The sequence below is a fragment of the Moschus berezovskii genome, chromosome 11 (assembly GCF_049115385.1).
Source record: "Moschus berezovskii isolate FMDL1 chromosome 11, NW_MosBer_1.0, whole genome shotgun sequence".
NCBI classification, from domain to species: Eukaryota; Metazoa; Chordata; class Mammalia; order Artiodactyla; family Moschidae; genus Moschus; species Moschus berezovskii.
Genome location: NC_142470.1, coordinates 13,371,876 through 13,443,964, shown reverse-complemented (window position 1 = coordinate 13,443,964; position 72,089 = coordinate 13,371,876). Strand labels below are relative to the sequence as shown.

The 72,089-nt window shown below is 41.1% G+C and overlaps 5 protein-coding genes across 5 annotated transcripts; 3 read left to right on the top strand and 2 right to left on the bottom strand.

Annotated features, from left to right (window-relative positions):
- The first annotated feature begins 3,837 nt into the window (after positions 1 to 3,837).
- On the top strand, positions 3,838 to 4,770 carry LOC129539243 (olfactory receptor 1N1-like). Its single transcript, XM_088841717.1, has one exon. The coding sequence runs from the start codon at positions 3,838 to 3,840 to the stop codon at positions 4,768 to 4,770; it is 933 nt and encodes a 310-aa protein (XP_088697843.1).
- Positions 4,771 to 35,773: 31,003 nt separating this feature from the next.
- On the top strand, positions 35,774 to 36,718 carry LOC129539818 (olfactory receptor 1G1-like). The gene has a single exon (XM_055400794.2). The coding sequence runs from the start codon at positions 35,774 to 35,776 to the stop codon at positions 36,716 to 36,718; it is 945 nt and encodes a 314-aa protein (XP_055256769.2).
- A 6,399-nt stretch (positions 36,719 to 43,117) lies between these two features.
- Positions 43,118 to 44,065, bottom strand: LOC129539994 (olfactory receptor 1N2-like). The gene has a single exon (XM_055401178.2). The coding sequence runs from the start codon at positions 44,063 to 44,065 to the stop codon at positions 43,118 to 43,120; it is 948 nt and encodes a 315-aa protein (XP_055257153.2).
- Positions 44,066 to 44,907: 842 nt separating this feature from the next.
- On the bottom strand, positions 44,908 to 56,441 carry LOC148776084 (olfactory receptor 1N2-like). The gene is made up of 4 exons (XM_088841772.1): positions 56,374 to 56,441; positions 54,584 to 55,502; positions 53,328 to 53,363; positions 44,908 to 45,021 (listed from the first exon to the last, which is right to left on the bottom strand). The coding sequence occupies exons 1-4, from the start codon at positions 56,439 to 56,441 to the stop codon at positions 44,908 to 44,910; spliced, it is 1,137 nt and encodes a 378-aa protein (XP_088697898.1).
- Positions 56,442 to 63,884: 7,443 nt separating this feature from the next.
- Positions 63,885 to 64,835, top strand: LOC148776083 (olfactory receptor 1f45-like). Its single transcript, XM_088841771.1, has one exon. The coding sequence runs from the start codon at positions 63,885 to 63,887 to the stop codon at positions 64,833 to 64,835; it is 951 nt and encodes a 316-aa protein (XP_088697897.1).
- The last annotated feature ends 7,254 nt before the right edge of the window (positions 64,836 to 72,089 follow it).

Here is a 72,089-nt window from a genome sequence, read left to right as displayed (position 1 = left end):
GCTCTGGGGAACTCTTTCCCATGACTCCCTGTCTACATATGGCCAAGGTAGAGCCCTGTTCAGCCTCTTCCTGCTATTAGTCTGATGAGCCCTCTCCATTTCTGAGTCCCTTGTTCAGGTTTCTAAATATAAAATATTTCAAAATTCCTGAAGACCTGAGTGGGGTCAGTGTACCATGTCCCCCGGATAGTCTTAAATATTTTCATTCTGGGCTTCTCTGTTCCAGTTGACAAAGGTAACTGTGATTGCTCTGACTTCCCCTTCACACCTAGCTGTGGCTTGGCCTTGCAATCTTTTGCTGATTTCTTGGGCTCCTTACTGGGAATTCTGGCATTTATTTCTCTCCCTTCCTCACCCTAAACTTGTTTTTAGCATCAGTTTAGCAATCTGACTTATGTTTCTGTATATTTGCCAATTGTATTTATTATTCTTAATCCTAAAGCCTGATTCCACATAATCCCATCACAAAGACTGTCAGGAAGAATCTGAGCTCTTTCCTCCTTCCTTCCAAATTAAGGATAACCATAGTGCCTTCTTCCTGGTAACTGGTATAGTAGTAAGAAGAGAAATGAGACAAACAGTTGCAAACTAGTAAGCCCTTCCTTTGGAAAAGTTCTCTCCACCAAGGCCAAGCCATCTCTTACCTGTTGGTAGACTCAGTAGGTGAAGAAGCAGCAGAGGTAAGTAAAGGGAACTTATCACCCTGGGGTGACAAAGCCAGAGGTTGGCCCAAGGATCTGGAGCCGCTCATTTTTGTCTCTAAGAGAGTTTTTTGAGGTTATAGTCAGGATGAAGGATGAAAAACTCTTTTAGGGAAAGAAGAACCAAAGACTAGGACAACAGAATCAAAGGATAAGGCCCTTGAAAGAAAAGAAAAAAAAAAAAGAGACAAAAGGTACAAAGCAGGGTTTACAATGGAGAGTTTTAGACCCTTTGTTGAGGATTTTGAAAATTTTCTGATGTTAAATGGTCAGTGCTATTGATGAAGAGAGCACTAAGGGAATAACCTGATCCAGGCATCACACGCTGACCAATATAGTGAAACAAATGCAACTCCATCCTGAGACAACTTACAGTCCCCTTGAGAAGCTTTGGTGGGATGAGTAGACTTTCTCACTAAAGGCAAGGTCTGCAGTCATGAAAGCATAAAATTGTCTAGTCACTCAATCTGTATCACTCTCCTCTCAATGAGATACACAATCATTTAGGTCTTAAGAGTCTGTCACTTTCCAGAACATGGTTATTAGAGTGTCCCCAGTCAGGGGAGTCCAAAATTTGTGAGGCATCGTATTCTCCATGGAAAGATGGAGTAGGAGAAAAATAACTTAGTTTGTGGTTTTATGATCTCTTGGGAAAAGTTATATAGTTCTGAGATACATTCCTAAATTAGTATGCAGCTCCTGCTAAGTCACTTCAGTCATGTCCGACTCTGTGCGACCCCATAGACGGCAGCCCACCAGGCTCCCCCGTCCCTGGGATTCTCCAGGCAAGAGCACTGGAGTGGGTTGCCATTTCCTTCTCCAGTGCATGCATGCACGCATGCTATGTCGCGTCAGTCATGTCCGACTCTGCGCAACCCTACGGACAGCAGCCCACCAGGCTCCTTCATCCACAGGATTCTCTAGGCAAGATTACTGGAGTGGGTTGCCACTTTCTTCTCCTCCTAAATTAGTATAGGGTTCAGGAATAAATAAATATGCAATAGTGTTCAGATATTCTTCATATTCATGAAGTATTAACTTCAAAACATGAATAATGTTTCAGTAAATCTTCTTGTCTATCTATAGGTAAGTTTTTCTTTAAGTGTGGAGTTTGAACAGAAGTTAGGAATAAGAACATATTTAGATCTGCAAGATACTGATAACAAAAAAATAATAAAAAAGATAACTGACTTAACAGAAAGGGCACTAGTCAGAGAGGCTGGATATCCTGGTTGTCATACCATATCTTCCTCTAGCTTTATTTTTGAACTTTAGCTTATTCATCTGTGAATCAAATGGAAGAGTTAAGCAAAATTATTTATTCTTAGTCTCTGAAAAAGTGAAAGTGTTTATCACTCAGTTGTGTCCTACTTTTTGTGACCCATGGATTGTAGCCCGCCAGGCTCCTCTGTTCGTGGAATTCTTCAGACAAGAATGCTGGAGTGGATTGTCCTTACTTTCTCCAGGGGACCTTCTGGACCCTGGTATTGAACCCGGGTCTCCTGCATTGCAGGGAGATTCTTACCATCTGAACCATGAGGGAAGCCCTTCTTATTCTCTGTTGAGCATTAAAATACTTGAGGATAATTTGGTTTTTGTTTTTAAATAATACCCAGTATTTAAACTGGGTAACCAGACTATATCCTTAAATTTTACTCAGTAAATCTGGGTAAGTCTGAGGAGTCTATTTTTGAAAAGCATTTCATTTGGTTGTGATTGTGACCAACGTTTGGGGATCTTGTGTGTGTGTGTGTGCTCACTCACTCACTCATGTCCAACTCTGTGACCCCACAGACTGCAGCTCGGCAGGCTCCTCTGTCTATGGGACTTTCCTGACAAGAATACTGGATTGGGGACCATTTCCTCCTCCAGGGGATATTCCTGACCGAGGGATTGACTCTGCATCTCCTTCGACTCCTGTATTGGCAGGTGGATTCTTTACCACTGAGTCACCCAGGAATGCCATATCATCCTGTTGGCTCTATCTAGTTCTTAAATTTCATTGTTCTTCTATGAAAAATAAGTATATAAGATAAAAAAAACCACAAGTGAGGTTAAAGATTCTAAAATAGAAATACTTAGAGATAAAATATAAAGGTGATAAAATACAAAAAGATAAAATAAAATAGAAAATATAAATAGAAAACCACGTTCTATCTATATTGATTTATTATTCAGTCTCTGGCGTCTAATGCTATGGGTTTTAATTCTGGCTCCAGTATTTACAAATTGTTGGTGCAAATGATTCAAGTATCCTTAGCCTCAGTTTTCTTCAATGCACAGTCTTAAGCATAACAATCTCTCCTTCCTTGCTTGATTTAAGGGCTAAAGCAGATAGTCTGTATGAAGCGCTGAGTTGAGCACCTGACGTGTAACAAGTGGATGCAAATGTTAGCTGCAGGACGACCCTGTGCCAATGGCAAAAACTGAAAGGCAGGGGGAAAATGCACTCCATGGTTTCTACTTCAGAAGAAAAGATAAGAAAATAATGCCCTTCACTCTAAAATGAGATATTGTGAGGCTTTATTTTTTTTTTTATTTCTAAAAAAGAATTTTATTAAAAAAGCACAAATGCAAAGAAATGAACAGAGGAAAATTTATGCGTCGAACCTGGACTGGTCACTTATGATAATATACATACAGTCTTTGGGACTCTGTGGGAGAGGGTGAAGGTGGAATGATTGGGGAGAATGGAATTGTAGCATGTATATTATCATATGTGAGGCTTTAAAAACAATTTTTCATGGAATTCAGGAGCTATCAACAGAGTAGAATATTTAGCTCACCTCCATCACTCGTGGATCCACACTACTAGAAATGATGACACTGATACAGGGTTACAGAGGTAGACCAAAACTTTGTAAGGGTGAAGCTGAATATGCCCAGAGACTTCCTAAAAGAATCATGTCTGTATAAGATTGACCAGAGGGAAGAGAGAGGAAAGAAAAAAACTATGATATTCATAAGGAGGAAAGAAAGAAGTATGGTCAGATTGGAGGCAAGGTTCAGATTGGGGATGGAAATGAAATAAAAGGGAGATTTAGGACTGGAAAAATTTGAGAGACAGCATAGGCAGAGTTCTAGAAGAAATCTAGCGTTCTAACTCTCCTTGCTACCTTCCAGGTGCAGCAGAGTCATGGAAAACCAAACCAGCATTTCTGAATTTTTCCTGCGAGGAATATCTGGCTCAGCAGAGCAACAGCAGTTATTCTTTGGAATTTTCCTGTGTATGTATCTTGTCACCTTGACGGGGAATGTGCTCATCATCCTGGCCATCGGCTCTGAGTCACACCTCCACACCCCCATGTACTTCTTTTTAGCCAACCTGTCTTTTGTTGACGTGGGTTTAACATCCTCCACAGTAACCAAGATGCTGGTAAATGTACAGACACAACTTCATACCATCTCCTATGTTGGCTGCCTCACACAGATGTACTTCTTTCTGATGTTCGGTGATCTGGACAGCTTCTTCCTGGCTGTGATGGCATATGATCGCTATGTGGCCATTTGCCGCCCTCTCCACTACTGCACGGTTATGAGTCCGCGAGTCTGTGCCCTGCTGTTTGCACTGTGTTGGATCCTCACCCACATTGTTGCCTTGACTCACACCCTCCTCATGGCTCAGCTATCCTTCTGTGTTGTTGGGGAAATAGCTCACTTTTTCTGTGACATAATTCCTGTCCTGAAGCTGTCCTGTTCTGACACCCGCATCAATGAGCTGATGGTTTTGGCCTTAGGAGGCACCGTGCTCATGGTCCCCTTCATGTTCATTGTCATCTCCTACATTCACATTGTATCAGCCATCCTGAGGGTCCGAACGCCTGGTGGGAGTGGCAAGGCCTTTTCCACCTGCAGTTCCCATCTCTGTATCGTCTGTGTCTTCTATGGGACCCTCTTCAGTGCCTATCTGTTTCCTCCATCCGTTGCCTCTGAAGATAAGGACATTGCAGCAGCTGCAGTGTACACTCTAGTGACCCCCATGCTGAACCCCTTCATCTACAGCCTACGAAACAAGGACATGAAGGTGGCCCTTAAGAGGCTCCTCAGTCATAGAATTATTGCTTCTTAGCTTTAGTGATAGTAACTTTCAGCGAAAAGACATAGACTTGAAGTCAAACTTGGCTTCAGTTTTGATCTGCCACACAAGAGTTGTAAAAGTTACCTAACCTCGCTGAACCTTAGACTTCTCATCGATAAAATGGAAATATAATCTCTATTTAATAATGTGACTTGGAGGATTAACTAAGATAGACTACAAAATGTGTGCAGTATACTGGCTCGTAATAGAATGTTTTTAATAAATGATAGCTATCATTGTTAGCATCATTTTCAATCTTCATCCCTCTTTCACTGGAAAGGTATAAAAATCTTTTCTTTGAGATCCATTCATTAAACAAATATACACCAGACAACTACTATGTGGGGGGAGGTTTAATAAGTTTTGGGAATAGAACCCTGAACAAGACATTGACTTTGCTTTCATGACACTTTCATTCCAGGTTGTTAATTTGTCAATCATAAAAATTGGGGTTCATCTCTATGTTTATAGCACTAAGTGGAAGTTTGGACAAAAGAAATAAAGAATAGAAGTCCATTCTAGGAGATGCAAAATAGGTAAAGACTTCCCTGACAGAAGACTGATATTTCAATGGTTAGGTTTCCATGCTGGATACTTTATATTTCATGGTTTGCGAAAATTTCAACCAGGAAAGATGATTGAGTTCCATGGGTTGCCTCTTCACCCTACTTACGGGCCAAAATGTTCAATGCCAAGCATCTTTTGTGTGACCTGAAGGAGTGAACACTGCACTTTTCCTTATTTACTTTCAGGTTTGTCTTCAGATCTAAAAGGGGTACCACAGGTTAAATAATTGCAGAGATAGGAAAAAAAAAACAACCTTTTTATGGGCACCTAAGTTTCTTCTGCCTTTAAGAATCTTAAAACACGTTAAATATATTATTGTTAAAAATAAAGACCATAAAATTTTGACTCCTTACATCCCCCTGGTGTAACGGGGGTGTCCACTGGCCACCTAAAACCCCTCCTCAAAGCAGTTTGTTTCTCATACTCAGTCTCCCTTAAAATGTCTCATATACCTATATGTTTAAATTAATTTTCATTACTGAGCATCCTTCATGGAATCAAATTCTCCCAGCCTTCAGCAGTGGAAGGCACAAATGCGAATCATTTTAAGCAGCATGCCTCAACTTAGTACTTGACGATTCCATTTGTTTGCTGATTAGAGGCGGGGCTTCTGTTCTCTTGAGATCTCCTTTCTGGATAGTCTCTCTAGGGGTCCTTGACTCAGTGAGAAAGGCTTTCTTTTTTTCCCTTTTTTGTAATGAAGCATGACTGCTCTACAATGTTGTGTTACTTTCTGCTATATAACGAAGTGTGTCAGCTATATGTATACATATATTCCTTCCCCCCTGGACTTTCCTCCCACCCTTCTAGTCCATCACAGAGCACCAAGCTGAGCTCCCTGCACTACACAGCCTGTTCTCACTAGCTACCTATTTTACACATGGTAGTGTATATATGTCAGTCCTAATCTCCAAATTCATTCACGGCAGCACAATTTACAATAACCAGGACACAGAAACAACCTTAATGTTCAATGACAAGTTTATGGGTAAAGAAGATGTAGTACATATATACAATGAAATACTACTCAGCTGTAAAATGGAACAAAATTGGTTCATTTGTAGAGATGTGGACTGGACACAGAGTCTGTCATGTCATATGGAATGAAGTAAGAAAGAGAAAAACAAATTCATATATTAATGCATATATGTGGAATCTAGAAAAATGGTATAGACGAACCTATTTTCAGGTCAGGAATAGAGATGCAGACACAGAGGATGGATATGAGAAGGACCTTCTCAAATAATCCAATCTGGAGCTATTGAAGCCCCAGAGTCCTTCTGTCCCATCTTCTTATCAATGACTCTCCCTTCATTCTCTTGACATCTATTATTTTGCAGACTATGGGGAACTGATAGTCTAGTCTCACTGAACGATTAACCTCTAGTGTTCTTTCTGTCCTTCAAATTGGCAAGAAAATATCTTCTGCCCCTCATGATTGACTCTTTCAGGAAAGGCATCTCTGGCAGTGTTCTAAAGCTCATGTTGACAGATCACATGGACATGACAGGGGCTGGGATGTGAGATTATTGAACACAGCATCCAACCAACCTTGATATCCACGACCCCTCTGATACTCTGAACCTGCTGCTCACACTGGCCCCCATTAGCTCAATTTCTCTACTCGTTCTGACCCTCAGGTAATTTTAACCCAGTAACAACGCAGTGCACATAGGAACCCTGTTGGGTGGCTGGATTTACATTTATCCTACAGGTCCCAAACAGACTAGAAGATGAGACTGGGTTCCCCACAACCAGAATAGTTATCGCTGTATTCGAATTCCCAAACTTCTTTATCTCCTGGTACCTCCTATCAACCAGACCCCAATCTCTAAGTTCAACCTTCAATTATTTTAGGTCCCCAATTCAAATAAGGTTAATGTGATATTGACACTAAAACAATTCACACTGGATTACAAGTCATTTCTAACTCTGCATTTTGGTAGTGTGATCTGAGTAAGAATTGCTTTTTGATTGGGATCTGTTCATGGGTGGGTGATGAAGAGTTTCTGGTCACCCCTTCACTATTCAGGGCACGTGCCTTCCTCTTGCTTGGAGCCCTTTTATAAAAAAACAAGTAGTCAGAAACTTATTATTGACATTTCACCCCCAAACAATGAATTTCACCTTCTTCTCCAGCGCACACGGAACCTTCTCCAGGATAGATCACATCCTGGGCCATAAATCTAGCCTTGGTAAATTAAAAAAAAATGAAATCATTCCAAGCATCTTTTCTGACCACAATGCAGTAAGATTAGATCTCAATTACGGGAGAAAAACTATTAAAAATTCCAACATATGGAGGCTGAACAACATGCTGCTGAAGAACCAACAAATCATAGAAGAAATCAAAATATGCATAGAAATGAATGAAAATGAAAAAAAAACAACAACCCAAAACCTGTGGGACACTGTAAAAGCAGTGCTAAGGGGAAGGTTCATAGCAATACAGGCATATCTCAAGAAACAAGAAAAAAGTCAAATAAATAACCTAACTCTATGCCTAAAGCAACTAGAAGAGGAAGAAATGAAGGACCCCAGGGTTAGTAGAAGGAAAGAAATCTTAAAACTTAGGGCAGAAATAAATGCAAAAGAAACAAAAGAGACCATAGCAAAAATCAACAAAACCAAAAGCTGGTTCTTTGAGAGGGTAAATAAAATTGACAAACCAGTAGCCAGATTCATCAAGAAACAAAAGGAGAAAAACCAAATTAATAAAATTCGAAACGAAAAGGGAGTGATCACAACCGACAACACAGAAATACAAAGGATCATGAGACTACTATCAGCAATTATATGCCAATAAAATGGACAACTTGGAAGAAATGGACAAATTCTTAGAAAAGTACAACTTTCCAAAACTGAACCAGGAAGAAATAGAAAATCTTAACAGACCCATCACAAGCACGGAAATTGAAACTGTAATCAGAAATCTTCCAGCAAACAAAAGCCCAGGTCCAGACAGCTTCACAGCTGAATAGTACCAAACATGGAATTTACTCAGCATGCAAATGTTCTTTTGATGAATTTGTGAGGGAGAAAGTGGTCTCCCCATGCTATTCGTCTGCCATCTTAGGACTGCCCCCCGAAACTGATTCTTAATATTCCGTTCAGTTCAGTTCATTCGCTCAGTCATTTCCAGAACTTTGCTGCTGCTGCTGCTAAGTCGCTTCAGTCATGTCCGACTCTGTGCAACCCCATAGACGGCAGCCGACCAGGCTCCGCCATCCCTGGGATTCTGCAGGCAAGAACACTGGAGTGGGTTGCCATTTCCTTGCGACCCCATGAATCACAGCACGCCAGGCCTCCCTGTCCATCACCAACTCCCAGAGTTCACCCAAACTCATATGCATCGAGTTGGTAATGCCATCTAGCCATCTCATCCTCTGTCGTCCCCTTCTCCTCCTGCCCCCAGTCCCTCCCAGCATCAGATCCTTTTCCAATGAGGCAACTCTTCACATGAGGTGGCCAAAGTATTGGAGTTTCAGCCTCAGCATCAGTCCTTCCAATGAACATCCAGGACTGATCTTCTTTAGGATGGACTGGTTGGATCTCCTTGCAGTCCAAGGGACTCTCAAGAGTCTTCTCCAACACCACAGTTCAAAAGCATCAATTCTTCGGCGATCAACTTTCTTCACAGTCCAACTCTCACATCCATACATGACCACTGGAAAAACCATAGCCTTGACTAGACAGAGGTTGGCAAAGTAATGTCTCTGCTTTTTAATATGCTGTCTAGGTTGGTCATAACTTTCCTTCCAAGGAATAAGCGTCTTTTAATTTCATGGCTGCAATCACCATCTGCAGTGATTTTGCAGCCCCGAAAATTAAATTTTGACACTGTTTCCACTGTTTCCCCATCTATTTCCCATGAAGTGATGGGACCAGATGCCATGATCTTTGTTTTCTGAATGTTGAGCTTCAAGCCAACTATTTCACTCTCCTCTTTCACTTTCATCAAGAGGCTTTTGAGTTCCTCTTCACTTTCTGCCATAAGGGTGGTGTCATCTGCATATCTGAAGTTATTGATATTTCTCCCAGCAATCTTGATTCCCGCTTGTGCTTCTTCCAGCCCAGCATTTCTCATGATGTACTCTGCATATAAGTTAAATAAGCAGGGTGACAATATACAGCCTTGACGTACTCCTTTTCCTATTTGGAACCAGTCTGTTGTTCCATGTGCAGTTCTAACTGTTGCTTCCTGACCTGCATACAGGTTTCTGAAGAGGCAGGTCAGGTGGTCTGATATTCCCATCTCTTTCAGAATTTTCCACAGTTTATTGTGATCCACACAGTCAAAGACTTTGGCATAGTCATTAAAGCAGAAATAGATGTTTGTCTGGAACTCTCTTGCTTTTTCCATGATCCAGTGGATGATGGCAATTTGATCTCTGGTTCTTCTGCCTTTTCTAAAATCAGCTTGAACATCTGGAAGTTCATGGTTCACGTGTTGCTGAAACCTGACTTGGAGAATTCTGAGCATGACTTTACTAGCGTGTGAGATGAGTGCAATTGTGCGGTAGTTTGAGCATTCTTTGGCATTGCCTTTCTTTGGGATTGGAATGAAGACTGACCTTTTCCAGTCTGTGGCCACTGCTGAGTTTTCCAAACTTGTTGGCATATTGAGTGCAGCACTTTCACAGCATCATCTTTCAGGATTTGAAATAGCTCAACTGGACTTAAATTGAAGAAAGTAGGGAAAACCACTAGACCATTAAGGTATGACCTAAATAAAATCCCTTGTGAATATACAGTGGAAGTGAGAAATATATTTAAGGGACTAGATCTGATAGATAGAGTGCCTGATGAACTATGGATGGAGATTCATGACATTGTATAGGAGACAGGGATCAAGACCATACCCATGGAAAAGAAATGCAAAAAAGAAAAATGGCTGTCTGAGGAGGGCTTACAAATAGCTGTGAAAAGAAGAGAAGTGAAAAGCAAATGAGAAAATGAAAGATATAACCATCTGCATGCACAGTTCCCAAAGAATATCAAGGAGAGATAAGAAAGCCTTCCTCAGTGATCAATGCAGAGAAATAGAGGAAAACAACAGAATAGGAAAGACTAGATATCTCTTCAAGAAAATTAGAGATACCAAGGGAATGTTTCATGCAAAGATGGGCTCGATAAAGGACAGAAAATATATGGACCTAACAGAAGCAGAAGATATTAAGAAGAGGTGGCAAGAATACACAAAATAAGTGTACAAAAAAGATCTTCAAGAGCCAGATAATCACGATGGTGTGATCACTCACCTAGAGCCAGACATCCTGGAATGTGAAGTCAAGTGGGCCTTAGAAAGCATCCTCCGTGACCCACCTCCCAGAATATTGGAAATAAAAGCAAAAATAAACAAATGGGACCTAATTAAAATTAAAAGCTTCTGCACAGCAAAGGAAACTATAAGCAAGGTGAAAAGACAGCCTTCAGAATGGGAGAAAATAATAGCAAATGAAGCAACTGACAAAGAATTAATCTCCAAAATATACAAGCAACTCCTGCAGCTCAATTCCAGAAAAATAAACGACCCAATCAAAAAATGGGCCAAGGAACTAAACAGACATTTCTCCAAAGAAGACATACAGATGGCTAACAAACACATGAAAAGATGCTCAACATCACTCATAATCAGAGAAATGTAAATCAAAACCACAATGAGGGACCATTTCACGCCAGTCAGAATGGCTGCTATCCAAAAGTCCACAAGCAATAAATGCTGGAGAGGGTATGGAGAAAAGGGAACCCTCCTACCCTGTTGGTGGGAATACAAACTAATATAGCCACTATGAAGAACAGTGTGGAGATCCCTTAAAAAACTGGAAATAGAACTGCCATACGACACAGCAATCGCACTCCTGGGCATACACACCGAGGAAACCAGAATTGAAAGAGACACATGGAAGGAGCACGGGAAGATGGCAGAGGAATAGGACGGGGCGGCCACTTTCCCCCCAACAAAATCAACAAAAGAACATTTGAACGCTGAGTAAATCCCACAAAAAAACTTCTGAATACCGGCAGAGGACATCAGGCACTCAGAAAAGCAGCCCATAGTCGTAGAAAGGAGGTAGGAAATAGATAAAAAGATAAAAAGAGAGACAAAAGAGGGAGGGACGGAGCTCCCTCCCAGGAAGGGAGGCTTAAAAAAAAAAAAAAAAAGAGAGAGAAGATTCCAAACACCTGGAAACACTGGCGAGTGGAACCTCAGAGGGCCGCATAACTGGGAGACAAAAGACATAAATAATTAAAACTCACAGACTAAGTGCCCAGAGGAAACTCTCAGTGGAGAAGCAGCGCAGACGCCTGCGCCCTTCACTAGCAGGCAGGGGCTGGGCAGGGAGGCGCCGGCAGCAGCGCTTAGAGGGAGAACAGCTGTGCGCTTGAGGGAGAGCCGGCGCCCGCGCTTGGAGGGAGAGCCGGCGCCCGCGCTTGGAGGGAGAGCTGGCGGCTGCGCTTGGAGGGAGAGCTGGAGGCCGCGCTTGGAGGGAGAACCGAGCTTGGGCGCCCCAGGGCAGTCTGAGGGCTCGAACTTGGGATACCAGAGCAGAGGTTGCAGCTGAAGGGTGAGAGGGCTGGAAAAAGACTGTGAAAAAGCCCCAAACCAGCCCCGCCCACAGAACCGGGCGCTGAGAGGAGCAAGCCGGCAGCGGGCCGCCCAGCCCCCAGCCCCCGCCGACGCGGGCGGGGAGGGGAGCCAGCTCTGGGGCAGGGGCAGCTGCAGCCCCAGAGATGCTTCCCGTGCCAAGCTGCAGGCAGGCTTCCTTGCTGGCCAGGACTTCTTGGGTTCGGGCCGGTCGATATCTGCCTGAGAAACTGCACCGGTTGTACCCCCAGAAAACTGAGCGGCAGGGACCGGGAAGGCAATAAGTCGCAGTGACTGCACTCGCCAAACGCCTGGTCACCTGAGCTGCTAGGACCGGGGAAGGCACAAAACGCAGGCCCAGCCAAGTCTGCGCCTTTGTCGAGTACCCGAGGACCTGAACCTGAGCCGCTCAGACCTGGGAAGTGCATGCAACCCAGCGCCACCCGCGGACAGCTTGCAGCAGAGCAAACTAAAGCCTAAGCAGCATAAACAGGGAAAGCACACACGCCTCGAGTGGGAGCATTCCCAGCGTAGCCAAGACACCGCGAGCACTCCCCCACAGACGCCAGGGATATTTGTTAGCGGTTCCTCCCTCCCAACAGCAGGACTGAATAGGAGAGCCTGGGGGGGGAAAAAAAAGTGTCCACCACCGCATCCTGGTGTCAGGACGGGAATTAGACACTGAGCAGACCAGAAAACAGAAGAGGGAGAAGCCTTGAGCCTACTTCAAGAATAAGACTGAAAACCAGAGGCAGAGGCTTAAGGCCAAATCCTGAGAACACCAGAGATCTCCGGTTCCAGAGAACATTAATTGATAGGTACTCATCAAAGGCCTCCATACATACACTGAAACCAGGCACCACCCAAGGGTCAACAAGTTTCAGTGAAAGACATACTACGCAAACTATCCAGCAACACAGGAGAACAGCACTGAGCTTTAATATACAGGCTGCCCAAAGCCACCCCAAACCCACTGACATCTCAAACTCATTACTGGACACTTCATTGCACTCCAGAGAGAAGAAATCCAGCTCCACCCACCAGAACATCTACTCAAGCTTCCCTAACCAGGGAACCTTGACAAGTCACCCATCCAACCCCACACACAACGAGGTAACTACATAATAAAGAGAACTCCACAGACTGTCAGAAGACAGAAAGGCCACCCCGAACACAGCAATATAAGCAAGATGAAGAGGCAGAGAAATACCCAACAAGTAAAGGAACAGGATAAATGCCCACCAACACAAACAAAAGAGGAAGATATAGGGAACCTACCCGATAAAGAATTTCGAATTTTAATTGTGAAAATGATTCAAAATCTGGAAAGCAAAATGGAGTTACAGATAAATAAACTGGAGAAAAGGATTGAGAAGATGCAAGAAATGTTCAATAAGGAATTAGAGGAAATAAAAAAGAGTCAATATACAATGAATAATACAATAGATGAGATCAGAAACGCTCTCGAGGTCACAAACAGTAGAATAATGGAGGCAGAAGACAGGATAAGCGAGTTAGAAGATAGAATTGTAGAAATAAATGAAACAGAGACGGAAAAAGAAAAAAGAATTAAAAAAATGAGGACAATATTAGAGACATATGGGATAATATTTAACGCCCCAACATTCGAATCATAGGAGTCCCAGAAGAAGAAGACAAAAAGAAAGACCATGAGAGAATACTCGAGGGGATAATAGTTGAAAATTTCCCTAAAATGGGGAAGGAAATAATCACCCAAGTCCAAGAAACCCAGAGAGTCCCTAACAGGATAAACCCAAGGCGAAATATCCCAAGGCACATATTAATCAAATTAACAAAGATCAAACACAAAGAAAAAATATTAAAAGCAGCAAGGGAAAAACAACAAATAACACACAAAGGGATCCCCATAAGGATAACAGCTGATCTTTCAGCAGAAACTCTACAGGCCAGGAGGGAATGGCAAGACATACTTAAAGTGATGAAAGAAAATAACCTACAGCCCAGATTACTATACCCAGCAAGGATCTCATTCAAATATGAAGGAGAAATCAAAAGCTTTACAGACAAGCAAAAGCTGAGAGAATTCAGCATCACCAAACCAGCTCTCCAACAAATACTAAAGGATCTTCTCTAGACTGGAAACACAGAAAGGGTATATAAACTTGAACCCAAAACAATAATGAAAATGGCAACGGGATCATACTTATCAATAATCACCTTAAACGTAAATGGGTTGAATGCCCCAACCAAAAGACAAAGGCTGGCTGAATGGATACAAAAACAAGACCCCCATATATGTTGTCTACAAGAGACCCACCTCAAATCGAGGGACGCATACAGACTGAAAGTGAAGGGCTGGAAAAAGATATTCCACGCAAAGAGAGACCAAAAGAAAGCAGGAGTAGCAATACTCATATCAGATAAAATTGATTTTAAAACAAAGGCTGTGAAACTGGATGGGACGGAACAAGATGGCGGAGGAATAGAACGGCGAGACCACTCTCTCCTCCACAAATTCATCAAAAGAACATTTGAACGCGGAGTAAAGTCCACAAAACAACTTCTGAATGCTGGCAGAGGACGTCAGGCACCCAGAAAAGCAGCCCATTGTCTTCGAAAGGAGGTCGGAAAAAACTTAAAAGATAAAAAGCGAGACAAAAGAAGTAAGGACGGAGCTCCGTCCCGGGAAGGGAGGCTTTAAAAAGAGAGAAGTTTCCAAACACCAGGAAACACTCTCACTGGCGAATCTGTGGCGAGCCTTGGAAGATCAGAGGGCCACATAACCCTCTTTTTTTTTTTAAGATTTTTTTAAAACCCACAGACTACCCGCCAAACGGTAACTCCCAGCGGAGAAGCAGCGCAGACGCCTGCATACGCCATTAGCAAGTGGGGGCTGGGCAGGGAGGAGCCGGCTAAACTGCTTAGAGAGAGGACTGGGCTTGAATGCCGCGAGAACAATTTGAGAGAACTGGGGAGAGCAAAGCAGACTGTGGGATATCTTCCCCACGAAAAGGCGGAAAGCTCTAACCTAAGATTCGGCCAGCCCCGCTCACAGAATAAAGGACTGAGCAGAGCGAGCCGGCTGCGGTCGGCCCATCCCCCATCCCCCGCCGAGACAGGCAGGGAGCGCAGCCAGAGCCGGAGCGGGCAACCGCGGCCCCAGAAAGGCATCTGATACAAACTGCAGACAGGCTTGATGCTATTCAGGACTTCTTGGGCTTGGGCCGGTCGATATCCCCGTGAGAAGGTGCGCTGTTTGTACACCCAGAAAACTGAGTGGCGGGGACTGGGGAGGCGATAAGTCACAGAGACAGTGCTCCCCAAACACCTGGTCCCCTGAACTGCTCAGATGAGGGAAGGCACAAAACGCAGGCCCAACCAAGTCTGCGCCTTTGTCGAGTACCTGAGAACCTGAACTTGAGCCGCTCAGACCTGGGAAGTGCATACAACCCGGTGCTGGCCTTCTGACAGTTCCCGGCAGAGCAACCTAGAGCCTGTGCAGTGTAGACTGGGACAGCACACATGCTGTGAGCGGGGGCAAACCCAGTGTGGCCGAGTCGCTGCGAGCACTCCCCACAGACGCCAGAGATATTTGTCTGCAGTGTTCCTCCCATCCCAGAACAGGACTGAACAACTGAGCCTTAAAAAGTGTCCACCCACCCCCTAGTTTCAGGGCGGAAATTAGACACTGAAGAGACCAGCAAATAGAAGCTAAAACAGAGGGAACCACCTTGGAAATGACAGATAGAGACGTCTAGAGGCTACTCCAAGAATAAGACCAAAAACTAGAGGCAAGAGGCTTAAGCCTGAATCCTGAGAACATCAGAGAACGCCTGACTCCAGGGAACATTAATCGATAGGAGCTCATCATACGTCTCCATACCTACACTAAAACCAAGCACCACCCAAGGGTCAACAAGTTCCAGAGCAAGACATACCACGCAAATTCTCCAGTAACACAGGAAACTAGCCCTGAGCTTCAATATACAGGCTGCCCAAAGTCACTCCAAACCCACTGACATCTCATAACTCATTATTGGACACTTCATTGCACTCCAGAGAGAACAAATCCAGCTCCACCCACCAGAACACCGACACAAGCTTCCGTAACCAGGGAACCTTGACAAGTCACCTGTCCAACCCCACACACAACGAGGAAACTACATAATAAAGAGAACTCCACAAACGGCCAGAAGAGGGAAAGGCCACCCCAAGCAAAGCATTATAAGAAGATGAAGAGGCAGAGAAATACCCAGCAAGTAAAGGAACAAGATAAATGCCCATCAACACAAACAAAAGAGGACGATATAGGGAATCTACCTGATAAAGAATTTCGAATTTTGATGGTGAAAATGATTCAAAATCTTGAAAGCAAAATGGAGTTACAGATAAATAACCTGGGGAAAAAGATTGAGAAGATGGAAGAAAGGTTTAATAAGGACTTAGAGGAAATAAAAAAGAGTCAATATACAATGAATAATGCAATAGATGAGATCAGAAACACTCTGGAAGGAACAAACAGTAGAATATCAGAGGCAGAAGACAGGATAAGCGAGTTAGAAGATAGAATTGTAGAAATAAAGGAAACAGAGTCGGAAAAAGAAAAAAGAGTTAATAGAAATGAGGACAATATTAGAGACCTCTGGGACAATGTTAAACGCTCCAACATTCGAATCATAGGAGTCCCAGAAGAAGAAGACAAAAAGAAAGACCATGAAAGAATACTTGAGGAGATAATAGTTGAAAACTTCCCTAAAATAGGGAAAGAAATAATCACCCAAGTCCAAGAAACCCAGAGAGTCCCCAACAGAATAAACCCAAGGCGAAATACTCCTAGACACATATTAATCAAATTAACAAAGATCAAACACAAAGAACAAATATTAAAAGCAGCAAGGGAAAAACAGCAAATAACACACAAGGGGATTCCCATAAGGATAACAGCCGATCTTTCAACAGAAACTCTTCAGGCCAGGAGGGAATGGCAAGACAAACTTAAAGTGATGAAAGAAAATAACCTACAGCCCAGACTACTGTACCCAGCAAGGATCTCATTCAAATATGAAGGAGAAATCAAAAGCTTTACAGACAAGCAAAAGTTGAGAGAATTCAGCATTACCAAACCAGCTCTCCAACAAATGCTAAAGGATCTTTTCTAGACAGGAAACACAGAAAGGTTGTATAAACTCGAACCCAAAGCAATAAAGAAAATGGCTACGGGATCATACTTATCAATAATTACCTTAAACGTAAATGGGCTGAATGCCCCAACCAAAAGACAAAGGCTGGCTGACTGGATACAAAAACAAGACCCCCATATATGTTGTCTGCAAGAGACCCACCTCAAAATGAGGGCCACACACAGACTGAAAGTGAAGGGCTGGAAAAAGATATTCCATGCAAATAGAGACCAAAAGAAAGCAGGAGTAGCAATACTCATATCAGATAAAATAGACTTTAAAACAAAGGCTGTGAAAAGAGACAAAGAAGGAAACTACATAAGTTTCAAAGGAGCGATCCAAGATGAAGATATAACAATTATAAATATTTATGCACCCAACATAGGAGCACCGCAATATGTAAGACAATTACTAACAAGTATGAAAGGGGAAATTAACAATAATGCAATAATAGTGGGAGATTTTAATACCCCAGTTACATCTATGGATAGATCAACTAAACAGAAAATTAACAAGGAAACACAAACTTTAAATGATACAATAGACCAGTTAGACCTAATAGATATCTATAGGACATTTCACCCCAAAACAATGAATTTCACCTTTTTCTCAAGCGCAAACGGAACCTTTTCCAGGATAGATCACATCCTGGGCCATAAATCTAGCCTTGGTAAATTCAAAAAAAATTGAAATCATTCCATGCATCTTTTCTGACCACAATGCAGTAAGATTAGATCTCAATTACAAGAGAAAAACTATTAAAAATGCCAACATATGGAGGCTGAAAAACATGCTGCTTAATAATGAACAAATCGTAGAAGAAATCAAAAGAGAAATTAAAATATGCATAGAAATGAATGAAAATGAAAACACAATAACCCAAAACCTCTGGGACACTGTAAAAGCAGTGCTAAGGGGCAAGTTCATAGCAATACAGGCACACCTCAAGAAACAAGAAAAAAGTCAACTAAATAACCTAACTCTACATCTAAAGCAACTAGAAAAGGAAGACATGAAGAACCCCAGGGTCAGTAGAAGGAAAGAAATTGTAAAAATTAGGGCAGAGATAAATGCAAAAGAAACAAAAGAGACCATAGCAAAAATCAACAAAGCCAAAAGCTGGTTCTTTGAGAAGGTAAATAAAATTGACAAACCGCTAGCCAGACTTATCAAGAAACAAAGGGAGAAGAACCAAATCAATAAAATTAGAAATGAAAATGGAGAGATCACAACTGACAACACAGAAATACAAAGGATTATTAGAGAATACTATCAGCAATTATATGGCAATAAAATGAATAACCTGGACGAAATGGACAAATTCCTAGAAAAGAACAACTTTCCAAAACTGAACCAGGAAGAAATAGAAAATCTGAACAGACCCATCACAAGCACGGAACTAGAGGCTGTAATCAGGAATCCTCCAGCAAACAAAAGCCCAGGTCCAGACGGCTTCACAGCCGAATTCTACCAAAAATTTAGAGAAGAGCTAACACCTATTCTACTGAAACTCTTTCAGAAAATTGCTGAGGAAGCGAAACTTCCAAACTCATTCTATGAGGCCGCCATTACCCTAATCCCAAAACCTGGTAAAGATCCCACAAAAAAAGAAAACTACAGGCCAATACCACTGATGAACACAGATGCAAAAATCCTTAACAAAATTCTAGCAATCAGAATACAACAACATATTAAGAAGAGCATACATCATGACCAAGTGGGCTTTATCCCAGGAATGCAAGGATTCTTCAATATCCGCAAATCAATCAACGTAATACACCACATTAATAAACTGAAAAATAAAAATCATATGATTATCTCAATAGATGCAGAGAAAGCCTTTGACAAAATTCAACATCCATTTATGATAAAAACCCTCCAGAAAGTGGGAATAGAAGGGACATACCTCAACATAATAAAAGCTATATATGGCAAACCCACAGTAAACATTATCCTCAATGGTGAAAAACTGAAAGCATTTCCCCTAAAGTCAGGAACAAGACAAGGGTGCCCACTCTCACCACTACTATTCAACATAGTTCTGGAAGTTTTTGCCACAGCAATGAGAGCAGAAAAAGACATAAAAGGAATCCAAATTGGAAAAGAAGAAGTAAAACTTTCACTGTTCGCTGATGACATGATCCTCTACACAGAAAACCCTAGAGACTCTACCAGAAAACTACTAGAGCTAATCAATGATTACAGTAAAGTTTCAGGATATAAAATCAACACACAGAAATCTCTTGCATTCCTATACACTAATAATTAGAAAATAGAAAGAGAAATTAAGGAAACTATTCCATTCACTGTTGCAAGGAAAAGAATTAAATACTTAGGAATATATCTACCTAAGGAAACAAAAGACTTGTACATAGAAAACTATAAAACACTACTGAAAGCAATCAAAGAGGATACTAATAGATGGAGAAATATACCATGCTCATGGATTGGAAGAGTAAATATTGTAAAAATGAGTATACTATCCAAAGTAATTTATACATTCAATGCAATCCCTATCAAGCTACCAAGGATATTTTTCACAGAACTAGAACAAATAATCTCACAATTTGTATGGAAATACAAAAAGCCTCAAATAGCCAAAGCAATCTTGAAGAAGAAGAATGGAACTGGGGGAATTAACCTGCCGGACTTCAGGCTCTACTACAAAGCCACAGTCATCAAGACAGTATGGTACTGGCATAAAGACAGAAATATAGATCAATGGAACAAAATAGAAAGCCCAGAGATAAATCCACGCACCTATGGACACCTCATCTTTGACAAAGGAGGCAAGAATATAAAATGGACAAAAGACAGTCTCTTTAACAAGTGGTACTGGGAAAACTGGTCAGCCACTTGTAAAAGAATGAAACTAGAACACTTCCTAACACCATACACCAAAATAAACTCAAAATGGATTAGAGAGCTAAATGTAATACCAGAAACTATAAAACTCCTAGAGGAGAACGTAGGCAAAACACTCTCTGAGATAAATCACAGCAGTATCCTCCATGACCCACCTCCCAGAATATTGGAAATAAAAGCAAAAATAAACGAATGGGACCTAATTAAAATCAAAAGCTTCTGCACAACAAAGGAAACTATAAGCAAGGTGAAAAGAAAGCCTGCAGAATGGGAGAAAATAATAGCAAATGAAGCAACTGATAAAGGATTAATCTCCAAAATATACAAGCAGCTCCTACAGCTCAATTCCAGAAAAATAAATGACCCAATCAAAAAATGGGCCAAAGAACTAAACAGACATTTCTCCAAAGAAGACATAAAGATGGCTCACAAACACATGAAAAAATGCTCAACATCGCTCATAATCAGAGAGATGCAAATCAAAACCACAATGAGATACCACTTCACACCAGTCAGAATGGCTGCTATCCAAAAGTCTACATGCAATAAATGCTGGAGAGGATGTGGAGAGAAAGGAACCCTCTTACACTGTTGGTGGGAATGCAAACTAGTACAGCCACTATGGAGAACAGTCTGGAGATTCCTCAAAAAACTGGAAATAGAACTGCCATATGATCCAGCAATTGCACTCCTGGGCATACATACCGAGGAAACCAGAATTGAAAGAGATACATGTACTCCAATATTCATTGCAGCACTGTTTATAATAGCGAGGACATGGAAGCAACCTAGATGTCCATCTGCAGACGAATGGATAAGAAAGCTTTGGTACATATACACAATGGAGTATTATTCAGCCATTAAAAAGAATACATTTGAATCAGTTTTAATGAGGTGGATGAAACTGGAGCCTATTATACAGAATAAAGTAAGCCAGAAAGAAAAACACCAATACAGCTTACTAACGCATATATATGGAATTTAGAAAGATGCAAATGATAACCCTGTATACGAGACAGCAAAAGAGACACAGATGTATACATCAGTCTTTGGGACTCTGTGGGAGAGGGTGAGGGTGGGATGATTTGGGAGAATGGCATTGAAACACGTATGTTGTCATATGTGAAATGAATCACTAGTTCAGGGTCAATGCATATTATAGGATGCTCGGGGCTGGCATGCGGGGATGACCCAGAGGGAGGATAAAGGGAAGAGGGAGGTGAGAGGGGGGTTCAGGAGGGGGAACTTATGTAAAACCAGGGCGAATTCATGTCAATGTATGGCAAAACCAACCAATATAATATTGTAAAATAATTTGCCTCCAATAAAAATAAATTAATTACAAAAATAAAAAAATTAAAAAATAAAACAAAGGCTGTGAAAAGAGACAAAGAAGGAAACTACATAATGATCAAAGGATCAATCCAAGAAGAAGATATAACAATTATAAATATTTATGCACCCAACATAGGAGCACCGCAATATGTAAGACAGTTACTAACAAGTATGAAAGGGGAAATTAACAATAATGCAATAATAGTGGGAGACTTTCATACCCCACTCACATCTATAGATAGATCAACTAAACAGAAAATTAACAAGGAAACACAAACTTTAAATGATACAATAGACCAGTTATACGTAATAGATGTCTATAGGACATTTCACCCCAAAACAATGAATTTCACCTTTTTCTCAAGCGCACACGGAACCTTTTCCAGGATAGATCACATCCTGGGCCATAAATCTAGCCTTGGTAAATTCAAAAAAATTGAAATCATTCCAAGCATCTTTTCTGACCACAATGCAGTAAGATTAGATCTCAATTACAAGAGAAAAACTATTAAAAATGCCAACATATGGAGGCTAAACAACACGCTGCTGAATAATGAACAAATCATAGAAGAAATCAAAAGAGAAATTAAAATATGCATAGAAATGAATGAAAATGAAAACACAACAACCCAAAACCTCTGGGACACTGTAAAAGCAGTGCTAAGGGGCAAGTTCATAGCAATACAGGCACACCTCAAGAAACAAGAAAAAAGTCAACTAAATAACCTAACTCTACATCTAAAGAAAGTAGAAAAGGAAGAAATGGAGAACCCCAGGGTTAGTAGAAGGAAAGAAATCATAAAAATTAGGGCAGAGATAAATACAAAAGAAACAAAAGAGACCATAGCAAAAATCAACAAAGCCCAAAGCTGGTTCTTTGAGAAGGTAAATAAAATTGACAAACCACTAGCCAGACTCATCAAGAAACAAAGGGAGAAGAACCAAATCAATAAAATTAGAAATGTAAAGGGAGAAATCACAACTGACAACACAGAAATACAAAGGATTATTAGAGAATACTATCAGCAATTATATGGCAATAAAATGAATAACTTGGAAGAAATGGACAAATTCCCAGAAAAGTACACCTTGCCAAAACTGAACCAGGAAGAAATAGAAAATCTGAACAGACCCATCACAAGCACGGAAATAGAGGAAGTAATCGGAAAGCTTCCAGCAAACGAAAGCCCAGGTCCAGCCGGCTTCACAGCTGAATTCTACCAAAAGTTTAGTGACGAGCTAACGCCTATTCTACTCAAACTCTTTCAGAAAATTGCTGAGGAAGGAAAACTTCCAAAGTCATTCTATGAGGCCACTATCACCCTAATCCCAAAACCTGGTAAAGATCCCACAAAAAAAGAAAACTACAGGCCAATACCACTGATGAACACAGATGCAAAAATCCTTAACAAAATTCTAGCAATCAGAATACAACAACATATTAAGAAGATCATACATCATGACCAAGTGGGCTTTATCCCAGGAATGCAAGGATTCTTCAATATCCGCAAATCAATCAACGTAATACACCACATTAACAAACTGAAAAATAAAAATCATATGATTATCTCAATAGATGCAGAGAAAGCCTTTGACAAAATACAACATCCATTTATGATAAAAAACTCTCCAGAAAGTGGGACTAGAAGGAACATATCTCAACATAATAAAAGCTATATACGACAAACCCACAGCAAACATTATCCTCAATGGTGAAAAACTGAAAGCATTTCCCCTAAAGTCAGGAACAAGACAAGGGTGCCCACTCTCACCACTACTCTTCAACATAGTTCTGGAAGTTTTGGCTACAGCAATCAGAGCAGAAAAAGACATAAAAGGAATACAAATTGGAAAAGAAGAAGTAAAACTTTCACTGTTCACTGATGACATGATCCTCTACACAGAAAACCCTAAAGACTCTACCAGAAAACTACTAGAGCTAATCAATGAATACAGTAAAGTTTCAGGATATAAAATCAACACACAGAAATCCCTTGCATTCCTATACACTAATAATTAGAAAATAGAAAGAGAAATTAAGGAAACTATTCCATTCACTGTTGAAACGAAAAGAATTAAATACTTAGGAATATATCTACCTAAGGAAACAAAAGACTTGTACATAGAAAACTATAAAACACTAGTGAAAGTAATCAAACAGGACACTAATAGATGGAGAAATATACTGTGTTCGTGGTTGGAAGAATAAATATTGTGAAAATGAATATACTACCCAAAGTAATTTATACATTCAATGCAATCACTATCAAGCTACCAAGGATATTTTTCACAGAACTAGAACAAATAATCTCACAATTTGTATGGAAATACAAAAAACCTCGAATAGCCAAAGCAATCTTGAAGAAGAAAAATGGAACTGGAGGAATTAACCTGCCGGACTTCAGGCTCTACTACAAAGCCACAGTCATCAAGACAGTATGGTACTGACATAAAGACAGAAATATAGATCAATGGAACAAAACAGAAAGCCCAGAGATAAACCCACGCACCTATGGACACCTTATCTTCAACAAAGGAGGCAAGAATATAAAATGGGCAAAAGACAGTCTCTTTAACAAGTGGTGCTGGGAAAACTGGTCAGCCACTTATAAAAGAATGAAATTAGAACACTTCCTAACACCATACACCAAAATAAACTCAAAATGGATTAGAGAGCTAAATGTAAGACCAGATACTATAAAACTCCTAGAGGAGAACGTAGGCAAAACACTCTCCGACATAAATCACAGCAGGATCCTCCAAGACCCACCTCCCAGAATATTGGAAATAAAAGCAAAAATAAACAAATGGGACCTAATTAAAATCAAAAGCTTCTTCACAGCAAAAGAAACTCTAAGCAAGGTGAAATGACAGCCTTCAGAATGGGAGAAAATAATAGCAAATGAAGCAACTGATAAAGGATTAATCTCCAAAATATACAAGCAGCTCCTGCAGCTCAATTCCAGAAAACTAAGTGACCCAATCAAAAAATGGGCCAAAGAACTAAACAGACATTTCTCCAAAGAAGACATAAAGATGGCTCACAAACACATGAAAAAATGCTCAACATCCCTCATAATCAGAGAAATGCAAATCAAAACCACAATGAGATACCACTTCACACCAGTCAGAATGGTTGCTATCCAAAAGTCTACATGCAATAAATGCTGGAGAGGGTGTGGAGAAAAGGGAACCCTCTTACACTGTTGGTGGGAATGCAAACTAGTACAGCCACTATGGAGAACAGTCTGGAGATTCCTCAAAAAACTGGAAATAGAACTGCCATATGATCCAGCAATCGCACTCCTGGGCATACACACCGAGGGAACCAGAATTGAAAGAGACACATGTAGTCCAATGTTCATTGCAGCACTGTTTATAATAGCCAGGACATGGAAGCAACCTAGATGTCCATCTGCAGATGAATGGATAAGAAAGCTTTGGTACATATACACAATGGAATATTTTTCAGCCATCAAAAAGAAGGCATTTGAATCAGTTTTAATGAGGTGGATGAAATTGGAGCCAATTATACAGAGTGAAGTAAGCCAGAAAGAATAACATCAATACAGTATATTAACGCATATATATGGAATTTAGAAAGATGGAAACCTGAATCCTGTATACGAGACTGCAAAGGAAACATAGGCATATAGAACAATCTTTGGGACTCTGTGGGAGAGGGTGAATGTGGGATGATTGGGGAGAATGGCATCATAGCATGTATATTATCATAAGTGACCAGTCCAGGTTCGATGCATGATAGAGGTTGCCTGGGGCTGGTGCACGGGAATGACATGGAGGGAGGATGTGGGGAGGAGGGAGGTGGGAGCGGGGTTCGGGAGGGAGAGCCCATGTACACCGGGGGCGGATTCATGTCAATGTATGGCAAAACCAACCAATATGTTCATGTAAGGTAATTTGCCTCCAATAAAATAAATTAAAAAAAAAAAAAGAGACACATGTACTCCAGTGTTCATCACAGCACTGTTTATAATAGCCAGGACATGGAAGCAACCTAGATGTCCATTAGGAGATGAATGGGGGACCACAGGGACTGGGCACAAAGTTCTTGGCTAGAGACACGTATTAAACATCTATTAATTACTCAGTTTTCTTTATACTCCCTTCAGGAAAGATGCTCCCAGGCAGTGGTCCCTAAACTTCAACATTCCCCAGAATCCCTTGGGAGCTTGTTAAAGATGCAGATCCAAGCTCCACCTCCAGTAATGCTCATTCATGAGCTCCAGAGCCAGGGAATTCTGAGGCACGTGGTCCTAAGGGCCGACATTGAGGAAACACTGTTCTGAGGAAGAACATCAGGGTGATGTCCTGTGGGTGTGAGCCCAAAGGAGATGTGGGAAGATCTCCTTACTGCCCTTTCCCTACAGCTTAATGTTTCCTCTAGTTAGGTCATAGCTTGGATATAGGGATGGATTTTTTTCTTCCAAGTGGAAATTCCGTTTTGATTTGATGTTTTTAAAATTAATTCTCCTTTTTGATGGGAGTCCAAACACAATAACATAGACCTGAAAACAAAGGAGAAAGTCAAAGTACTTCACCCATCCATTATTTATTTATCCTTCTAAGATGTTTCTTACCTGCCTCTTGAGAAACCTGTATGCAGGTCAGGAAGCAACAGTCAGAACTGGACATGGAACAACAGACTTGTTCCACATAGGAAAAGGAGTACGTCAAGGTTGTATATTGTCACCCTGCATATTTAACTTATATGCAGAGTACATCATGAGGAATGCTGGGCTGGAAGAAGCACAAGCGGGAATCAAGATTGCTGGGAGAAATATCAATAACCTCAGATATGCAGATGACACCACCCTTATGGCAGAAAGTGAAGAGAAACTCAAAAGCCTCTTGATGAAAGTGAAAGAGGAGAGTGAAAAGGTTGGCTTGAAGCTCAACATTCAGAAAACAAAGATCATGCCATCTGGTCCCATCACTTCATGGGAAATAGATGGAAAAACAGTGGAAACAGTGTCAGACTTTATTTTTTTGGGCTCCAAAATCACTGCGGATGCTGATTGCAGCCATGAAATTAAAAGATGCTTACTCCTTGGAAGGAAAGTTATGACCAACCTAGATAGTATATTAAAAAGCAGAGACATTACTTTGCCAACAAAGGTCCATCTAATCAAGGCTATGGTTTTTCCCGTGGTAATGTATGGATGTGAGAGTTGGACTGTGAAGAAAGCTGATCGCTGAAGAATTGATGCTTTTGAACTGTGGTGCTGGAGAAGACTCTTGAGAGTCCCTTGTACTGTAAGGAGATCCAACCAGTCCATTCTAAAGGAGATCAATCCTGGATGTTCATTGGAAGGACTGATGCTGAAGCTGAAACTGCAATACTTTGGCCACCTCATGCGACGAGTTGACTCACTGGAAAAGACTCTGATGCTGGGAAAGGTTGGGGGCGAGGGAGAAGGGGAAGACAGAGAATGAGATGGCTGGATGGCATCACTGACTCTGTGGACATGAGTTTGAGTGAACTCTGGGCGTTGGTGATGGACAGGGAGGTCTGGCGTGCTGTGATTCATGGGGTTGCGGAGAGTTGGACACGACTGAGCGACTGAACTGAACTGCAGATGTTTTTTAATTAATTTATTTTAATTAGAGGATAAAAAAATAATAAAAAAATAATTAGAGGATAATTACTTTAAAATATTGTGATGGTTTTTGCCTTACATCAACATGAATCAGCCATAGATATACATATTTCCATAAATGAAGTTTACTTTATATGGTAATTTATAGTTTTTTTCTAATGTAATTTATTATAATAATTGTATATATGCTTCTATGCATTTCAATACATAATAAAATGTATTGAACAACAAACAAACCCTTTTGAAAAAATTTGTATTGGACTATAGTTTCTTTAGAATGCTGTGTTATTTTCTGCTCTACAGGAAAGTGAATCAGCCATATGCACACATATACCCCTCCTTTTTTGGATTTCCTTCCCATTTAGGTCACCACAGAGCATTGAGCTGAGTTCTACAGTATGTAGAAATTATGTTCTACAGTATGATCTCATTAATTATCTATTTTATACATGGTAGTAAATGTCCATCAAGAGAGGAATAGATAAAGATTTGGCACGTATACACAATGGAATATTAATCAGCCATAAAAGGGAACAAAATTTTTCCATATAAGGAGACATGGGTGGACCTACAGACTGTCATACAGAGTGAACTAAGTTAGAAAGAGTAAAACAAATAATCGTATATTAACACAGAAAAAGGGAAGGACTGATGCTGAAGGTGAAACTCCAATACTTGGCCCATCTGACGCATCTGAAAAGACCCTGATGCTGGGAAAGATTGAAGGCGGAAGGAGAAGGGGACGATAGAGGATGAGATGGTTGGATGACATCCCCAACTCAATGGACATGAGTTTGAGTAAGCTGCAGGAGTTGGTGATGGACAGGGAAGCCTGACATGTTGCAGCTCATGGGGTCACTAAGAGTCAGACACAACTGAGTGACTGAACTGAACTGAACACAAAAGAAACTCAAACTGGAAAGACAGGCTTCAGACTGGCAGAAAATATTCTCAAAATGTATTTCTGATAAAGACTTGAATCCAGAACATATACAAAAGACAAGCAATCCAATTATTTGAAAAAATATGTGAAAAATTTGAACAGATATCTCACCAAAGAAAGATATATAGCAAATTAGCATATATAAAGACACTCAACATCATCAGTCGTTAGATTAATGGAAATGAAAACCACAATGATATAGCACAACAAACCCACTAGAATGGCCAAAATTCAGATAAATGGCAATTCCTAGTGGTAGTGAGGATGTTAGCACTCTCATACAGCACAGTCAGTATTGCATAATATAGAACTGTTTAGGAAATAGTTTGTCAGTTTCTCCTGAAATCAAACACACCCTTGGCCCTGCAATTCCACTCTTAGGGATTATGCAAAAGAAATATAAATTTCTCACACAAAGATTTGAATGTACAGTTAAGTGCTACTGTGCTGTGTTTAGTCAGGCAGTTGTGTCTGACTCTTTGCGGCCCCATGGACTGTAGTCCACCAGGCTCTTCTGTCCATGTGGATTCTCTAGGCAAGAATATTGGAGGGGGTTGCCATGCACTCCTCCAGGGGAACTTCACAACCCAGGGATTGAATCTAGGTCTCCTGCATTGCAGGCAGGTTTTTTACTGTCTAACCCACCAGAGAGCGCATGAACACTGGAGTAGGTAGCCTATCCCTTCTCCAGGAATCGAACCGGGGTCTCCTGCATTGCAGGCAGATTCTTCACCAGCTGAGCTACCAGGGAAGCCCACACAGCTATACACATATTCATATATTAATACATGTGACAAAGGTAATCCTGAAACGCCACGAAGAAAAGATGGATTTTCAACAAAGGGTGCTAGGGTAGCTGAATATTGATAGAGAAGAAAAATGAATTATAATTCATACCATAGACAAAAATTACTTTCAGAAGGTTATAGATCTAAAAGTGAAAGGTAAAACATAAAAGCTTCTTAGATATAATATACAAGGATATTTTTAATGTTTGGCCATATTTTTAAAAACACAGAAAGTACAAATCATAAAGGAACAAATCGACAAACTTGACTACCTTAAATTTACGATCTGTTGTTCATCAAAATATATCATTTAGATAGTTAAAAGGCAACTCACAGAGTAGGAGAAGATTCTGTCTATCTATCTACCTGTCTATATAGCTGGCTACCTACCTTTCTTCAACAAAGAAATCAGATCCAGACTATATAAAAAATTCTTTATATCAATGGAAAAAAGAGGGAGAAAATGCAATAAAAAAATAAGTAAAATATTCGACTGACTACTTCACTTAAGAAGATATCCAAATGAACAACATACATAACAAAAGGTGTTCAAATTCAATTTTTAATGTCAAATAAATACAAATTAAAACCACCATGAGATACTATTACACACCCATCAGCATGACTAAAATTTAGAAGATTAACAATCCGAGTCTTGCTGGGGTTGTGGAGCAACTAAAACCATCTTATACCACAAATGGGAGTACATACTCTGGACTCTCTGGACTACCATTGAAAGTGAAAGTGAAGTTGCTCAGTCATGTTCGACTCTTTGCCATTTCCTTCTCCAGGAGATCTTTCCAACCCAGGGATTGAACCTGGGTCTCCCGCATTGTAGGCAGACGCTTTACCCTCTGAGCCACCAGGGAAGTCCTGGATTACCATTGGGTGGTATCTTTTCACGTATTCCCTGTGACCTAGAATTTCCATACCTAGGTATGTGCCCCCAAAGAATTATGTATACATGCATATTAACAGATAGTTACAAGAATGTCACAGCACTCCTATTCATAATAGTCCCAAACTGGAAAAAAAATCCTAAATGCCCATCTACTTTGTGTATGTGTGTGTGTGTGTGTGTGTGTGTGTGTTAGTTGCTCAGCTATGTCCGATCCTCTTCGACCCCATGGACTATAGCCCACCAGGCTCTTCTGTCCATGGAATTCTCCAGGCCAGAATACTGGAGTGGGTAGCCATTCTCTTCTCCAGAGATTGTTCCCAACCCAGGGATCAAAACAAGGTCTCTTGCATTACAGCCAGATTCTTTACCATCTGAGCACCAGGGAACATGACATCAATGTTACAATGGATTACAAATTGTAGTGTGTTTGTATAACGGAATTCTAAACAGAATGAGAATAAATAAAATATACACTAAACAGTGATGAAACTCACAAAAAAATTTGGTGAACAAAATAAATCAGACAAAACTGGTAAATTTGGTCTACATTAAACTAAAGAGAGTCCCTTGGACTGCAAGGAGATCCAACTAGTCCATTCTAAAGGAGATCAGTCCTGGGTGTTCATTAGAAGGACTGATGCTAAAGCTGAAACTCCAATACTTTGGCCACCTCATGTGAGGACTTGACTCACTGGAAAAGACTCTGATGCTGGGAAGGATTAGGGGTGGGAGGAGACGGGGACGACAGAGAATGAGATGGCTGGATAGCAACACCGACTCGATGGACATGAGTTTGAGTGAACTCTGGGAGTTGGTGATGGACAGGGAGGCCTGGCGTGCTGTGATTCATGGGGTCTCAAGGAGTCGGACACGACTGAGCAACTGAACTGAACTGAAACTAAAGAATTTCTGTTTCTTAAAAGACACCCTAGTTGCACTTGATGAGGAGAATAACATACAGAAGGGTTGAAATATTTGTCATATCTTGGGCTAAAACCTTGTCAAGTCCAAATGAAGAACTAGATTGTGCCCAGACTGTTCATCCAAGTTCTTCCTGAGTCACAGATATAAGAGAACAGGGCAACAATAGCAAGCCCAGAGCATTGCCTCCCCAGGTGATGGACAAGAGGAACACTCTCTAAGAACATGCATGTAGAACAGGAATCCCATCTGGAAAGAGCAGTGCTCCTCCTCTCTTTAGGGATTCAGAGACAATTAGTCTCTATTCCCACTAATGAGGTCACTGGGGTCTCCAAACCTGGAAAATATTCCCAGCATGAGTCCCCTCAGGCCCTCTCAGTTCCATTTATTGTGACTCTAGAAATCTACTCCATAGTTGCTAAAAAGACTGGGTTTCATTTCCTTTACACAGGGAGAAGAGGCTGAGTCTCCTAACGGGGCTGTGATGTGAATTTGCCACTGTCCAAGGAGAAAGTGTTAGAGTGCAGAACCCCATGCTGAGTAACAACTGAGGCTGGCTTGAGATCAGCAGGGTAGGTGCTGCATCAGATACCCTGCAGTTCAAGTCTGGGTTTTACTGCTCACCTGCCACCTCATCTGGGACAAACTGCTTCACCTCTTCACATCTCAGTTTCCTCATCTGAAAAACAGAGAGTTCATCTAATCAGAGTGAAAATACCACGGTGAGAGAAGTAAAGCACTTTTAGTTCAACGTCTGGCAGGATGAATCGATACTTGTTTTTCTTGCTATTGCTGTTATTGTGATCATTGAGATATTTTGTAATTTACCCCGGGCTCACAGATGAGAGAAAAAATTGATTTCCAGGTCCGTTTTACCCCAGAGTCTGCACTCTTGAGCACCAAGTCATTCTGCCTCCCGTTGAGTGTTGGGGTGGGGTAGGGTGGGAAAGACTCAGAAGAGTGAAAATAAACTGGAACATCAGAAAGCAGCTGCTCTGGGAAAATGTGTTTTTGTTATGTCAATGAGGTGAATTTTGGACCCCACCCAAGGTAGGATGCTAGTTGTCAGGTGACCTCCCATGGAGGGGAGGGGCTGGACGTTGAGTGAATAGCCAGCGGCCAATGATTTAAATCAATGATTCCAGTGTAATGATGTGCTTAGTTCCGAAATCTTGTCTGACTCTTTGCGACCCCATGGACTGCAGCACACCAGGCTTCCCCGTCCTTCACTCTCTCCTGGAGTTTGCTCAAACTCACATCCATTGGCCAGTGTCCTATGTGATGAATCCTATAAAATGGGCTTCCCAGGTGGTGCATGGTAAATAATCTGCCTGCCAGTGCAGGAGATGCAAGAGACAGGTGTTTGATCCCTGGGTTGGGAAAAATCCCCTGGAGTAGGAAATGGCAACCTGCTCCAGTACTCTTGCCTAGAAAATTCCAGATAGATGAACATATTTCTTGAGAGTATAATTACTTTACAATGTTGTGTAATGTCAACCACAAATTGGCACTTGCCAAGAACATTGTCCAATAACTCAACGACAATAAGGGCATTTGTCATCTGCAGTGGCACTAGTGGTAAAGAATCTGGGTGCTAATGCAGGAACCGCAGGAGAGGTGGGTTCGATCCCTGGGTCAGGAAGATCCCCTGGAGGAGGGTATGGCAACCCACTCCATATTATTGTCTGGAGAATCCCATGGACAGAGGAGCCTGGCAGGCTACAGTAAAAAGAGTTTTAAAAAGTCAGACAAGACTGAGAGATTTACACACCCACGAACACACAGGGACTTATATTTTCAGAGCCCAAAACTAATGGTTCAAGTCTCTGTATCACTAACTCCGAGTTTTAAATGACAATTCTCCTGACTCAGTTTGACTCATCCAATTCCATGGTTCAACCACCTGTGGCCAAAGAGGTTGTATTATATGCACCTCATTGCCTGCTCACTACCCTCCAGTCACACTACTTTTCTTCTACTGACCAGTCCCTTTCCCTCCTCCAGACCACCACATGTGCTGGAAAGTTTTCTTCCCCTCCTCTCCTTTCTTCTACTCCTGATTTTCTCAAAGAAGTTTTCCCTGAACTCCTTTCTAAATTAGGTCCTCTAATTATATGTTCTCAGTGTCACCCCTGTATCTCTCCTTTTCATACTCAGCAGAGTTTTGACTATGTATTTTCTTGTTCATTTGTTTGTTGTCAGTATCTCCAATCAGCCTGTATGTGCAGAGACTGTGCCTGCTTCAAATGACTTTAAATATCTCATGCCCAGAGGCATTCCTGGTGTAATTGACTGCAGGCAATCAACAAATATTTGAACAGGTGAAAAACTACAAACATGGCTCCCCAGACCCAGTGCGGAGGTAGTCTAAAGGTTGGATTTATTTTACATGATTACAAAGTAGTTAACAAATATCTCTAGTGTGTGTTCAGTCATCCAGTCATGTCATATTCTTTGTGACCCCATGGACTGCAGCACACCAGGCCTCCCTGTCCCTCACCATCTCCTGAAGTTTGCCCAAGTTCATGTCCATTGCATCAGTCATGTCATCCTACCATCTCATCCTCTGACGCCCTATCCTCCTTCTGCCCTCAATCTTTACCAGCATCAGGGATTTTAGTCCCTCTCTAGTGCCCATGAAAAAATAAAGGCCTGCCTTAGGAGGTAGAATTGCATGATGGAGCAATTTCCAGATTTGGTTGAAGAGAGATCTGAGTTTGAATACTGACTTATTCCCTTATAGCTGTGTGTTCTTAATCCAGTCCCTTAGCCTCTCTGAGATTTCCTGATCTGGAAATGCAGGGTAAAGATGCATGGCATAAAGGTTGTATGGATTAAATGAAGTCATTGTCACATAGGAAGCACATCAGAAATGATTTATATATCTATCCACAGTCCTGCAAATGGTCCCTGAAGTCTTTGCCTTTTTAATTCTCCCTCTTCTGGGAATGATTCAGATTCATCTGTATCACTGGCACTCTGCTTTTCTTTTCTTTTTTTAACTTTAAAAGATTTAATTGAAAAACAAAGTTTGGAAACAAGTCAGTGATCGCCTTAAAAATCTAGAAAGTACTAGAAGTAACAGAACTAAAAAGCTTCAGAGAATACAGTAAGTAAAGACAAATGCTGAGACTAAATAAACACAGAGTAAAAGAGCAAGTATTGCTGGCTAAACTGTAACAATAATAATTATCTCATAAAGGGCAAAGAAAACTAACAGGCAATTTCCATTAATGTTTCCAGGGCATTACAGGGATTTTTGCCATTTGAGAAATATTCTGGAGAGAGACCATTTCTTGGATATTTTAAGCTATATAATTTTTAAACAGATTCCATTGATAAAAGAAATCACCTTAATCCTTTCCTGTTTACTTCAGAGAATTTTACTACTTGTACCTCTAAGAGTGCAACCGGAGGAGTGAAAAGCCTTAAATCTACTCCTTATCTCTGTCTACCACTTCTGGTTTCTTGAGCAAGTCACCGAACTCCCTAAATCATCACGCAAATCCAGCTACTTCATCCTGTCTCTATTCCTGGCTGGGTCCTACATGAATTTTATCTTTTAAAAAGATACTTATCTATCTATCTATTTATTGCTGCTTCTGAGCTTTGCTGCATCATGTGGGATCTCTCATTGCAGCGTGGAGGACTCAGTTGTCCTGAGGCATGTGCAGTTTGATTCACTGCCCCCTGCATTGCGAGGTGGATTCTTTTTTTTTTTTGAATTTCTATTTTATTTTATTTTTTTTGGTAATTAATTTATTTTTTATTGGAGGCAAATTATTTTACAATATTATATTGGTTGGTTTTGCCATACATTGACATGAATTCGCCCCGGGTTTACATAAGTTCCCCCTCCTGAACCCCCCTCCCACCTCCCTCCTCCCTTTATCCTCCCTCTGGGTCATCCCCGCATGCCAGCCCCGAGCATCCTATAACATGCATTGACCCTGAACTAGTGATTCGTTTCACATATGACAACATACGTGTTTCAATGCCATTCTCCCAAATCATCCCACCCTCACCCTCTTCCATAGAGTCCCAGAGACTGTTCTAAGACTGAAAGTGAAGGGCAAGGTGAATTCTTAACCACTGGACCACCAGGGAAGTCCCTGAATTTTCAAACTGGTCTCCTTGTACTATGTAGTCATTCTTGCCCCTACAGTCCTTCTCCCCACAGTAGCAGAACGATCCTTCCACACCATCAGTCAGATCCCATGATTGATCCCATGGAGAAGGCAATGGCAAGCCACTCCAGTACTCTTGCCTGGAAAATCCCGTGGACGGAGGAGCCTGGTAGGCTGTAGTCCACGGGGTCGCTACGAGTCAGACATGACTGAGCGACTTCACTTTCACTTTTCTCTTTCACACATTGGAGAAGGAAATGGCAACCCACTCCATTGTTCTTGCCTGGAGGATCCCAGGGACAGGGGAGCCTGATGGGCTGCCGTCTATGGGGTCACACAGAGTCGGACACGACTGAAGTGACTTAGCAGCAGCAGCAGCAGCTGTTTAAAGAACCACCTATGACAGCAGGTCTCCAACGTTACTGGGAATCTTCACTCCATGGTGTAAGTGCTCTGCTTACCCCTATACGCCCCTCCCACCCCTCATCCCCTCTCCCAACCCTCTCCCTTCGCCTACCCCCCTCTGCCTCCCCTGCCCCTCTCCACCTACCATATTTGAGCCCCACTTGCCTTATATATGTGCTCCTGCCCTGTTTACACTTCCTGCAAACACTCTTTCCCACAATTCTTTACTTGGTTGGCTCCTTTTTAATCATTCATGGTGAGTTCTTTGCTGACCACAAAATTTGTAGCAATCTGCTAGTGATAGCTATATTTTGCCTTCATTTTAATTCTTCTTTGTTTTTATAAAAGTCTTTGTATATTTCAGGACTCCTCTGACTGGCATGTTATCCATAGTAAGGCAGGAGCCACTGTCTCTCTGGTAGTTATAGTCAGTACTCACTGAATATGTGAAACGAATAAATGAATGAGTTCTCGGTACCAAATCAGAGGCAGGCTGGTAAGGAGGTTAAGATCGCAAACTCTAAAATCAGAATTGCCAGGTTTAAACTTTACCTCTGACCCTTTCAAAGAAACTCATTCCTTTATCAATAAAATGGGTATAATAATAACAATCTCACAGATCTGTTTAGGTTTAAATGAGATAATGCACAGCTATTAATATCTTGATTCCATCTTTATTTTATGCTTTTGTTTACATCTAAACAATATGAGGGCAAGAAAAGTTTTGGAAGCATCATCTTTCATTTTATTCCTTAGTTTACACCAGTGAGATGAAACCAGGAAACCACACATTCAGTGTCTCTGAATTCCTCCTCCTGGGCCTGTCTGAGCACCAGGAACAGCAGCCTCTTCTCTTTGGCATCTTTCTGAGCATATACCTGATCACCGTGGTGGGGAACATTGCCATCAGCCTGGCCATCGTTTCTGACCCTCACCTCCACACCCCCATGTACTTCTTCCTGGCCCACTTCTCCCTCACTGACTTGGGTTTATCATCTACCACGGTCCCCAGGATGTTGGTGAACATCCAAGCTCACAGGCATACCATCACCTATGCTGGATGCCTGTCTCAGATCTATTTCTTCCTGTGGTTCATTGGTCTAGATGTTTTCCTCCTGGCAGTGATGGCATATGACCGGCTGGTAGCCATCTGCCACCCTCTTCACTACACCTTGGTCATGAGTCCCAGATGCTGTACCCTGCTAGTAGTCGTGTCCCTAATCCTTGCTCAGGCTTACTCTCTAACCCACACCCTTCTCCTGGCTCACATATCCTTCTGCACTGACAACGTCATCCCCCACTTCTTTTGTGAACTTCTGCCCCTGTTGAAGCTCTCTTGTTCTGATACTTATGCCAACAGGTGTGTGTTGACATACTGGGGAGGGACATTAACCATCATGATCCCCTTGCTGATTGTCATTTCCTATGCCCGCATCGTGGCTGCCATAGTGCACATCCCATCAGTGAGTGGGAAGTGGAAAACCTTCTCCACCTGCAGCTCCCACCTCTCAGCAATTTGCTTGTTCTATGTGTCTGCTATTGGGGTGTACTTCATTCCCTCCTCTGCGGATTCAGCCAGCAAGGACAGGATTGCAGCAGTGATGTATGCCGTGGTGACTCCCATGCTGAACCCATTCATCTACAGCCTGAGAAACAGAGACATGAAGAGTGCCTTGAAGAGACTCCTGAGCAGAAGGGCACTGCAGTCTCCATGAGGTCAAAGACATCATTTGGGGGAATTCAGGGGAAATCAACTTACAAGTTAGCTTGGTGCCTCCATCCAAACTCTGTATCTGCCACTTGCCAGCTTTCCAACCCAGGGCAGATTAAATAACCTCGGTGAAACAAAATTTCCTCACTCTCAAAAGAAGGTAATAAAAAACTCTCTATCATGCAGGGTTCCTGGAAATGTTAGAAGAAAAAATGTGTGTGTATGTAAATTCATATTTTATGGTAAACTCCCAGGAAAGTTGTTATTATGTGCATGACCATTTGAGATTTTTTCATTTTTATTTTATAATGGAGCACAGCTGATTTACAACATTGTATTCATTTCAGGTATACAGCTAAGTGATTCCGTTATACAGATACATATATCTCTTCTTTTTCAAATTCTTTTCCCATTTAGGTGATTACAGAATATTGAGTAGAGTTTCCTGTATTATACAGTAGGTGCTTGTTAGTTATCTATTTTAAATGGATGTGTGTGCTCAGTTGCTCAGCCATGTTCGAATCTTTGCGACCCTATGGACTGTAGTCTGACAGGCTCCTCCATCCATGGCATTTTCCCGACAAGAATACTGGAGTGGGTTGCCCTTCCTTCTATAGGGATCTGCCCAACCCAGGGATAGAACTCGCATCTCCTGCATCTCATCTCCTGCATTGGCAGGTGGATTCTTTGTATATATCAATCTCAAAGTACTCTGTGTTGTGTGAATTTATTTAGATCTTCGCTATTTTCAGCAATAGACAACATGCGACTTTGAGGAAAATAGTGTACAGAAGAGAAAGCAAAGGTTCAAACACGCTAAATTATTTACCTGAAATAATTATTACCACAGGAAGTAAGTGGCAGAGTCAGAATTTGAACCGAGATATCTGATTCCAAAATGCATACACTTGGTTCAATGGACGTGAAATATACATATTCTTCTCAATTACTAGCTTTCTCTCTTTCTCTCTCTCTTTTTTTTTTTTTTTGCTTCCTTCACATTGTTCACATGCACAGTTCCAATCAACAACTTCTCCCAATACAAACAAATGATTTGAAAACAAGGTAAAGCAAATAAAAAGCAGGAGAATGAGAGTGTGAAACAAGCCCAAAGATTCTCTCTCTTCAGGGGTGCACACCCTCTGCTTGAGCATAAGCCCTTACTTAAATATCCTGCAATGACACATGATCAGAGAGAAGGGAACTTGGGACCACATTGTTTGAGACTCACCAAGTTTCTTTCATGAAACCATCATCTTTCTTCAACAATATGGCAACAGTCCAGGTTAGAGGTGCTTTAAAAAGTAACTGTATCAATTTCACTAGTGCATCCCCCCCCAGGGATGCTGCTAAGAATATATTCTAACAATCTGCAGAGGATTTTTTAATAAAATGTAGGAGGAAGTACTCTTGCCTGGAAACTCCTATAGACGGAGGAGCCTCGCAGGCTGCGTGGGGTCGCGAAGAGTCAGACACGACTGAGAGACTTCACTTTCACTTTTCACTTTTATGCGTTGGAGAAGGCAATTGGAGAAGAACACCCACTCCAGTGTTCTTGCCTGGAGTATCCCAGGGATGGCGGAGCCTAGTGGGCTGCTATCTATGGGGTCGCACAGAGTTGGACACGACTGAAGTGACTTAGTAGCAGCAGCAGCAGCAGCAGAAAGAAGTTTGGAAACTGTACAGCACTCTGTATTTCTTCCCCACATAACTGAGATTCTACTGAGATCTCACTGATAAACTCAGATTTTTAAAATAGTTTTTTAAGTGAAAGTAAAACTTACATTAGTATCAGAAATACTTGGGTTTATAAATTAGATTTACTGTTCACTGTCTGTGTGACTTTCAACAAATTCTCAACATCTCTGAGTCTGCTTCTAAATATAAACACATGAATAGAAGAAGATCCAACCAGTCAGTTGATCTCAGAAGGAGATCAATCCCGGGTGTTCATTGGAAGGACTGATGTTGAAGCTGAAACTCCAATACTTTGGCCACCTCATGTGACGAGTTGACTCACTGGAAAAGACCCTGATGCTGGGAAGGCTTGGGGGCGGGAGGAGAAGGGGACGACAGAGAATGAGATGGCTGGATGGCATCACCGACTCTGTGAACATGAGTTTGAGTGAACTCCGGGAGTTGGTGATGGACAGGGAGGCCTGGCGTGCTATGATTCATGGGGTCGCGGAGAGTTGGACACGCCTGAGCGACTGAACTGAACTGAACTGAACAGTAACTATCATCTAAGGCTGCTGTGAAAATTCATATTAATGATAACACATAAAATGTTTATCACAGTGGTACGAATAATCTGCAAATTCTGTGTAAAATACAAATAATCCCGAATTTTCACTTCTTTTTTCTCTTTTCTTCTCTCCTTCCCAAATCCTCTTCCCTTCCACCTCCTGTCAGAGAGAAGCTTGACATTTGCCATTGTAAATGCACAACTAATATGTCCACCCTAATTTTTTCCTAGTGAGTGAATCTCTGGTACCAGGAAATTGCCTCCAAGTTTAAAAAGATATTGGGGATGTGTCTCAATCCTAAGGCTCTATAATGACCCTGGACCACCTTCTCCTTGAATGGTGCATGCAATTATGATTCTCTGCTACTCTCCATGCTTTCTACTGATGCCAATCAGGGTTACAATAAAGTGGCAAATCCCTGACTTTTCTTGCTGCCTGCAGTCTAGACAAACGTTGATTTCACCACCCTTTCTTTCTTTTTAGTGTTTGAGGATCAATTGAATCATAAAGCAGACACTAACGAAGGAAGTAATGGCCAGGAGCCATCTAAGTGGCAGTTCCCAGTCTGCATACATTATCAAGTTGACATCAAGAGAATGATTGGAGATCCTGGGATCAGGAACATTAGATTTTCATGTTGCCTCATATATAGAGCAATAGATTTTCATCTTTTCTTGATATTAGTCTGTATCTTTTCAGATATTTCTCCTGCCTTGAAAACTTCTATTTTTTGTTTTGCAATGATCTACCCTCACTTCAAGGCCCATTACAAATGTTTCCTTCTGGGTGAAATCCTCCTGGATTCACCCACCCAGAGGGAATTATTAATTTACTCATGTATGTAACCACACACTTTTGGAAACTTTTCTGTAAAGTGATTGTAAATAGGTGTTTATATTTAGCTTTTTTAGGTCCATGAGTTTAGTTGCTTGAGGATAGATAGTATGTCTTAAATGCAGTAATTAAAAGAGTGTGGAACTGGTAAATGAATCAACAAATAGGCAAGTGAACAGAACAAAATAGAATAGAGTACTCAAATAAAAATTTAGAGTATATACAGATAGAACTTCCATGCTGGTACAAAGATGCATTGTTTTAATAAGTGTCCTAGAATAAGTGAATTGCCATTTGTCATACAGGTACTAGGAAGAAATACGGTAAACTCCTCTTTAACATCAGTATTAATAACTTTCATTCAAAATCAAGAGGTAATACAAATTGGATAAATTTGATCATATTAAAACTTAAAACATTTCATGACAGACAAACCCTGTAAACAAAGTAAAAGAGAGTTGACAAACTGAAAAAAAAATGATATTTACAATGTATGTCACAAATAAAGAAAAACTACACTTAAACTGAGAGAGAGAAACATACCAACTCTATTCACTTCCTGATATTATGTAATAAGGAGACAATTATACTTTTGTGATATGTCAAACTGGTATCAGCTCGGTCTAATCATGAAGAAACATGAGATAACTCCAAATGAGGGACAAAATTCTACAACAAAATTGTCCAGTATTCTTCATATATATCAAGGACATAAAAAACAAAAGAATTATACAATATTAAAGGATTTTTGACAGTGAAGTATAGTGTGTGATCCTGGATTGGCTCCTAGCTTATAAAGGACTTTACTGGGACAAGAAGCAAAATTTGAAAAAAAGTCTACTGATTATTTAATAGAAGTTTATTAATATTAATGCCTTGATTTTGATAAATATAGTAATTGGGAAAACTGGTTATCAGATATATAAGAATATTATTCATTATTTTGCACTATTCTGAGAGTCTAAAATTATTTCATAATCAAGTGCAAAATAAGTAAACACAGAAAAATTTTAACAGATAATAAATAATGAAATATGTTCAGTTCAGTTCAGTTCAGTCACTCAGTCGTGTCTGACTTTTTGCGACCCCATGAATCGCAGCACACCAGGCCTCCCTGTCCATCACCAACTCCCGGAGTTCACTCAAACTCATGTGCATCGAGTCGGTGATGCCATCAGCCATCTCATCCTCTGTCATCCCCTTCTCCTCCTGCCCCCAATCTCTCCCAGTATCAGGGTCTTTTCCAATGAGTCAACTCTTTGCATGAGGTGGCCAAAGTATTGGAGTTTCAGCCTCAGCATCAGTGCTTCCAATGAACACCCAGGACTAATCTCATTTAGGATGGACTGGTTGGATCTCCTTGTAGTCCAAGGGACTCTCAAGAGTCTTCTCAAACACCACAGTTCAAAAGCATCAATTCTTTGGCGCTCAGCTTTCTTCCAGAGAAGGCAGTGGCACCCCACTCCAGCACTCTCGCCTGGAAAATCCCATGAACAGAGGAGCCTGGTAGGCTGCAGTCCATGAGGTCGCTAAGAGTCAGACATGACTGAGCGACTTCACTTTCACTGTTCACTTTCATGCATTGGAGAAGGAAATGGCAACCCACTCCAGTGTTCTTGCCTGGAGAATCCCAGGGATGGAGGAGGCCGTCTATGGGGTCACACAGAGTCGGACACGACTCAAGTGACTTAGCAGCAGCAGCAGCAGCAGCTTTCTTCACAGTCCAACTCTCACATCCATACATGACCACTGGAAAAACCATAGCCTTGACGAGACAGACTTTTGTTGCCAAAGTAATGTCTCTGCTTTTTAATATGTTATCTTGGTTGGTCATAACTTTCCTTCCAAGGAGTAAGTGTCTTTAATTTTATGGCTGCAATCACCATCTGCAGTGATTTTGAAGCCCAAAAAATAAAGTCTGACACTGTTTCCACTGTTTCCCCATCTATTTGCCATGAAGTGATGGGACCAGATGCCATGATCTTAGTTTTCTGAATGTTTAGCTGTAGGCCAACTTTTTCACACTTCTCTTCACTTTCATCAAGAGGCTTTTAGGAACCCATAAATTAACCACCATACTTCTGAAAAGAAATCATGAGTCAAAAAATAAAAAGGCAAATAAGATAATATTTTAAGTTGCAAGATGTAGAAAAGACAACATATCAACGTTGACCAGCTTCACATAAAGCAATGCTTAAAGGGAAATTTATCACTTTAAATGCTTAAATTGAAAGGGAATAAAAACATCAACAAAGAAAAAAAACCAAAACGTTCTACCTTAGAAAAATATAAAAGTCAAGATAAAAGATACCAGAAGTAAGTAGAAAGAAGATATAATAAAAATAAATGCAGAAGTACTGAAACGCAGTATTGATAAGAGATAGAGACAATAAGAAGGAACAATTTGATTCTTTGAAAAATCAGCAAAACTGATAAACAGCTACCAGATAGTAAGGAAAAATGAAAGAAAGCCAGTTGAATATATCACAGAAGGAAGAAGAATTCTCACTGATCAGTGGTGGTAAACTTTATAAGGACAAAATTGTCCAGTTGGATGAAATAGACAAAATCTTTGGAAAAGAATATTAGAGTCACTTGGTATACAGTAGAAATCAAGCACAACTTTTAAACCAACTATACTTCAATAATTAAAAAAAAAAATGCCAAAGGTAAGTCTGATGATTGTGAATTTAGTTCACTTTTGCTCCCTTTTCTAGACATACTAATGAAAGACAAGAATTGACAGCATGGACAGCTAGCCACTAAAGGCATGATATAAAAGTGAAATGACTCCACATAAGCATTTAAAGAAACCAGCCAAAGCACAGCATGCACTGGAAAATCATATCCACTCCTGTCCTGAATCCAGGGTTCTGACGGGATAGATTAGACTAGTGGAGCAATATTTGCCACCCCAAAGTGTCTCTTTGACTTGTCCATTAGTTCAAGTTGACAACAATTAAGGCCTAAAAGACTCAGGAATAACCTCGACCTTTCCCAGAACTCCCTAAAAGAAGGTAGACAGAGGGCCCATTCCAGGAGGGAGGGGAGCCATCCCCATAGATCACTCCAGTGTGAACTAGCAGAGGTAGCACAGAGGAACCTAACAAAGTCTGTGAAAACTTCTCTCTGTGCCCAGAGTTTATAAGACAGCACTTGTCATTCAGGAAACACACTGATGATTCACACTGTAGGATTTGGGGGTTTAAGTGAATGATTTTGAGATCACTTCTCTCAAAACATAAGTAAATATGGTAGGGAAAGGTATTGCTTTACAAACATATGAGTTCTACAGAGTGAAGCTGCAAAATATGGCTTTAGGGTTAAAGTCCCTGAGAAGAGAGTGTGTGAATTCCCGAAAGCCTGCTCAGTGCCACCTTCATATCCTTGTTCCTGAGGCTGTAAATGAAGGGGTTCAGCATCGGTGTCACCACAGTGTAAAACACAGCCGCAAGCCTGTCCTCACCCCCAGAATGTGATGAGGGAGGACACAGGTAGACTCCAATTGCTGTGCCATAGAACAAGAAGACCACTGTAAGGTGGGACCCACAGGTGGAGAAGGCCTTTTGCCTGCCAGAGGCAGATGGGACCCTGAGGATGCTGGAGATGATACGTGCGTATGACAGGATGATCAGGGAGAGAGGACCAGTCAGTATTATGGAGCACACAATGAACAAGGCTACCTGGTTGATGCTGGTGTCTGAGCAGGAGAGCTGCAGCAGAGGGACCACGTCACAGAAGAAGTGATGGATAGTGTTGTCCGCACAGAAAGAAAGCCTGGCCATGAGCAGGGTGTGCAAGAGGGCAGCGAGGCTGGTGAGAACCCAGCATGCTGCCAGAAGGAGCATGCACACAAGAGGACTCATGAGCGTGGAGTAGTGAAGGGGCTGGCAGATGGCCACGTAGCGGTCATAGGCCATCACCCCCAAGAGGAAGTCATCCAGTGCCCCGAATGTCATGAACAAGTGCATCTGGGCCAAACACTCCCCATAGGATATGGTCTGACTGTGAGTCTGAATGTTCACCAGCATCTTGGGAACCGTGGTGGAAGAAAAGCCGGCATCAGCCAAAGAGAGGTTGGCCAGGAAGAAGTACATGGGGGTGTGGAGGTGGGGGTCAGAGCCGATGGCCAGGATGATGAGCAGATTTCCTAGCATGGTGAGCAGGTACAAGGCCAGGAAGATGCCAAATAGGAGAGGCTGCTGCTCTGGCCTCTCAGAAAGACCCAAGAGGAGGAATTCAGTGGCACTGGACTGATTGTTCTGGTCCATGCCACCACGCTTTCTGAAGGGAGAGAAGGCATAGATGTCAGAGATTGTACAAAAGGTGGTAATTCGAATGCCCTTTGAAAGAAGCCCCCCCACCCCCGTCGTCCAGTTCATACATGTGCACACCCAAGTGCTGGGTCTTCCCATGTGTTGCCTATTGTTCCCCAGTCATCCCACCGGGGAAGGAACAGCCAGAGACAGGGATTTAATGCAAAAGCAGGGTGATATGAACTAGCTGAAAAGCTAAGTCCAGGTTATGATCATCCCTCCGAAATATTCACTAAGATCCACGATCCTTAGCTTCCAAGTCCTTGGCTCATCTAATTCACAAGCAGTAAGAGCTGCCACCTTGAACCCTAAGCATGCTATAATGCAGTATTGAAATGACTACTCATCAATTTTACTATATCCATTTCACAAATGAGTTTTCCGAACTCAGTAAAGTGAATCACTTGTATAATATCACAGGGTAGTAATACAAACTGGGACTCTGAAGCCACCTCCCATATCCTTGAAACTATAAATCTCAGCCACCTCTGATCTTAACCTCTTTCACTGCAAAAAGCAGATATAGAGGATCTGCTCCATAAGGGAACCATTACCACCTCTCATCTCAGGATGCTCTGAGAGGAGGCAGGCAGAACTGGGGTCTTTGTGGGTCTCAACGGGAAACTAACCCTCCCATTTCTCACAGTCCTCACATTTATCCTGCCCAGAAACATCACTACCAAGGAACCCACCCTGCTCTTACAGGTCTCCTTTTAGCCTCAGAGGACTATGCCTCAAGCACCCAGGGCTCATCTTAACCTGTGACTATGAGGACCCAGACCTCTGGCTGCACCAGGTCAGCAAGGGAGCAGCGCCCAGACCGCAGTGAAGGATGTGAGAGGTGCTTTGTACACTCGCCACGTGCATGTTTCTAGGTTTGGGGCCTCTGGGGGCTGGGTCTCCTGCTGCTCCTCGGGGAGAAACATGGAGTAATTGCTCTACTTCCTGCTCTGGCTCCTGGACCAGCGCTCACCAAGGAGCAGGCAGGAGGGAGTGCTGAGTGCATTGGTGGTTTCCCATTTGATAAGTTTTTTCCCCAGGGATGTGTGTGTCTCTCTGCTCTTGGTGTGCTGATTGTTCTAGGGTATCTCCTGGGAAAGCTGGAAAGTGGCAGAAAGGAGTCATAACAGGAGGTGGAGGGGAAGTCTTTTGGATTCCAAACCTGGCCTCCGAATGCTCTGGTCCTCCACCTTAGGTGGTGGGGGGGGTGGCGGGCGCTGGGAGATGTTTGACTTCTACGAGCCCTTGGGTTTCCTGTTCTTGCTAAGAGGGTGATTAGCTTAGACTGCTGGCTCCCACTCATGAAAATAATCCTTGAGAAACTGGAGTAAAACAAAACTCCAGGAAACCATAGTAATAGTATCAAAACATGGGAAACCCACGGAGAAAAGGAAGTCAGTTTTGGGCTGGAATGGGATGTGGGACAGAACAGTGGGTCAAGACTGGGCAGAGGAAGGAGGTCTCTTGCTTTTCTGTGAGAGGATGTTGGAGAAAAGTTAACTCAAGTCTCCCCTTGCCTCTCCCTGGCTCTTCCTGGAACAATCACAGCCTCCCTCTGCTGAAGAAATTGATGACCCAGGCTTAGACATCTACACAAAAGACCTTCTGGATAATGAAATAGTGGAGAATAGAGTCAAAAGTCTAAGCCATTCACTCTTCAATTCTTCCTACCAAATACCTAAGGTTGAGTTACTACTATGGGTAAACTGCCTTTTCTTTTCTTTTTTTTTAATTGTTTGGCTCAAAGTATATTGTAGACCAAAGGTTATTTTAACTGGGAATTACCACCAGTCTGAAGCATGTTTAAAAAAATTTTTTTTTTCAAATTCCTTTCCCATTTAGGTTATTACAGAGTACAGAGCGCTTCCCTGTTCTATTCAGTAGGTCCTTGTTGGTTATCTATTTTAAATATCCATGCATCCTTAGTCACTCAGTCGTGTCCTCCTTTTTGTGACCTCATGGATTGTAGCCTACCAGGCTCCCCAATCTATGGGATTTTCCAGGCAGGAATACTAGAGTTGGTTGCTGTTTCCTTCTCCAGCGAATCTTTCCACCCAGGAATCTAACCCACATCTCCTGCATCTCCTGCATTGGCAGGCAGATTCTTTGCATATCTCAATCTCAAAGTACTCTGTGTTATTTTCAGCAATAGACAACATAAGAGTTTGAGGCAAATATTTTACAGAAGAGAAAGTAAAAGCTCAAGCAGGTTAAATGATTTACCTGATATTACACAGCCAGTAAGTGGCAGTCAGAATTTAAACTGAGATATTCTATTCCAAAGGGCATATGCTTAACGGTTCAGTGGACGTGAAATACACGTATTCTTCTCCGTTACCAATTTTCTCCTTTTTTGCTCCCTTCATTGTGCACAAACACAGTTCGAGTCAACAACTTCTCCCAGTATGAGCAAATTATTGAAAACAAGGTAAAGCAAATAAGAAGCTGGAGAATGAAAGTGTGACGCAGCCTCAGAGATTCTCTCTCCTTAAGGGTGCACACCCTTTTCTTGAGCATAAGTCCTGACTTAGAGATCCTGAAATGATTTGTGAATCAAGCCACATGATAAGAGATAAGGGAACTTGGGACCACATTGTTTGAGACTTATACCTAGTATCTTTTACTGAACCATCATCATTCTTCAGCACTATGGCAACAGTCTCCATTTAGATCTGCTTTAAAACATAATTATATCAGTTTCATTATTACATCTCCTCTAGGGATGCGAGGGCTTCCCTTGCAGTTCAGCTGGTAAAGAATCTGCCTGCAATGCAGGAGACCTGGGTTCGATCCCTGGGTTGGGAAGATCCCCTGGAGAAGGGAAAGGCTACCCAATCCAGTATTTTGGCCTGGAGAATTCCATGGACAGTCCATGAGGTCGCAAAGAGTCAGACAAGACTGAGCGACTTTCACTTTCACTGGGGATGCGATGCTGCTAAGGATATATCCTAACCATCTGCAGAGGATTTTTTAATAAAATGTAGGAGAAAGTTTGGAACCTGTACTGTACTCTGTATTTCTTTCCCACATAATTAGACTCTACTGACATCTCACTGACAAACTCAGACCTTTAAAATAGCTTTTTAAATGAAAGTAAGACTTATACTATTGTCAGAAATACTTGGGTTTATGCATTAAATTTACTATTCACTGTCTGTGTAACTTTCAGCAAGTTCTCAACATCTGAGTCTCAGTTTCCAAATATAAACATGAATAGCATTCAATAGCAAGTACAGTAACTGTCATCTAAGGCTATTGTGAAAATTCTTTTAAATGATAACACATATAAAATGCTTCACACAGTATCTGAGATATGTGTTATCCTCTGAAAATTCTGCTTAAAACACAAATAATACAGAATTTTCTCTTCTTTTCTCATCTCCTTCCCAAATCCTCTTCCCTTTCACCTCCTGTCAGAGAGAAGCTTTTCATTTGCCATTGTAAATGCACAAGTGATATGCCCACCCTAACTTTTCCCTAGTGAGTGAATCTCTGATACCAGGAAATTGTTTCCAATTAAAAAGACATTGGGGGATTTTTACCAGGTTTTGGGATTAGGGTGATAGTGGCCTCATAGAATGAGTTTGGAAGTTTTCCTTCCTCAGCAATTTGCTGGAAGAGTTTGAGTAGAATAGGTGTTAGCTCTTCACTAAATAAACAAATGGGACCTAATTAAAATCAAAAGCTTCTGCACAGCAAAGGAAACTATAAGCAAGGTGAAAAGACAGCCTGCAGAATGGGAGAAAATAATAGCAAATGAAGCAACTGATAAAGGATTAATCTCCAAAATATACAAGCAGCTCCTGCAGCTCAATTCCAGAAAACTAAGTGACCCAATCAAAAAATGGGCCAAAGAACTAAACAGACATTTCTCCAAAGAAGACATAAAGATGGCTCACAAACACATGAAAAAATGCTCAACATCCCTCATAATCAGAGAAATGCAAATGAAAACCACAATGAGATACCATTTCACACCAGTCAGAATGGCTGCTATCCAAAAGTCTACATGCAATAAATGCTGGAGAAGGTGTGGAGAGAAGGGAACCCTCTTACACTGTTGGTGGGAATGCAAACTAGTACAGCCACTATGGAGAACAGTCTGGAGATTCCTCAAAAAACTGGAAATAGAACTGCCGTATGATCCAGCAATCGCACTCCTGGGCATACACACCGAGGAAACCAGAATTGAAAGAGACACATGTACTCCAATGTTCATTGCAGCACTGTTTATAATAGCCAGGACATGGAAGCAACCTAGATGTCCATCTGCAGATGAATGGATAAGAAAGCTTTGGTACATATACACAATGGAGTATTATTCAGCCATCAAAAAGAATGCATTTGAATCAGTTTTAATGAGGTGGATGAAATTGGAGCCAATTATACAGAGTGAAGTAAGCCAGAAAGAAAAACATCAATACAGTATACTAACGCATATATATGGAATTTAGAAAGATGGTAACCTGAACCCTGTATACGAGATTGCAAAAGAGACATAGGCATATAGAACAGTCTTTGGGACTCCCTGGGAGAGGGTGAAGGTGGGATGATTGGGGAGAATGGCATTGTAGCATGTATATTATCATAAGTGACCAGTCTAGGTTCAACACATGATACAGGATGCTTGGGGCTGGTGCACGGGGATGACATGGAGGGAGGATATGGGGAAGAGGGAGGTGGAAGGGGGGTTCAAGAAAGAGAACACATGTACACCCGGGGCAGATTCATGTCAATGTATGGCAAAACCAACCAATATATTAATGTAAGGTAATTTGCCTCCAATAAAATAAATTTTAAAAAATAATAATAAAATAAAAAAATAAATAAAAAGACATTGGGGATGTATCTCAATCCTAAGGCTCTATCATGACCCCAGACCACCTTCTCTTTGAATGGTGCATGCAATTATAATTCTCTGTTATTCTCCATGCTCTCTACTGATTCCAATCAGGGTTCCCAGAGAGTGGGAAATCCCCAAATTTTCTTGCTGCTTGAAGTCTCAAAAAATGTTGGTTTCACCACCCTTTCTTCCTTTTGTTGTCTTAGGATTAATTGAATAATAAGCAGACACTAACCAATGAATTAATGGCCAGGAGCCATCTTAAATGGCAGTTCCAAGTTTGCATATATTGTCAAGTTGACATCAAGAAAATGACTGGAGGTCCTGGATCAAGAACATTGGATCACATATTCCCTCAGCTATAAAGTGATAGATTGTCATCTTCCTTTCTTCACATTATTCTCCATCTTTTCAAATATTTCTCCTGCCTTGATAAACTTCTCCTATTTTCTGTTTTGCAATGACCTACCCTCACTTCAAAGCCCATTACAAATGCTTCCTTCTGAATGAAATCCTCTAGGATTCATCCACCCAGAGAGCATTATTAATTCACTTCTGTATGTATACACACACTTTTGAAACCTTTTCTAAAAAACTATTGTAAACAGGTGTTTCATTTCAGTTAAGTCACTCAGTCATGTCCGACTCTTTGCAACGCCATGAACTGCAGCACGCCAGGCCTCCCTGTCCATCAGCAACTCCCGGAGTTCACACAAATCCATGTCCATTGAGTCGGTGATGCCATCCAAACATCTCATCCTCTGTCGTCCCCTTCTCCTCCTGCCCTCAATATTTCCCAGCATCAGGGTCTTTTCAAAAGAGTCAGGTCTTTAAAGTATTGGATGGCAAAGAATTGGAGTTTCAGCTTCAACATCAGTCCTTTCAATGAACACCTAGGACTGATCTCCTTTAGGATGGACTGGTTGGATCTCCTTGCAGTCCAAAGGACCCTCAAGAGTCTTCTCCAACACTACAGTTCAAAGTATCATTCTTCGGCACTCAGTTTTCTTTATAGTCCAACTCTCACATCCATACATGACCACTGGAAAAACCATAGTCTTGACTAGATGGACCTTTGTTGACTAAGTAATGTCTCTGCTTTTTAATATGCTCTCTAGGTTGGTCTCTTGATGAAAGTGAAAGAGGAGAGTGAAAAAGTTGGCTTAAAGCTCAAAGTTCAGAAAACAAAGATCATGGCATCCGGTCCCATCACTTAATAGCAAATAGATGGGGAAACAGTGGAAACAGTGGCTGACTTTATTTTTCTGGGCTCCAAAATCACTGCAGATGGTGATTGCAGCCATGAAATTAAACAACACTTACTCCTCGGAAGAAAAGTTATGACCAACCTAGACATATTAAAAAGCAGAGGTATCACTTTATCAACAAAGGTCCATCTAGTCAAGGCTATGGTTTTTCTAGTGGTCATGTATGGATGTAAGAGTTGGACTATAAAGAAAGCTGAGAGGAAACAGTGGAAACAGTGGCAGACTTTAGTGGCATCTGAAGAATGGATGCTTTTGAACTGTGGTGTTGGAGAAGACTCTTGAGAGTCCTTTGGACTGCAAGGAGATCCAACCAGTCCATCCTAAAGGAGATCAGTCCTGGGTGTTCATTGGAAGGTCTGATGCTGAGGCTGAAACTCCAATACTTTAGCCATCCAATACTTTGAAGACCTGACTCATTGGAAAAGACCCTGATGCTGGGAAACACTGAGGTCAGGAGAAGGGGACGACAGAGGATGAGATGTTTGGATGGCATCACCAACTCAATGGACATGGATTTGTGTGAACTCCGGGAGTTGCTGATGGACAGGGAGGCCTGGCATGCTGCTGTTCATGGGGTTGGAAAGAGTCAGACACGACTGAATAACTGAACTGAACTAGGTTGGTCATAACTTTCCTTCCAAGTAGTAAGCGTCTTTTAATTTCATGGCTGCAATCACCATCTGCAGTGATTTTGGAGCCCAAATAAATAAAGTCTGCCACTGTTTCCACTGTTTCCCCATCTATTTCCCATGAAGTGATGGGACTGGATGCCATGATCTTAGTTTTCTGAATATTGTGCTTTAAGCCAACTTTTTCACTCTCCTCTTTCATTTTCATCAAGAGGCTCTTTAGTTCTTCTTCATTTTCTGCCATAAGGGTGGTGTCATCTGCATATCTGAGGTTATTGATATTTATCCTGGCAATTTTGATTCCAGCTTATGCTTCTTCCAGCCCAGCATTTCTCACGATGTATTCTGCATATAAGTTAAATAAACAGAGTGACAGTATACAGCCTTGACGTATTTACCTTTAGCTATTTTGAATCTCCAAGTTTAGCTGTTTGAGGATAGAAAGTGTGTCTTAAATGCAGTAATTGAAGGAGTGTGGAACTGGTGAATGAATCAACAAATAGGCAAATGAAAAGAACAGAATAGAATGACATATGCAGAAATGAAAATATAGTGTATGATACAGATAGAACTTACATAATGGTACAAAGATGCATTGTTTAACAAATGTCCTAGAATAAGTGAATTTCCATTTGGCATACAGGTGCTAGGAAGAAACATGGAAATCTCTCTTTAACATCAGTATTGAGGAAAACTTTCATTCAAAATCACAAGGTAATACATTGGATAAATTTGATCTTATAAAAACTTAAAACTTCTCATGACAAAGAAACCCTGTAAACAAAGTAAAAGACAGTTGACAAACTGAAAAAAAAAAAAAGATATTTACAGTTTCTGTGACCAATAAAGACAAACAGCACTTAAACTGAGATAAAAAAACATCCCAACTCTATTCACTTCCTGATATGATGTAATAAGGATACAACTGCACTTTTGTAATATATCAAAGTAGTATCAGCTCAGTCCAATCATGAAGAAACATCTGATAACTCCAAGTGAGGGACAAAATTCTACAAAATAGCTTCCCAGTACTCTTCATATATATCAAGGACATGAAAAACAAAAGAACTACACAAAATTAAAGGAAATTTTGACAGTGAAATTTAACGTGTGATCTTAGGTTGGCTCCTAGATTGAAAAGGACATTACTGGGACAAGTAACAAAATTTGAATAAAGTCTCAGTTCAGTTCAGCCGCTTAGTCGTGTCCGACTGTTTGCGACCCCATGAACCACAGCACGCCAGGCCTACCTGTCCATCACCAACTCCTGGAGTTCACTCAAACTCATGTCTACTGCTTATTTAATAAAAGTTTACAATATTAATAATATCTTGATTTTGATGAGTTCAGTTCAGTTCAGTTGCTCAGTCGTGTCCGACTCTCCGCGACCCCATGAACCACAGCACGCCACGCCTCCCTGACCATCACCAACTCCCGGAGTTCACTCAAACTCATGTCCACAGAGTCAGTGATGCCATCCAGCCATCTCATTCTCTGTCCCCTTCTCCTCCCGCCCTCAACCTTTCCCAGCATCAGTCTTTTCCAGTGAGTCAACTCGTCGCATGAGGTGGCCAAAGTATTACAGTTTCAGCTTTAACATCAGTCCTTCCAGTGAACACCCAGGATTGATCTCCTTTAGAATGGACTGGTTGGATCTCCTTGAAGTAAGAGGGACTCTCAAGAGTCTTCTCCAGCACCACAGTTCAAAAGCATCAATTCTTCGGCAATCAGCTTTCTTCACAGTCCAACTCTCACATCCATACATGACCACAGGAAAAACCATAGCCTTTACTAGACGGACCTTTTTTGGCAAAGTAAAGTCTCTGCTTTTTAATATATGTACACTACAGTAATTGGGAAAACTGGATATCAGGTATATAAGAATATTGTTCAGTATTTTTGCACTATTCTGAGAGAATAAAATTATTTCATAATCAAGTATAAAATAATTAAAAACAGAAAAACTTTAAAAAATTAATAAATAATAAAATACGTAGGAATCCATACATTAAGCACAAGACATATAAAAAAATCAAGAGTCAAAAAATAAATCAAAAGGAAATAAAACAATATTTTAAGTTACAAGACATAGAAAAGAAAACATATCAACATTGACGCACTTCAGATAAAGCAGTACTTAAAGGGAAATTTATCACTTTAAATACTCAAATTGAAGGAGAATAAAAACATCAACAAAAATAACAAAACATTCTACCTTAGAAAGCTCTAAAAGGCACAATAAAAAACACCAGAACTATGTAGAAAGAAGACATTATAAAAATAAATAAAAAGTATTGAAATACAGTATTGACAAGTTCATTTCAGTCGCTTAGTATGTGCGACTCTGGGACCCCATGGACTGCAGTACACCAAGCTTCCCTGTCCATCACCAACTCCCAGAGCTTACTCAAACTTGTCCATTGAGTCGGTGATGCCATCCAACCATCTCTCCATCTGTTGTCCTCTTCTCCTCCCACCTTTAACTTTTCCAGAAACAGGGTCTTTTCAAATGAGTCAGTTCTTTGCATCAGGTGGCCAAAGTATAGGAGTTTCAGCTTCAGCATCACTCCTTCCAATGAATATTCAGGATTCATTTCTTTAGGATGGACTTTTTAGATCTCCTTGCAGTCCAAGGGACTCTCAAGAGTTTTCGCCAACTCAGTTGGCGAAACACAGTTAAAAGCATCAATTCTTTGGTGCTCAGCTTTCTTTATACTCCAACTCTCACATTCATACATGACTTTGGGACAAAAATTGATAAGAGAGCCATTTAAAATAAACTAGTTGATTCTTTGAGAAACAAAAAGAACTGACAAACAGCTACTAGATAGTTAGGAAAAATGAGAGAAAGCAAATTAAATATACCATGAAAGGAAAGAATTCTCACTGATCAGCAGTGGCAAACTTTGTATGGATAAATTTGTCCAATTGGATGAAATAGACAAATTCTTCGGAAAAGAATATTTGAGTCACTTGCTATACAGTAGAAATCAAGCACAACTTTGTAAACCAACTACACGTCAACATGTTTTTTAAAAAATAAATGGCAAAGGTAAGTCTGAGGATTGTGAATTTAGTTCACTTTTGTTCCCTTTTCTAGACATACTAAAGAATGACAATAATAGGCAGCTTGGACAGCTAGCCACTAAAGGCATGTTGTGGAAGCTATATGACTCCACCTAAGTATTTAAAGAAACTAGCCAAAGCACAGAATGTACTGGAAAAAAATCACACCCACTCCTGTCCTGAATCCAGGGTTCTGATGGAAAAGACTAGACTCATGGGGCAATATTTGCCACCACAAATTGTCTCTTTGACTTGTCCATTAGTTCAAGTTGACAACAATTAAGGCCTAAAAGACTCAGGAAGAACCTTGACCTTTCCCAGAACTCCCTAAAAGAAGATAGACAGAGGGCCCGTTCCAGGAGGGGAGCCATCCCCAAGGATCACTCCAGTGTGAACTAGCGGTGGTAGACAGAGGAACCCACAAAGTCTGTGAAAACTTCTCTCTGTGCCCAGAGTTTATAAGACAGCACTTGTCATTCAGGAAACACACTAATGATTCACACTGTAGGATTTGGGGGTTTAAATGAATGATTTTGAGATCACTTCTCCCAAAACATAAGTAAACATGGTAGGGAAAGGTATTGCTTTACAAACATATGAGTTCTACAGAGTGAAGCTGCAAAATATGGCTTTAGGATTAAAGTCCCTGAGAAGAGAGTGTGTGAATTCCCGAAAGCCTGCTCAGTGCCACCTTCATATCCTTGTTCCTGAGGCTGTAAATGAAGGTGTTCAGCATCGGTGTCACCACAGTGTAAAACACAGCCGCAAGCCTGTCCTCACCCCCAGAATGTGATGAGGGAGGACACAGGTAGACTCCAATTGCTGTGCCATAGAACAAGAAGACCACTGTAAGGTGGGACCCACAGGTGGAGAAGGCCTTTTGCCTGCCAGAGGCAGATGGGACCCTGAGGATGCTGGAGATGATACGTGCGTATGACAGGATGATCAGGGAGAGAGGACCAGTCAGTATCATGGAGCCCACAGTGAACACAGCTACCTGGTTGATGCTGGTGTCTGAGCAGGAGAGCTGCAGCAGAGGGACCACGTCACAGAAGAAGTGATGGATAGTGTTGTCCGCACAGAAAGAAAGCCTGGCCATGAGCAGGGTGTGCAAGAGGGCAGCGAGGCTGGTGAGAACCCAGCATGCTGCCAGAAGGAGCATGCACACAAGAGGACTCATGAGCGTGGAGTAGTGAAGGGGCTGGCAGATGGCCACGTAGCGGTCATAGGCCATCACCCCCAAGAGGAAGTCATCCAGTGCCCCGAATGTCATGAACAAGTGCATCTGGGCCAAACACTCCCCATAGGATATGGTCTGACTGTGAGTCTGAATGTTCACCAGCATCTTGGGAACTGTGGTGGAAGAAAAGCCGGCATCAGCCAAAGAGAGGTTGGCCAGGAAGAAGTACATGGGGGTGTGGAGGTGGGGGTCAGAGCCGATGGCCAGGATGATGAGCAGATTTCCTAGCATGGTGAGCAGGTACAAGGCCAGGAAGATGCCAAATAGGAGAGGCTGCTGCTCTGGCCTCTCAGAAAGACCCAAGAGGAGGAATTCAGTGGCACTGGACTGATTGTTCTGAAGGGAGAGAAGGCATAGATGTCAGAGATTGTACAAAAGGTGGTAATTCGAACGCCCTTTGAAAGAAGACCCCCTGTCCCCGTCGTGCAGTTCATACATGCGCACATCCAAGTGCTGGGTCTTCCCACGTGGTGCCTATTGTTTCCAGTCATCCCACCGGGGAAGGAACAGCCAGAGACAGGGATTTAATGCAAAAGCAGGGTGATATGAACTAGCTGAAAAGCTAAGTCCAGGTTATGATCATCCCTCCGAAATATTCACTAAGATCCACAATCCTTGGCTTTCCAGTCCTTGGCTCATCTAATTCACAAGCGGTAAGAACGCCCATCTTTAACCCTAAGCATGCTTTGGAGCAGCATTTAATTGACTTCTCATGAATTTTATCATATACCTTTCACAAATGAGTTTTCCAAATTCAGTGGAATGACGTCGCTTGCATCATATCACAAGGTAGTAAATACTAACTAGGGCTCTGAAGCCACCTCCCCTATCCTTGAATACTATACATCACAGCCACCTCTGAACTAACCTCTTTAGCTACAGAAAGCAGACATTAGGGAGCCGTTACTAGCTCTCATCATAAAACAGTAGGTGAGATGGAAGGCAGGACTGGGATCTTTGTGGGTCTCAGAGAGAAACTAAACCCTCCTGTTTCTAACAGCCCTCACCACATTTCTCCTGCTCAAACAGCATCACCACCAAGGGAACCCACCCTGCTCCTACAGGTCTCCTTTTAGCCTCAGAGGACTATGCCTCAAGCACCCAGGGCTCATCTTAACCTGTGACTCTGAGGACCCAGACCTCTGGCTGCATCGGGCCAGCAGGGGAGCAGCGCCCAGACCGCAGTGAAGGATGTGAGAGGCGCTTTGTGCACTCACCTCGTGCGTGTTTCTAGGTTCGGGGCCTCTGGGGGCTGGGTCTCCTGCTGCTCCTCGGGGAGAAACATGGAGTAATTGTTCTACTTCCTGCTCTGGCTCCTGGACCAGCGCTCACCAAGGAGCAGGCAGGGGGGAGTGCTGAGTGCATTGGTGGTTTCCCATTTGATAAGTTTTTTCCCCAGGGATGTGTGTGTCTCTCTGCTCTTGGTGTGCTGATTGTTCTAGGGTATCTCCTGGGAAAGCTGGAAACTGTGGCAGAAAGGAGTCATAACAGGAGGTGGAGGGGAAGTCTTTTGGATTCCAAACCTGGCCTCCGAATGCTCTGGTCCTCCACCTTAGGTGGGGGTGGGGGAGCTGGGAGATATTTGACTTCTATGAGCCCTTGGGTTTCCTGTTCCTGCTAAGAGGGTGATTAGCTTAGACTGCTGGCTCCCACTCATGAAAATAACCCTTGAGAAATTGGAATAAACTGAAAATCCAGGAAACCATAACAATAGTATCAAAACAAGGGAAACCCACGGAGAAAAGAAGTCAGTTTTGGGCTGGAATTGGATGTGGGACAGAACAGTGGGTCAAGACTGGGCAGAGGAAGGAGGTCTCTTGCTTTTCTGTGAGAGGATGTTGGAAAAAGTTAACTCAAGTCTCCCCTTGCCTCTCCCTGGCTCTTCCTGGAACAATCACAACCTCCCTCTGCTGAAAAAAATGGAAAACCAAGGCTTAGACATCTACACAAAGGACCTTCTGGATAATGAAATAGTGGAGAATAGAGTCAAAAGTCTAAGCCATTCACTCTTCATTTCTTCCTACCAAATACCTAAGGATGAAGTACTACTATGGATAGACTGCCTTTTCTTTTTTTCTTTTTTTTATAGTTTGGCTCAAAGTATATTGTAGACCAAAGGTTATTTTAACTGGGAATTACCACCCAGTCATAAGCATGTATTTTTTTTCCTTCTTTTTCAAATTCTTTTCCCATTTAGGTTATTACAGAGTATTGAGCAGTTCCCTGTGCTATTCAGTAAGTTATCTATTTTAAATATAGCAGTACATACATGTCAATCCTAAATTCCATATCTATCCCTCTCCCCAACCTTTCCCCACTGGTAAATTTGTTCTCTGTGAGCCTGTTTCTGTTTTGTAAAGATGTTCATCTGTATAATTTTTTTAGATGTGTATAAGTGATATCACAAGATATTTATGAGACTGCTTTTTCAAATCTTTTCTGTGGTTTTATAGAACACCATGATGACCTGCTTAAACTAATCTTTCAGAAATTACAAAATAACATAGTCTTCTTAATGGGTATCCCTCCTACCAGTGGCCCTCATTATGCTAAACTCTAATCCTTGGAGCTCTTTGCTTGATACCAAAATGAACAGAAAGCACTCTAACTGGCTTTCCTTACCTTCTGTGGTGACACCTCACCTGCCAGGGCTTAGGAGGATCATTTTGAACTAGACACTAGTTCATCTCTTCCTTGCCACTCTTCCATTCCAGCCTTCCTTTTCAGTTTTGCCCCCATTACAACTGGGATAGAAACCAGACTGAGGACGGGTTGTCAGTTATCAACCACTCTCTATTTAACGCCCCACCCCCAGCTATACACCAGAGCTGCCCTGCCACACTGGTGATCTGCCGAAGTCACAAATTCTGCCAAAATTTTCTGCCTCTACAGGGCAATTTAATTAATAATGCTAACCATGATCTCACTCAGGAAGTGGGGATCACTGCTCCAAATCATACCTGCAACAGTGTGGATAGCAGAGACAGGTCAGGAAAGATTAAAACTGGTCAAATTCAGAAACATCTTCCATCAAATTATGCAGGCCCTTCCATCAGACAAATAGATCTAGAAAGGAGGTAGAAACTGGACCACACTATGCCCAAATTAATTAGTCCCACCAATGCCTCAGGTCAAAGCACCGATGTGGTACCAAGGTTGTTGATCAGTCTTCTGGATTTTCATGGCCTGGAAATGACTACTTTGGACAAAAACTTTGGCCCAGCACACTGCAGGCTGATAGGTGGACCCACCTGGCAACGTGATAGCTCTAGGCTCTGTTTCAGCTGCGCCGCCACTCATACTTATGGAGGTTCTACCACACCACTAAAAAGCCTCTTGATGAAAGAGGAGAGTGAAAAGGTTGGCCTGAAGCTCAACATTCAGAAAACGAAGATCATGGCATCTGGTCCCATCACTTCATGGGAAATAGATGGAAAAACAGTGGAAACAGTGTCAGACTTTATTTTTGGGGGGCTCCAAAATCACTGCAGATGCTGATTGCAGCCATGAAATTAAAAGACACTTTGTGAGAGTTGGACTGTGAAGAAAGCTGATCGCCGAAGAATTGATGCTTTTGAACTGTGGTGCTGGAAAAGACTCTTGAGAGTCCCTTGTACCGCAAGGAGATCCAACCAGTCCATTCTAAAGGAGATCGATCCTGGGTGTTCATTGGAAAGACTGATGTTGAAGCTGAAGCTGCAATACTTTGGCCACCTCATGCGACGAGTTGACTCACTGGAAAAGACTCTGATGCTGGGAAAGGTTGGGGGTGAGGGAGAAGGGGAAGACAGAGAATGAGATGGCTGGATGGCATCACCGACTCTGTGGACATGAGTTTGAGTGAACTCCGGGAGTTGGTGATGGACAGGGAGGCCTGGCGTGCTGTGATTCACGGGGTCTCAAAGAGTTGGACACGACTGAGCGACTGAACTGAACTGAACTGAGTTAATTTTGTGTACATAAAGGAAAAGGAGCTCAAATTTATTCTTTTGTATATGTTCAGTTTTCCCAGTACCATTTGTTAAGAAGGTGTTTCTTTCCCACACCGAACTGTCTTGACACCTTATCAAAATTCAAATGTGTATAAATATAAGGGATTACTACTGGGTTCTCAGCTCCATTCCAATGATCTACATATCTATCCTCATGCCTGTATCATTCTATCTTGATTGTCGCAGCTTTATATTAAGTTTCAAAATTGGAAATCAGAACATGTGAATCCTGGCACTGTTCTACTCTTTCAAGATATTTTTTGTTAGTTTGGATTCCTTAAATTTGCATACGTAGATTAAGATCAGCTTGTCATTTTCTTAAGATCAGCTGAGATTTTGGCAGAAATTATATTGAATAGATATATAGATCAGTTTGGGGAGTCTTGCTCCCTTAAAAATATTGTTTCTTAAGCTATGAACATAGGTATATTTATACCTTTAATTTATTTCTACACTACTTTGCTGTTGTCAAAGAATGAATTTTGGACTGATTTTGATAAATTTATTCATAAACATGTTATTCTTTTGGTGCTATTGTAAGTAGAATTGTTTTGTTAGTTTCATTGTTCCATGCTAATGTGTAGAAATACCACTGAGTTTTGTATATTGCACTTTGCAATCTTTTGAACTCATTTATTGGTTTGTTTTGGGATTCTTTAGAATCTTATATATTTAAAATCACCTGGAAATAAAGTTTTTCTCTCTTCTTTTCAATCTTGATACCTTTTACTTTCTTGCCTAATTTCACTGGCTAGTGTTCCTAAACACTACAGAAGAAAGCCTAGATAGAGTTGATGGTGTACAACACTGTGAATAACTTAATGCCACTGAATTATGCACTTAAATTTGTTAAGATGGTAAATTTTATGATATGCACATTTTACCAAGATAAAAAATAATAAGTGGTATATATATACAATGGAATATTACTCTGCCATCAAAAGGAACAAAATAGGGTCATTTGTAGAGACATGGATGGACCTGGAGTCTGTCACACAGAATGAAATAAGTCAGAAAAACAAATATCATATATTAACACATACATGTGGAATCTAGAAAAATGGTACAGATGGACCTATTTCCAAGGCAGCAATAGAGATGCAGAGAATAAACATGTGGATACAAGAGGGGCAGGGGAGAGTGGGACAAATTGGGAGATTGGGATTGACATATGCACACTACCATGTGTAAAATAGATAGCTAGTGGAAACTACTATAAAGCACAGGAAGCTCGACTTTGTGTTCTGTGATGACCTAGAGGGGTGAGGTGGGGGTGATGTGAAGGAGGTCCAAGAGGGAAGGGCTATATGTATGCATGTGTCTGATTCACTTCATTGCAGCAGGAACTAACACAACATTGTTCCATAAGAAAGATAAAAGGAAGATTAATAAAAAATGTAATATGAATCCTAGAAGAACAAAAAATAAGATTGGAAGAAAAAGATTTAGAAAAATAATGGAGACAAATTTATTCAGAGTTCAATATTAACCACTTCATATTTCAAGAGTCTATAACAAAAAGGAGAGAAAATAAAAACCTCCATAGGCTTAATAGATTTTAAGAATTTCAAAGTCAAAGAGAAAATTCTGAGAGAAAAGGAAGTTTTCCTACAAAGGAATGGTAATCATAGTCACATCAGACTTCTTAATAGCTACCCTGTATGTAAAAAGACAGTGACATGTTTATGATGCATAGGGAAATACAACTTTGACCCCAAATTTTTATATTCAGTAATGCTGTTATTTAAATGTAGAGATGTTTTCAATTATTTTTAGATGTATAAAGCCTCAAAAGTTTTGCCATACAGAGAGATTGTGGAGGAAATACTCAAATAAAAAGAAAGAAAAGTTTTAGGAAATTCTGAAAGATGTGTGGAAATGCAGATGTGGAAGCAATTTAAATGTCTATTGACAGAGGAAAGGATAAAGAAGGTGTGGTACATTATACACATTGGAACATTACTGTCATTTGAAACAATGATGCCATTTGCAGCAGCGTAGAAGGACCTAGAGATTATCATCCTGAGTGAAGTAAGTCAGGCAGAGAAAAACGATTACCATATGATACCACTCATATGTGAATCTAATTTTTAAATATCACTTATATGTGGAATCTAATTTTTAAAAGATACAAATGAATTTATTTACAAAACAGAAACAGACTTACAGATGTGGAAAATAAACTTGTGGTTACCAAAGGGGAAACATTGGAGGTGTGGGGGGAGATAAATCAGGATATGAATATACACACAATGCTTAATATATATATATATATACACATACATACATACTGTATATAAGATAGATAACCAACAGGGATCTACTGTATAGCATAGTGAACCCTATGCAATATCCTGTAATAACTTATATGAGAAAAGAATCTTTTAAAAAATGAATCAATATACGTATATGTATAACTGAATTACTTTGCTATACACCTGAAACTAATACAATACTATAAATCAACTCTACTTTAATAAAATTAAAATTTAAAAAAACTCAAAAAATAAAAAATATCCTCTTGACAGCAAAAAAAGTTCAAATATTTCTTTAGAATTTAGGCTTTTTAAAAAAGGTTAAGCTAAAAGAAAAATTACAAAGTATATCCCTTATAAATAATATTAAAATTTCTATCCATCATTATGCAAAGATAATCAACCCAATAAAAATAGGCAGACTTTTCTAAAAAGAAGATATAAGAATGACTAATAGGCATATGAAAATGTGTTCAACATTATTAAGAATTGGAAAGATGAGAAGTCAAACCAAAATGAGATACCACTTCATGTACTTTTATTATAGAATGGCAAAAATGTACTTCTATTGTGAGAGAATATTTTTTTCGGGAGAATATTTTTTACTTATTTACCTGAAAACCAAAGTTCAAAAAGGATAAGAGAATTTCGAGTCACAGAGTAAGTTCATTTAGAGTTTGAGGATTGGGACTGGGCAAGGAACCAAGGTTTTTCCAACAATGGGTCCTTTAGAGACCGGTATTCCCGGATGTCTCTGCTACTTCCAACAGGCAGCTCTGGGGATTGTGACAGACACTACACGTAGATAACTTCTCTTTTCCTGGGCTTCTCTTCAGTCTGGTTGACTAAGGATCTGGAATGGCCTGACCTCCTTTCTCCTTCATTGGAGCAAATGAGGGTTCTCTGTCCCTTCCTTAAACAGAAGGGAGGAGGCTGTCTTTTCATCTGGCCATCAAATATGGCTTCTCCACTTTTGCCAAGTGAGAACTGAGAGCCCAAGAGTCAAACCTCTCTCTTAATGTGAAGAAATGACGACCCTTCCTGGCCCACTGTGGGACAGACAGTAAGTCATTGGCCATACTTTCCCCTTCTTGGTCAGTCGAGGGAAACAGAGTGGTCTGCTGGAAATAGTCGCAGGATACCTGTGTCTGGTACCAGTTGTAGTGTGGGTCTTCAGTCTTCAGCAGATTAAAGCACCTTTTTAAGATTCTATCATTTTCTCATTCATAAAATGGGAGTTGTATTAGATGGCCTATTGGGCTTTAACATGTGCTCTTTCACTGTTCTTACTCATATATCAACATGTGTGATTCAATTTTATAAAAATAAATATAATACACATGCTATTCTGAAATTCTACCTTTTAAAATTGGTAATTAATTATAAAATTATTTTATTTATAATTATTACATGTTATTATATTATAAACATTATATTAATTTCATTTCATTTTTTAATTAAGTTAAATATTGTTTGCTTGATTGTGCTATTACTCAGTGAAAAAAGCAAAGTAACATATAAAAAAAACAAGTGCAACTCAAAGAACACTTTCACATGGTACCTGACATGTTTCATGGGGATGGTTGAAATAGAACAGTCTTTTGGACTCTGTGGGACAGGGCGAGGGTGGGATGATTTGGGAGAATGGCATTCAAACATGTATATTACCACATGTGAAACAAATCACCAGTCCAGGTTTGATACATGATACAGGATGCTCGGGGCTGGTGTACTGGGATGAACCAGAGGGATGGGATGGGGAGGGAGGTGGGAGGGGGGTTCAAGATGGGGAACACATGTACAGCCGTGGCGGATTCATGTCAATGTATGGCAAAACCAATACAATATTGTAAAGTAAGTAGCCTCCAATTAAAATAAATAAATTTTAAAAAATATATAAGGGAAAATAATCTGAAAATATAAATAAATACATATGTGTGTATCAGTTCAGTTCACTTCAGTCGCTCAGTCATGTCCGACTCTTTGCGACCCCATGAATCACAGCACGCCAGGCCTCCCTGTCCATCACCAACTCCTGGAGTTCACTCAAACTCACCTCCATCGAGTCGGTGATGCCATCCAGCCATCTCATTCTCTGTTGTCCCCTTCTCCTGCCCCCAATCCCTCCCAGCATCAGAGTCTTTTCCAGTGAGTCAACTCTTTGCATGAGGTAGCCAAAGTATTGAAGCTTCAGCTTTATGGAAAATAAATTAATAGTCGCTTGTTTTTTTTTTTTAAAGAAATAGTTCAAAGGAGCTTTGGATATCTAATCAAGTGCTGACATCCATCTATAACTTTATAGAGTCTGATCCAAATTGTCTTTTTAAATGTGCACAATTATAAATCGGAGCTTTACCAAAACAGAATTGTCAAACCATGTTTATTTTTTTTTTTAAACAGGGGTTCAGAGTACTTCCAACACAGCATTATTTTACGTTCTTGCTATTTATAATAACATTTATTTCATACAGAATTCCAGACATGAACAGAAGAAACCAGACGGGCACATATGAATTTCTTCTCATGGGCTTTTCTGATCACCCAGAGCAGCAGACTCTCCTGTTTGGGCTCTTCCTGGGCATGTACCTGGTCACCGTCTGGGGGAACCTGCTTATCATCCTGGCCATTGGCTCTGACGTGCACCTCCACACCCCCATGTACCTCTTCCTGGCCAACCTGTCCTTCTCTGACATCGGTTTTATCTCTGCAGTCATTCCCAAGATGCTCAATAATATTGGCTCGGGAAGTAAACGGATTTCTTATGGTGGGTGCCTGACACAACTCTATTTCTCTGGCCTGTTTGCAGACCTGGACAACTTTCTCCTGGCTGTGATGGCACTGGACCGCTACGTGGCCATCAGCCAACCTCTCCATTATGCCATTACCATGAACTCCCAACGCTGCGTCCTGTTGGTGGCTGGGTCATGGGTGGTCACTATCTTCCATGCCCTAGTGCACACCCTCCTGGTGACCAGGCTTTCCTTCTGTGGCCCCAATGTCATCCCCCACTTCTTCTGTGATCTGGTCCCACTCCTAAAGCTGGCCTGCTCCAGCACTTATGTCAATGAGCTGGTGCTCATCCTGGTGGCAGGAACATTGTTAATTGGACCCTTTGTCTGCATCCTTACATCTTACTTTTACATTGCATTGGCTATCCTAGGAATCGATTCCCAAAAGGGTAAGCAAAAGGCCTTCTCCAACTGCACCTCGCACCTGTCTGTCGTCTCTCTGTTTTACACCACAGCTATTGGGGTCTATTTATGTCCCCCATCACCCCTTTCTGGTGGAAAGGACCGAGTCTTCTCAGTAATGTACACGGTGGTGACCCCTATGTTGAACCCCTTCATCTACAGCCTGAGAAACAGGGATATAAAGGGGGCACTGGGGAAAATACTCAGAAGAAACACACTTAACACTCTTCCTTGGGACTGAAAGTTCCAAGTCTCCAAGACTCAGAGCTGAGGGTTGAAAAATAGTCTCCTAAGAGCCTAATCACTATAGTGAACCTGAACCTGAGACTTCTCTTTTCCTCATATTTATATTTCAGGGAAGGGACCGCTGACATCAGTAACCACTAATCATCCCTGTGAAGTGTCCATGCTCTGAGCAGTTTACTGCTCACTTTCAAAATGGTTCTTGCTTATTTTTACTAGATGCCTACCTGAAGTCCACAGGTAGGGAGCTTGTGTGTGTGTATATATATATATATATATATGTATATACGTGCCATAAAAATGAAAGTGAAATTCTTATTTCGCTGAAGTCACAAAGGAACTATGGAGGATATCTCTAGTCCAAGAATACAGGAGTGAATGTGATTGGTAGAATGAAATACAAAAGAAATAATCTGATACTTTATCTTAAACAAGCAGTGATCTATGGAAGAATAAGGATGGGGCTATAAGTTCTGGGTTCCAATGCTGGCTTTGACATTATATATTGTATGACAGCTAATTGTATGATCACTAATCACTTAACATCTCTGAGCCTTGGTTTCCCTATTTGTAAAATAAAGTGATTGTATTATATGAGTTGAACTCCCTGCACACATGTTCCCCAGTTCTAATAATATGTAGTGTTATAGTAACAAGAATGCAAGACAACGTCAGACGTTACAAGTCAGAACCAAAGTCCACCACTTCACAGTGTATAACTTTAGGAACATTCTTTCTCTGAGTTTCGCTTTCAGGTGTATACAGCAAAGTGATTCAGTCTTACTTATATACCTTTTTGATTCTTTTTCATTATAGGTTATTACAAGATATTGAATATAGTTCCCTGTGCTATACAGTGAACTTCTATTAGTTATTTTATGCATAGTAGTTTGTATGTTAATCCCACACTCCTAATTTATCCCTCCCCTTCTCACTTTGCCCTTTGGTAACCATAAGTTTGTTTTCTCTGTCTGTGAGTCTGTTTCTATTTTGTATAAAGATTCATTTGTATTACTTTTTAGATTCCACATATAAATGACATCATAAAATAGTTATCTGTGCCTCTACCAAAGTGCTACTCCTCTCTTCCCCGTAAGGGTCAAAATCATTCTTTGACTTTTTATGTCAATTACTTCCCTTCCTTGCTTTCTGTTTAATTTTTCCACATACACATGTGTGCTTAAACATTGTATCTTGGTTTTGCCCATTTTTAATGTTAGTATATTAAAAAGCAGAGACATTACTTTGCCAACAAAGGTCTGTCTAGTCAAGGCTATGGTTTTTCCCGTGGTCATGTATGGATGTGAGAGTTGGACTGTGAAGAAAGCTGATCACTGAAGAATTGATGCTTTTGAACTGTGGTGCTGTAGAAGACTCTTGAGAGTCCCTTGGACTGCAAGGAGATCAAGCCAGTCAATCCTAAAGGAAATCAGTCCTGGGTATTCATTGCAAGGACTGATGCTAAAGCTGAAACTACAATACTTTGGCCACCTCATGCGAAGAGTTGACTCACTGGAAAAGACTCTGAATGGGGGCGGGAGGAGAAGGGGACGACAGAGAATGAGATGGCTGGATGGCGTCACTGACTCAACGGACATGAGTTTGAGTGAACTCTGGGAGTTGGTGATGGACAGGGAGGCCTGGCGTGCTGTGATTCATGGGGTCACAAAGAGTCGGTCACGACTGAGTGACTGAACTGTACTGAACTGAATGTTCTTTTTAATTTTTCCAGTGCTATTGATGTATAATTGACATATAATGCTTGTGGAAGTTTAAGGTATAGAACTTGATGATTTGATATACATCCATGGTGAAATCATGACTACAATAAATGTCAGTTAACATAACCATCACCTCACATAGTTATGTTCTATGTGTGTGGTTATGGGTATTAGGAACATTTAGCATCTACACTGTTAACAACTTTAAAGTATATGACACAGAATTGTTAACTACAGTCACCTTACTGTTCATTATATACCCAGAACTTATTTGTCTTATAAATGGAAATGTATAGCATTTTCGCAAACTCTGCCCACTTTACCCACACCCCGGACATCACATATCTTCTCTTTGTTTCTATGAGCTTGGCATTTTTAGATTTAACAGATAAATGAGATCATACAGTATTTATCTTGTTCTGTCTGGCTTATTTCATTTAACATCATGCCCTCCAAGTCCATCCATGCTGTCACAAATGGCAGAATTTTCTTCTTTAGTATAACTGAGTAATGTTCCACTGTTTATATATACCACATTTTCTCTATCAACAGTCATTTAAGTTTTTTTCATATTTTTACTATTGTGGCTAATGCTGCAATGAACATGAGTATAATTAATGTAGCTACTAAAAGGACTGAATGATATAAAATAACATTTGAACACTTCAAATAGAATGCTTGGCACATAGTAAACACTCAACATATATAACCTGCTATTATTGCTAACTATATGCATTCAGTTATGTCTATTTCCATGTGAATTTCAGATTTTTGAGAGCTGACAAAAATGAAAGAGGGTAAGAAATGTTCTGTTTCATGTTCTAGGGAAACTAATTATTTATGTTTCCAGAAACAGAGAGCGTAAGTAAAAGAGAAAATGTCTATTCAAGCTGGACATTGAGAATAATTAGAGTTGTAAGTCTGGTCAAGAAGGAAAACCTGAGAATATTTCAAAATCAAAGCATAACTCCTGTAAATCAATAATAAAAGCACAGCAGCGACATAGGGAAAAGGGGGCAACAATATAGCTGGAAATTTGTTTTTAAATAAGAAACTAAAATGGTTGAAAAGAATTTTTAAAATTCATCCATTAATACTTCCATCTAGCATTTCCATTTCTAGAAAACATATGTACACAAAAATGCCTGTAAAAGAATATCCATGCAGCGTTGCTTTTGTAATAACCATCCCTACCCCTCCCCAGAAAAAAGGAGATAGGTAAGTGGCATGAGTAGGGAAATGTGTACTACTAATGGTACATCTATTAAATACTTTAAAAAATAATGAGGTAGATCCCATGGTGATATAGGAGGCCCATGATATATCAATGAGCAAAACAAAGAAAGCTTCAGAACAAATGATCTCATTTTTGTAAAATCAAAATTCTGCATATATATATGTGTGTGCATAGAAAAGTGTCTGAAGGTGTACAGGTCAAAACTCTAACAGTGATTATCCCTGGAGAGAAATGGGAAAGATGAGAGACAGAAACTCACTTTTTATTTGATACATATTTCAGTGCTAAATATTATTTTCTGAATATTTCTCCCTACTTATTTATTTATTTGGCTGTGCTGGGCCTTAGTTGTGGTGTCCAGGCTCTTTGCTGCTTCTCTCTAGTTGTAAGTCGAAGGCTTAGTAATTGTGGCACATGGTTTAGTTGCTCCAGGGCCTGTGGGATCTTAGTTCCCTGACCAAGGATCAAACCCATGTCTCCTGCATTGGAAGGTGAATTCTTACCTAATGGACCACCAGGGGGAGGTCCCTAAATATTTGGCTAACAAACACATGAAAAGATGCTCAACATCACTCATAATCAGAGAAGTGCAAATCAAAACCACAATGAGGTACCATTTCATGCCAGTCAGAATGGCTGCTATCCAAAAGTCTACAAGCAATAAATGCTGGACAGGGTGTGGAGAAAAGGGAACCCTCTTACACTGTTGGTGGGAATGCAAACGAGTACAGCCACTATGGAGAACAGTGTGGAGATTCCTTTAAAAACTGGAAATAGAACTGCCATACAATCCAGCAATCCCACTCCTGGGCATACACACCAAGCAAACCAGAATTGAAAGAGACATGTGTACCCCAATGCTCATCGCAACACTGTTTATAATAGCTGGGACATGGAAGCAACCTAGATGTCCATCTGCAGACAAATGGATAAGAAAGCTGTGGTACATATACACAATGGAGTATTACTCAGCCATTAAAAAGAATGCATTTGAATCAGTTCTAATGAGGTGGATGAAACTGGAGCCTATTATACAGAGTGAAGTAAGCCAGAAAGAAAAACACCAATAGAATACACTAACGCATATATATGGAATTTAGAAAGATGGAAATGATAACCCTGTATACGAGACAGCAAAAGAGACACAGATGTATAGAATAGTCTTTTGGACTCTGTGGGAGAGGATGAGGGTGGGATGATTTGGGAGAATGGCATAGAAACATGTATATTATCAAATGTGAAATGAATCGCCAGTCCAGGTTCGATGCATGATACAGGATGCTCAGGGCTGGTGCACTGGGATGACCCAGAGGGATGATATGGGGAGGGAGGTGGGAGGGGGGTTCAAGATGGGGAACACGTGTATACCTGTGGTGGATTCATGTCAATGTATGGCAAAACCAATACAATATTGTAAAGTAATTCGCCTCCAATTAAAATTAAAAATAAATAAATAAAAATAAAATAAGTGTGTGTTACCTGAAAGAAATGTAAAACAAGAGGCTACATCTTCAAGGACTCATGACAAGAAGACACCCATCTATGCCTTGACCATACCTGGGTTTTTCTGAGATTCCACCTCACAGTCGAATTTTGGAGCACAGATCAGAGAACTCCATGTCCAGGATGATCCCCTAAGTTCTGGCCCCCCCTCCTGGGATCAGCCAAGCTGCCAAGCCACAGTCACTAACACTAATATTCCCACTAATATCAGAAACACTGCTTCACGGGCCCCAGTCCCCAGAGAAGACAGTGAGTTTGGACGGTGACACATTTGGGACTACGAGGTGGTGGGAGCCATGGAATTCATGCAGAAGCGTATAATAAAGGAACCTCCCGACGCCTTTCCCAGACATGCCTTCCTGCCCCTGCCAAGCAGAAGCACCCCCCAGGGGTCTTGGTGCTCAGCCCTGTCAGCCCTTCCCTAAGTTCTTTCTTCCTTCCGTGCTGGGCAACTTGCTCTGTCTTCCCTGAGTGGACAGATCCGAGCTGATGTCAAAACAGGATTACACACGTTGCCTGAGGGATGATGGAAGTGCCAAGCCCAGCCTATTCCAGCCCAGAGGGGGTCCACAGTGAGGTGAGTATCTGCTGAGGAGTCCATACTCACACAGCCCCTCAGACAATTTCTACACAGGCTCCCTGTAAATTTTGGAGGGAGGACCATCTTTCTCAAACTTGATCATTCACAAGCATTGTGTGTATTGCAACGTTTGTCTTTGACTCCACAGGTCATCCTTTTCCTTTACTTTCCCTTCACGGTGTTTCTTCCCTATGCATCCTCAGATATTCTGTGTCTTGATGGACTCTCTCCCCTCCCCTCATTAAAACAGAGCCACAAAAATGAATGAAGGATTTACATAGTCAAAAGTGTTTCCTTTCAGGAACATTTTCTTGAGTGAAAAAGAATCTAATGGAATTCCAGAGACCTCAATCAGGTAAGGAGGGATTGTAGGTAATCAGCTTTGAATGACCTAAAAATCAGCCCCTGTTCAAGGCTGTCTACTTTGTCTTGCTTAACAACTGACCCAGACTTTTCTTTTCATGTCTGGGCATTAATGTTCCAACAGAGAAACTCAGAGAATAGACTGTCACATTATCCAAATGCTTAGGTCTCTTTAGAATGAAATGCTTAGGTCTCTTTAGAATGAAATGCTTTATTATCACCAAAGTCCGTGGATCAGACTGTCAGAAATTATGGGGAGATAAGCTAGACAGAAACCAAGTTCCAAGTAGAAATGTAAAACAAACTTCTCACTGTTTCATAAGACTTGTTAAAGGACTTGTTATGTCCATAGTCTCCTCTGTTATTTTACAAAGCTTCTGCATGAAAATCAGGTATTATTCATCCCCCATTTCCCAGATGAAGAAACTGAGGCCCTCCCAAGAATGAAGTGATTTTTTCCAAGATCTCAGAGAGTGTTCATGGAAGACCTAGGGCCAAAGCCCAAATCTTTCAATTCCTGACACCAGACCCATTCCCGTACCCCACCTGCTTTTTCTTTATCTACATCTTTCTCTAAAAAAGAAAGACTTTTCACTAGTAGTTTCCCAGTCTTAGCTGCACAGCCCCATCCCCCACACCACATGTCAGGAGCTGACATGCTGCACTGTGGGTCAGACAGAACGACTTTTGCCAGCCAGAGAAGAGTGAGGACTCCAAGGTTCCAGGAAGCCCCTCTGTCCCCACCTCTGGGGCTCTCTCTAGCTTCTGAGCAGCTACTATAGGAGCTATATGGACTTTGCCCCAGGTACCGGCCATAGCCTTCTGACTGTCAAGTACAACTCAGTCCCTTCTTCAGCCTTCCCATGTTTCCTAAGCCATGACTCAGGACCACTGATTCAATCTGGAGAGTTCAATTACCGTGACAGACTAACAAAAGGGACCCAAATGCAGGAAGAGAAAAAAACAAACAAAAAAAAACCCACATAAGTATAAATGGGTGAAGTGGGGTAGAGACAGCGTTGCTTTTGAGTGAAACAGATCTATAATCAACCTGACTCCAGCCCTATGCCCTGTGTCCCTGGGAAAGCAAATTCATCCCCCAGCCCTTATTTTCCTGATCTGAAAGTAGGAACAGTAATATCTACTCTCAAGTTTAATAATGAGGATTAAACTAGAAAAAAAAAGGGGGGGAGGTAGACATTTATCACTGGCCAAGTGCATAAGACAGCACAGTGGGAAAGGAAGGAACAAAGAGGAAAATAGGAACTGGAATGGGAAGATGACATTTAAGAGACGGCGCAGCCCAAGGTTAAGTGCATAGACGTTGAGGTCAGCTAGAACTGAATTCAAATATCAGTTCTAACACTTACTAACTTGGTGTCTTTGAGCATCTCACAGAATCCCTCTGAGCTTCAATTGATCACAGACTTGTTGTGATCACCAAATGAGAAACACACATAAAGCTCTCAGAGCACTTCCTGGTTTATAGTTAGTGTTCAGTCAATGCGGCTACAACTTGCAGTTCTCATTCATCATCATATCCTATTGAAACCAATTCAGGATGATTCAATGGCATATTATGAATTTCCACATTTTTGTCATTGAAACATCTAAAGTTTACTCTCTTGAGTGCTTCCATGGTGACATCCTTTAATTTGGGATATGAAAGCAGATAGACCAGGAGTGATGAATAAATCCATTTTCATGGGGCAGAAGCTAAGGCAATGAAAGGGCAGTGTGGTATAGCCTACACATATGAGCACGCAAGGTGTCCAGACACAAGTATGAAGTCCAGTCGAACCACTTAACACTGAGTGAAGCTGAGGAAATCGCTTTACCTCTCTAAGC

Excerpts from the sequence above, each read along its gene's own strand:
- LOC129539243 (XM_088841717.1), top strand. The coding sequence starts at position 3,838 with ATGGAAAACCAAACCAGCATTTCTGAATTTTTCCTGCGAGGAATATCT.
- LOC129539818 (XM_055400794.2), top strand. The coding sequence starts at position 35,774 with ATGAAACCAGGAAACCACACATTCAGTGTCTCTGAATTCCTCCTCCTG.
- LOC129539994 (XM_055401178.2), bottom strand. The coding sequence starts at position 44,065 with ATGGACCAGAACAATCAGTCCAGTGCCACTGAATTCCTCCTCTTGGGT.
- LOC148776084 (XM_088841772.1), bottom strand. The coding sequence starts at position 56,441 with ATGTTTCTCCCCGAGGAGCAGCAGGAGACCCAGCCCCCAGAGGCCCCG. Across the intron at positions 55,503-56,373 it reads AACCTAGAAACACGCACGAG|CTCCCTTCAGAACAATCAGT; the intron begins GTGAGTGCACAA and ends TCTATGCCTTCT. Across the intron at positions 45,022-53,327 it reads TGTTTCTGGAAAAGTTAAAG|GAGCAGCAGGAGACCCAGCC; the intron begins GTGGGAGGAGAA and ends TTTCTCCCCGAG.
- LOC148776083 (XM_088841771.1), top strand. The coding sequence starts at position 63,885 with ATGAACAGAAGAAACCAGACGGGCACATATGAATTTCTTCTCATGGGC.